The sequence below is a fragment of the Canis lupus genome, chromosome 6 (genome assembly GCF_011100685.1).
Source record: "Canis lupus familiaris isolate Mischka breed German Shepherd chromosome 6, alternate assembly UU_Cfam_GSD_1.0, whole genome shotgun sequence".
NCBI classification, from domain to species: Eukaryota; Metazoa; Chordata; class Mammalia; order Carnivora; family Canidae; genus Canis; species Canis lupus.
This window is the reverse complement of record NC_049227.1, coordinates 61195536-61267624: the sequence shown is the minus strand read 5'-3', so window position 1 is coordinate 61267624 and position 72089 is coordinate 61195536. Positions and strand designations below refer to the sequence as shown.

Genomic DNA, 72089 nt, shown 5'->3' with positions numbered 1-72089 from the left:
TTTAGCTCTGATGATGTATGGCTTGACTAAGTCTCCCCAAATGGTGTCTAAACAGTGACCATACTTGTATATACTCATACCTTAGCAAGCCCCATACATAGTGGAAATACACAGAACAGCCTACTTGTAGTAGGTACAATTCTAAGATAATCCCAGTGACCCGTACTTGGTATATTTCTCTCTCTTTGAGTAGGGACTGGACCTGTGAGGATGATGAGATAGTCACTCCTTTGATTGGGTTACACGGTTACATGGTATGGTAAAGATGAATGGATTTTAGAGTTGTGATTAAGATCTCCAGGCAGTTGACCTTAAATTAATCAAAAGAAGGACTATTGTGGATGGACCTGACCAATTATATGAGACATTACAACAGAGTCTAGAAATCAGAATCAGAAAAAGCAGTAGAGATGCTTTTCTATTAGGTATGAAAAAAGAAACTTCTATTTGTAGAGCAGGCCACATGGTAGGGAAGGGTGGAGCCTTTAGGAGTTGAAGGCTTCAGTCCTATAACCTCAAGGAACAGAATTCTTCCAATTAACTCAGAAGAGGACTCTGAGCTCCAAATGAGATCCGTAGCTCCTGCTGACACCTTGATTTTAGCCTGGTGATACACTGAGCAGAAGACCCAACTCATCAATGCCTGACCCCTGACCCATGGGAACTGTGAGATAACAAATTTGTGTTATTTTAAGCCTTTAAAACAGATAAATAAAATTACTTAAAATAAATAAATAAATAAATAAAATTACCTTGTGGTAATTTATTATACAGCAATAAAGAAAACTATTACAAATATCAAAGTCCAAATAAATATTTTGAAATATGTGGGTTATATCAATTTAAAAATTATAATACATTTTAACTTAATATTTCTCACACACACACATCGTGGGTTAGGGGTGAGTGGAGATTTGATTGCATGTATGTCTAACACTGAAATTTGTTAGCTTGGTTTTTTTTCCACTATGTGTTTCTTCTTCACCTAGAATAAATAAAAAAGGAAAGCACTGAAGTAGTTCTAAGGTTTTTGGAAAACTGTACCTCTTAGCAATCACTACCCATCTCCCATCCCTATAATTCCTATGATCACAAATCTGTTTTCTATCTCTATGGATTTGCCTATTGTGGACACTTCATATTTATTCAATTATACAATATGAGGCCTTTTGTGTCTGGCTTTTTTCTCTGAGCATAATGTTTTCAAGATTCATGTGTTATATAATAAGTAAAACCTGTCATATCAATGCAGTGGATATTATTCAGCCACAAGAAGGAATAAAATATACTTTTGCTTTATAGATTTTGGTTTTCTGTTGTTAGGTATATAATGTTTAAAATTATGTCCTTTTTTTTAAGATTTTATTTATTTTTTCATGAGAGACACAGAGAGAGAGGCAGAGACATAGGCAGAGGGAGAAGCAGGCTCCCTGTGTGGAGCCTGATGCAGGACTAGATCCCAGGACCCCAGGATCATGACCTGAGCTGAAGACAGACACTCAACTACTGAGCCACCCAGGTGCCCCAAAATTATGTTAGATTGATATTTTTGTTAAAGTGTGCTTTTTTGTCTGTAGTAACAACTTTTGTCCTGAAGTCTATTTTGTCTGATATTGCCACACAAAGTCTCTTCCAGTTGCTATTTGTATGGTAGATATTTTGTCACATTTTTACTTTTAACCTATTTCCACCTTTGAATCTAAAGTCTGTCACTTGTAAACAGCATATAGTTGGATCATGCTTTATAAAATCCATTCTGCTGATTTTTGTCTTTTTATGGGAGTATTTAAAGATTTTATTCATTTATTTATTTATGAGAGATACAGAGAGAGAGAGAGAGAGAGAGAGAGGCAGAGACACAGGCAGAGGGAGAAGCAGGCTCCATGCAGGGAGCCTAATGTGGGACTCGATCCCAGGGCTCTAGGATCTAGGATTTAGCTCAGCGCTAAACTGCTGAGCCACCGGGGCTGCCCAATGGGAGTATTTAATCAATTTGTATTTAATATAATTACCAATAAGGTAGGATTGATGTCTGCCATTTTTCTATTTGTTTTCTGTATGCCATATGACTCTTTTGTTCCTATTTTTTCATTAATGACTTCTGTGTTATATAAATATTTTCTAGCATGGCATCTTAATCGCCTTGTTTCTTTTACTATATTCTTAGAATATTTTTTTAATGGTTGCCATGAGGATTGCAATTAACATCATAATTTATCATAATTTAGTTTGCATGGATACCAACTTAATTTCAACAGTATATAAAAACTTTGTTCCTAGCTACTACATTCCTGCCCCTCTCCTTTCTTACATTATTGTCATATAAATGAATCTTTATACATTATTTGCCTAGTAGCAGCTATAATTATTTCCTTACACAGTTTTATTTTAAATCTTATAAAATTGCAAACAGAAAATAAATTTATACTGTGTTTTATATTTATCCAGTAGTTACCTTTACTAATGCTCTCCATTTCTTCATGTCGATTTGTTGTACTGTCTAGTGTCCTTTCTTTACATCATAAAGGATTCTCTAGTATTTTTTGTAGGACATGTCAGCTAGTGACAAATTCTCAGCTTTGTTCATCTGGGAGTGTTTTGATTTTTCCTTTATTTCTGAAGGATAGTTTTCCTAGATATAGAATTATTGCTTGTTAAGTCTATTTTTTTAATTCAGCATGTCAAATACATTAATTAGCTCATTTGCTTCTGGCCTCTAAGGTATTATATTTAAAAATCAGATATTAATCTTAATGGTGATTCCCTGAACATGATAAATCACTTCACTCTTACTGCTTTCAAGATTTTCTCATTGTCTTTCAGAAATTTCATTACAGTGTATCTAGGTATGGATCCTTTTGAGTTTTATCCTATTTGTAGGATTGAGCTTCTTGGATGTATGGATTAATGTTTTTGATCATTTTGAGGAAGTTTGGGCCATGATTTCCTCAAATATTTTTTTCTGCTTCTTTCTCTCTCCTACTGGACACCCATTTTGCATATGTTGATAACCTTTCTGGTGTGCCACAAGTATCTCAGACTGCTCATTTTCTTTCATTCTTTTTTCTTTCTGTTCTTCAGATGGTATCATCTCAATCATCAAGTTCACTTATGCCTTCCTCTGCCAACTCAAATATGATCTTGATCCCCTCTTAGGGAATTATTTCAATTATTGCACTTTTCAACTACAGAATTTCTATTTGTGCTTTCAAAATAGAAATGGCTCTTTATTGATATTTTCTATACAGTGAAGCCATCATTCTCATACTTTTCTTTAATTCCTCAGATGTTTTGTCCTTCAATTCTTTGAACATATTTAAAATATCTGATTTAAAGTCTTTATCTACTAAGTCTAACATCTGGGCTTCCTCAAGGACAATTTCTCTTGATTTTTTTTCTTTTACATGTTTCACAGCTTTGTTGAAAAATGCATGTTTAAAGTAATATAACATGGCAACTGCAGAAATCAGACCCAGAATTTGTTGTTGTTTGTTTACTTAGTGATCCTCTTGAGCTAATTTTTAAAATCTGTTTTATTTGTCATGTTTAGCCACTGACATCTCCATTCGGTTAGCTTAGTGGAAGCCTAATGACTAGAAAGAGATTTTCTTAAATACCTGGAACCAGTAAGTCTCCCAGCCTTTGCTGAAGGGTTTTGCATGTGTTGGGGTCCAACTTCAACACTCAGGTTGGAGGTTTACAACAACTCTACATTACCCTTGCATCTTGTTTCCAGAGAGCCTCAAGATTAGCCAGACATGTGAGTTTAGGACCTTCTCAGCTCTTACCTAGAAATGTGTAAACTCTATACATGTACATGGGTTTCTAGATCCCCAGCAATATGTCAGAATTTTTAAAACTGCAATGAGAATATCATTCCCAAGATTTTAAAATTTTTTGGTTAGCTTCTTATTTGTCCCAACTATTATCACTACCTCAGGTAACTGCAATGTTGTACGGTTGCTGTTGATTGTTTTTGATAAACATCTTCAGAGGAAAGTCTTTTCACCCCAAGTGAGGTCTGAGTCAGGTCAAATAAAGATAATCCTTCAAATGGAGGTTTTCAGGAAATTGGCAGACTGGTAAAATAATGACAGTTCACTGGGACCCCTCCAGTGCCTGCTAGACTGCTGGATTTTACTCTAATTGTGGAATTGTTGGTTTTCAAGTTTACATCAGCACTAAGCAGAGTAGGATGAGACTAGGACAAGTTGTAATACCATAAAGCTTGCTGTTCTTATGGAAAGTCAGCTGTTTTTCTTGAGTAAACACTCCTCAATTCAAGCCTTTGGTTAATTTCCAGAGTTTTGAAAATTTTTATTCTGACAGTTTTTTTTTTGCCAGTGTTATTTTTGTTTTATGACAGAGCAGAGTTTTGGAGGTCTTCATTCTACTATTCCCACTGATACCATCTTCTCCAACTCATGTTTATTCTTCAACAGTTTTCCTAAGATTCCATACTTCCTCTTTTTGGACTGTGCACCTATCTCATTTTTGGCTTATGGTAAGAACTAAATACACCTGGAACATAAAAAGTTCAAAATAAGGGCAAATTGAAATTGAATACATACTGCTACAGTTCTTTTGTTTATATGCATACAAATAATATGTAACTCACACACATATATAATCAGTCTAGTATTCTGGCAGAAGTGCTTAGAGCACCTGGGTGGTTCAGTGGTTGAGCTTCTGCCTTTGGCTCAGATGTGATCCCAGGGACCTGGGATTGAGTCCCACATCAGGCTCCCTGCATGGAGTCTGCTTCTCTATGTCTCTGCCTCTCTCTCTGTGTCTCTCATGAATAAACAAATAAAGTTTTTGAAGAAGAAGAAGAAGAAGAAGAAGAAGAAGAAGAAGAAGAAGAAGAAGAAGAAGAAGAAGGAGAAGAAGTAGTAGTAGTAGTAGTAGTAGTGGTGCTTGGCTTTCCTCAACATTTGTGCTCATCTTCCAGAGTGTAGAGTTATTGATTAGAAATGAGTTCCCAGCCCTGGACTATATTTTCAGCTCCCCAGTCCTTACATCTAGGAATGATTACACAATTGGTTTTCACCAATGGATTGTATGCAGTGTGTTGATGTTGAGTAGAGGGCATAAAGAAACAGTGTGCTTCTCTTCCCCCTTCTTTCAGTTTGATGTAAAAGAGTGTAGTGACCTTGGGGGCCATGTGTTAAAGATAGTGGAGCTATGATGTGGAATGAGTCTGGGGCCCTGGATCATTTTCTTGAAAAAGCACTCATTCTGGGGTTTCTCGAGTGAGAAATAAACTGTTATGTTTTATCAATTAATGTATTTTGTGGTTCTTTTGTTATAGCAGGTAGGATTTCCTTCCTACAAGAGGCAGTCCTACAAAAATACTGGTGTTAAAGGATAAAGCTGACAACTGGGTCAATATATTATCCTGTATGTGGTGACACCATTTTTGGAAAAATTATTTCACCTAATCATGTGTATTTGAGGATCACGGAATAAGGGTCTCTACTGTATACATGGGTATACCTAGACATGTTTATCTGGGTTTGTGAAATGAGCTGATGAAGCTTTCTTTGGACAGAGAAGAGGATTAATGGCTGTCAGGTTGGACAATAGCTGCCCCCCCCCCCCCAAGGAGAAGACCTTCCCAAGAATAAATTGCTAGGCTTTAACTTCCTAGATAATATGTTAGACGGAGGAAGAATGGGCTCCTTTTATTTAGGTCCAGGAAAGCTTCTCAAGGCCAAGGTCACACTCTTAAAAGAGACTATGTCGGGATGGAAATATCTGGCCTAGGGGATTGATGTCAATTTTCACATCTGGAGTGTCATTCTAGGAGTCAGGAATGACAGAAAGTTGAGGAAATGCCATGAAGTGGAAGCAGAGGACACTAGCAGTGATTTGGGACACACATGAGACACACTCTGGCGACCCCGTGAATCAGAAAATGGACCAGGGAATCTCGAGATGTTGCCAGCGAGGGTTAGGAAAGGGACAGTTCTTTTGTTGCTCTATTGTGACATACATTTCTGACTGAACCACCAGGCTTTTGAAACCCGAGGAAATGTGGCCTATACACATATGCCGTGATGAGCTGGGTTATACAGATTATAATGGAGGCAGAAAAAGATACTGTGATTCGCGTCTGTCCTTTGCTCATTCTCTTTTATTGTCTGAAGTTCACTTATTTTTCCCCCTAATTGTATGACCACTGGGAGTAGAAATGCACCATGGATGGAGTTCTGAGAAATCCAGGGGAATGTTGTAATAAGAAACTGTTTCCTATTGATCTTCTCCCCTCCCAGTAAGCTCTGTATTTGGCTTGCTTTGGGCGTGGGGGGAATGGGGCGAGGGCAAACATCCAGTAACTTACATTTTCAGGAGCTTTGTGGTTTAGACTCAGAAACTCAGTGAACTGATAATGATGGCAAGCAGAGGTTAAATCTCCATTTCATCATCAAACTGGGGAGTATAAAGGATTTGTATTCAGTCACACAATGTGGAATGAGGGCAGCTCTTAAAATGATTGCTTAAGGTGCTTTTTTCACACAGCCGCTGTTTGGCTAGATGTGACAAAGTCTGCTCAAAAAGAAACTTTTGACTAGATATATAATAAATGAGAAATGCCCTTGGGAAAAGGGAAACACCTGTTCCCCTCACCACCCCTCCCCTCAGTTCGATTCCTACCCATTCATTACTTAGGAATATTTGGATGGCAGACGTGTGGAGTCCAGCACCCCCATCCCCTAGCCACGGCCCCAACACAAGTCCCTTTGGTGTTTTCAAATGAAGAGCTTGGGGTTTTTTTCTCCTTTGGCAACTGGTTTGCTTTCATAGTGTCTCTACGGGCCATAGGAATACACTGTCCCTAAAAGTATGCAAACTCCAATTTGAAAAGCCGGATGTGGGAATGATACACAGGAACGAGAGAATGCCTTTGCTTTTGACCATACATGGATCCTGGCACTGCAGCCTGGGGAATTTGCCCAGGCTGTTGTTGCACAGCCTCTGCCCTGTGCCCTCAGCGGGCAGGCAGCTGTGCTTTCTTTAGCATGGATGCTTCCGGAGAGTGACCGCTCATAAACCTCAGATGCTTTCCCTTCACGACAGAAGGGCCCCGCCTCAGGATTTTAGCCAGAGCAGACACCACTCAAGGGGAGATGTTTGCTGAACATCCTCTCCCCTTAAATCCATTCTACTCCTCACCATGGCTTTGCAAGAGTCTTTTTTATTGCCACCTCCCACAAAAGCTTAAAAAATGTTTCTTTTCCACTTAATTTACTTTCCAATTTCTTACTCATACTTGGCTTCCATCTTTATTTCACTTCTGCACGCCTTGAAGGTAATAATATTATTTAATAGTCATATATACACCTTCCCACATGGGGGCTACATCCTTGCGACATTACAAGCCCGCAGCTCCCCATTTTTATTCCTCGAAATCCAGAGGAAAACCCCCCACAGAAGGTGCTAGATAATTAGCTTGGCTACCGTTTGCTGCAGAAAGCGCTTTTGGTTGGCTCTGGTCACAGGGCCTGGGCGGCTTTGGGGCTGGGGCCTCCTGCTTCAGTGGAGGGGCCGTCAGGAGGAGGCTGCAGCCAGACCCCAGCTCCCTCACCACAAGCCCTTAATTGTTTATTAATGAAGCTTTTGCCAAACAAATCTACACATTGTCTCAACCCTCCGCCCCCAGAGCGCATTCCAGCCCGCCCACGAAAGTGCACTGTGGGGCTGCTCTCTGCAAAGTCTCCTTCCTCCCCTGGCAGAGTTGGTTAGGATTCAAACTTTTTACTTTCTTTTCTTTCTTTCTTTTTTTTTTTTTTTTGACTTTTATTGGCTGCACCAGCTAAATCAGAGATGGTTTCTGCGCCCCTAAGAATGGCAAGCACAGGTGTTCCCGCTCAAAGCTGAGCTCGCATCTCCTCGCCCCTTCCCTCCCCGAGCAGCAGCGCGTCCCTCTCTGCTGCGCAGCTGGTCTCAGGCCTAGCAGACAGGAAAGCCCTGGTGACCACTCCTCCCAAACGCCCGGTGGATGGAGCAATCCAGCAGGAGTAAGCCAACAGTTGCTGCTTGGTATTTGACCATCGTTTAATGAGTGCCCAGAATTCGTCTGTAAATGCACATTGTTAATTTAGGGCCTGCTATTCATTAATTAGGGGTTTAGTGGCAAGTGCCATTGAGCTATCTGCAATGTTTGAGGTTACGTGCTGCCAACTGGCTTAGAAAATGCAGATCCCACTCTCAGATAGAGAGAGCAGGAGGCAGTGTCAGCTGACTGACATCCCCCCCCCCCCCCCCCCAGGGCCTCCCAGGCTCTGGATGCGGGAGGAAGCGTGGCTCCTGGCTCACAGCCGGGCCTGCCAGGTGGGAGGTAGCTCTGCCCAGGGAAGGGCCTCCTCTCCCAGCAGCTTTCCCCAGGAACCCCTTACCACCACCCTACCCCCCCCCCATCCCTCCCAGGGGGCTAGCATTCACCTGGAGGGCCCCCATCCCTTTTCCCAGGATGGCAAGGATACCATCTTGTTTTTAATTTGGTAATTAAGTTCCACAACACGAAGATTAATACAAAAAATTGAGCTGCATTTGCAGCTCATCATCTTGTCCTGCATCTTAACCAAACACAAAATAGAAAATGTCCTAGAGACTATGGTAAGAAAAAAAACAAAGCCAACAAAAGGCTTGGTCTATAACATTTAGTCATGAAGTTACCTACATTATGTGCAATTGAAAGAGACAATTTTAAGCTGAGGATTTCTTAAATTTACCATAATGATGCTCTGGACACTTGAAGTAAGAGCCCTTCGAAGCTGACGTGCTGCGGGATAAAGCACACTCTTTCTCCGGAAAAGAGAAAGCCAATATATTGTGGTGGCAGAAGGAACAATGGAGCCAATGAAACAGAGGTCAGAGCTGAAGGTTTCTGCTGGAAGCAAGCTATACACAGGTATTTTAATTTTTTTTTTTTTTTTTTTTTATTCAGACAGAAACTCTGCTCTGGGACCTGGAGCACTGCATGCAGACTGCTGGTAAGAAAAGCACTCAATTGTTCAATTTTTATTATTCAATATTGTATTAAAAATTTTTTAGGCTCTTCGGGTCAAGGCAACTTTTAAAAGGTTAAAAGCTATTCAAAAGGGTTACCATATCCATAAAAGCAAATGAGATTAAGCCTAAAGACTGATGGAGGAAAAACAGTAATTTAGATAAACTGCCACCGCCTCAAAAATGTTTTGACTTTTATCAGAGAAAGGGAATCCAGAGATTCTTGGATTGGTTGTCATATCAAAGAAAGATTCATTAAATTTGAAGCAATTATCTTTGTGCTTTTTACCGTTTGGTGTGTTTTAGGCCCAGTCCCACCTTTCTTCAGTTACATTCTTTAGAATGGCTTGGGAAATGTGATTGCTTGGCTCCAACTTCCATCTGTCAACTATTGACCTTGCTGGTTGGGCATCTGTAACATCAGACACTATTGTCATGGAAAGAATTATGATGTTTCAATCAAATGTATTGCAAAGTTAACAAATCCATAACATGGTCTGGACCACATGGAAGAGTTTAGAAAATGTGTTTTGGAGACCTCAGGGAAAAGCAAATAGGCTATCCCCATAAATGTTGACCTCCACCGCTTGCCATTAACTGTGTAAGTTATCGTATTACAACAGAAGAGCTCAATTTGAACCTCAAACTCGAAGGGAGCACTTGGAATCAAAATGCGGGGTTCAGCAAGGGAGACAAAACCCATTATTATGCTCCCGACGTGAAGTTCTACGTCCATACCGTTGATTGACCTGATGGCAACTTTGGGCCAGCTGCTCATACTGAGTCTCCTTAGTTTCTGTCAAAGTACGGGATGAGATGCTTTAGTCTGGTTTTTGTTGCTGATCTCAGAAAACTAAATCTGCCGGAGGGTGGGACTCACAGAGCTGCTAGATCAGTCAAAGAGGTGATTGCAGCAATCAGGGTTAGCTGATATTTACTTGAAAGTCTAAGCATATAGAACAGCAAATTTCTTGACATTAAAGTGAGAAGTGAGTTGATATAAAAATTTAATTTCATCTGCTATGGAAACTGGGTCTGGCCTGACAAAATTAAAATGGATAGAAATAATATTCTGGACACTTAAATTTTATTTTCCCTGTCCTGTGTCTGAACAAATACGCATTCCAAGTAAGTCAGAGGAGCTAAAATTTCCATTTCACGAGAAATATTCCCTGACAAAGAGTTTTTGTGCCACGTATCTTTCACTTTCATAAACTCTAAAAGGAGAATGGTTGTTGTGGACGTTAAAATAATCGGGTTTCTTGAATTACAAAATGGCAAAGCAAAGCTGATGCATCTCAGAAGAGCTAAAAAAAAGCAGGCATCAGGTTGGGCCCCTCCCGAAGAAAATCTATTATATCAAAACAAAAATTTGCAGATGAATAAATTAGGGGGTGATTATTCATATTGTAAAAGAGTCTTTAAAGGATTCCCCCAGGATTCTTTTAAAGGCTTAGCTCCACTAGTTCATGTAAGTGTTTGTGTGCAGATCATTAACTATCTGACAGGCAGGCCGGAAATGCAGGTAGGGAGCCAAGGGGGAAGGGAGAGAATGTTCAGGAGACAGAGGAATCGGTGACACCTGAGGCTTGCCAAGCCTCAAGATAAACGTTGATGAAACAGTAATGAAAATCAAAGTGAAACTGTGATGCTTATTTACAAGTTATGCTTTATATTCCAGAGCCTTGCAGGCAGACTGCTCCGGTTCAGATGCCGGGTCCACCACCTATTTAGCTGTGTGACTTTGGATAAATTACACAACCTCTCTGAATACCAACCATCTAGGGCTGTTTAAGTATAACTCGAGTTAATATATATAAAGCACTTAGTGTCCTGGCAGGCAGTAAATGCTGTATAAAAGTTTCTAAGATGGCTCTGAAACAGCTATTACAAAATATCAGAGATTCTCCAAAGCAGGGATTATTAGTATGATTAGGATACTGGAAAGTGATTTAACAAGAGCAAAATACTCCCTTCCTACCCCCAAAAGAAAACAAAACCAAAACCAAAGGAACACTGAGGAATGAATACTGCTGTCTTTTTGGGTTTCCCAAGGAAGTCAATCTGAAACGTAAACTTATTTGAAATTATCACCCTAACTTCAGCTTCCTAGGGGTTTGGCAAAATTTCCAAGATTAAGATGCACATAAGAGGCAATCAACTATCTAGTGTCTGTTGACTTTTCTATGTTAAAAGGCTTGGATTCATCTATTACTACACTTGTCATTTTAAGAACCATAGTAAATTAGTAAATAAGTTGAAATATAACTTTCTTATTTGTGGGAAAGATAACTTGCTTGCTGGACTTTGCTGGATTTGCACAAACATGAACTCTTTCTGTGTATCCTATCCAGTGCATCTGTGCATGTGGAGTTACGGGCTTAGAATAGACATTAATTGATTCTTTCCCAAAGAACAACCAGTAATAAAGTGTCTCAATTCCACAGTTCTAGTCTGATCAAATGGTTAACAGGTTGCCAAACCAGAAGCATGAGAAGGGGTGAGTACAGATAGTAGGGCAGCGGAATCTCAGGTAGAAGTCAGGCGCAGGCCCATTGTCATTGAGGTGGCCCATTTATGGGGTCCTGGCAGTCGATAATTGGCTTTACCATGTCAGTTTTGACATGACTCATGAGAAAGCCCAGACTATTTTAAAGGCCAGTCCTGACACTTTTATTAAATTATAAAATGGTCTCCTAATTATTTAACTAAAATTCTCCTTTGGTGCCCCCTCCCCAAACTCTTCTGCTCAGCACAGGCTTCCCTGGTGACCAGCCCTCTGATCATATCAGAAGACCTACTACTTTCTCACATTCTATGCTGTATCCCAGTTGGATACAGGCTGAATAAAAATATGCTTTCTGGTCCTCACACTTAGTTTATATGAGTGAATGCTGATGGAAATGGGTAAGTAAATAGTTTTTAAGTGCAGGAGATCAAATTACTTCCTTCACAACTTGAAGTTCTTGACAGCTCTAGCAATACTAGGCTTTTTTTAAAAAAACATGTTAAAGTGGGTTGATCTTTACCTAGCCTTACAGCAGATTGCCACATTGTCAGCTTTCAATATATTATTTTTTGAAAAAAAATTAAGTTTTTGATTCATTTTGAGGAAAAATTTCTCAAGCTCAGAAAACTTAAAACCGTGGAAATCTGTAAATGCTTTTTGAGTTCTACAGAATAAGGGACAGAACTTTGCTTAGGTGGGAACTAATTTAGTTGCTTTTATTTTGTTATTTTAGTTATTTTTTTTTTTTTTTATGGAATGCTTCATGAATTTGCATGTCATCCTTGCGCAGGAGCCATGCTAATCTTCTCTGTATCATTCCAATGTTAGTATATGTGCTACTGAAGCGAGCACTGGTTGCTTTTAGCTAAACAATTAATTCTTACTGGTTGTTTCCTGTGTGTCCAATAACCTTTATATGTTAGTACCAAGAATTCAAATTTTGTTAAACTTTGCTCATTAAACGACTTTGCCCAAAGGGACTTGGTTTCCCAGGTTTAAATTCCCCTGTTATATTTTCTCATTATATACTTATCCTTCACAGCATGTAACACAGTATTGAGCAATGTATTTGTGTAATTATTTGTTTAACGCCTGTCTTTATGGATAGACAAAAAGCTCTGTCATGATAGGGGCTGGGTCTGTGTGGCTCACTGTTATAGACTCAGTTTTCCCACAGGAACACGCACAGAGTAGGCGCTCCAAGAGTTTGTTGAATCAACAGATACTTACTAGTAAATTTTCTGTGCTTATTCTTCTTAGTAGTAACTAAGTATCTATCATATACATTCCCCTTGAAGTTTTTTTTTTATTTTTTACTTTTAAATTATACATATATATTTGTAATGGTTATATTTGTATATTATATATATATATATATTTTTTTTAATGGTTAAAATATTCAAACTTGTATGAATGGGAAGTGGAAGAAAAGCAAAATTTATCCTCACTGCCCTTCACTGATGTCCAAAGATTTCCAAAGTTAATGACTTTAATTGTTTCACTTTTGAGCTCTTCTGGTATTTACCATCATATTTCTAAAGAATACATCATATTCTTGATTTTCTTAAGACTTCAGGTAGTATCTGTAGATTTCCGGATGAAAGATGCCAAATTTCATACACTCATACTTTTACTTTCTCCTTTCTCCCCTATGCTCCTTTAAATTCAGGGTTTTGTTGTTGTTTTTTTGTTTTGTTTTCATTTTTCTATTAACTGTCTTTGTTACTTAACATTGTACTTAACATATGATTTTCTTTCTTTTTTCTTTTTTGTTTTAAATTGGAGTTCAATTTGCCAACATTTAGCATAACATCCAGTGCTTATCCTGCCAAGCGGCCCCCTCAGTGCCCATCACCCAGTCACCCCAACCCCCTGCCCACCTCCACTTCCACTACCCCTTGTTCGTTTCCCAAAATTAGGTGTCTCTCATGTTTTGTCACCCTCACTGATATTTTCACTCATCCTCTCTCCTTTCCCTTTATTCCCTTTCGCTAATTTTTATATTTCCTAAATGAATGAGACCATATAATGTTTGTCCTTTTCCAATTGACTTATTTCACTCAGCATAACACCCTCCAGGTCCATCCACGTCGAAGCAAATGGTGGGTATTTGTCATTTCTAATGGCTGAGTAATATTCCATTGTATACATAGACCACATCTTCTTTATCCAGTCATCTTTTGATGGACACCGAGGCTCCTAACCTATGATTTTCAATCACCACTTAGGACAGGCTCTATTTTCCCTGTATTAGGTGAGATGAAGAAATCAGTGTGCCTATATTTTCTTTTTTTCTTCCTCCCTGCTGACTTCTGTCAAATCAATGGTTATATTTTACATTTTTTTTTAGTTTAAAGCAATTTACCTGCAAGCATTATTATTTTAATAATTTACTTATAGATTGTACCATTACATTTCTTTCTGTATCCAGTGTCTTTCAAATGTTCTCTATAGTTTTACTTGAAAATAATATCTGATATATATATCAACAACTGCTCAAAATGATGTCATATTTTAGTTTGCCTCATATTTTACCATGACTTTCTTTTACATTTATTTTAATATGCACACTGCCATCCTCAATCCACCTCCAGTTTTATTTATGTATGTATTTTTTCTTCATAAAGCCCTCTGGTTTCTTTCTATTTTCTATTCATTACTTTTTGGGCCTACTGATCATTATGAGATTTCTTTCATTGTACCTGTGGATTGGATTAAACTGTTCTTAGACTCCTTTTATTCCTCTTTCTTCAATTATTTTTTTCATATTACTGGAGTCTGTCCTCATATTTTCCTTAAAAAAGATGGATGAGGGGCACCTGGGTAACTCAGTTAAGCATCTGTCTCTTAGTTTCTGCTCAGGTCATGATCTCAGGGTCATGAGATCCAGCCCTGCATTGGGCTCTAGGCTCAGTGTGGAGCTTACTTGAGATGCTCTCTCTTTCTCTCCCACCCACCCCTCCTCCTGCTCACAGTACTTACTCTCTCCCACAAATAATAAATAAATAAATAAAATCTTTAAAAAAGTAATAAAAAAGGTACATGTACAATGAACTATTTGACTTCTTTATGTCTAAAATGCCTTTATCATTCACTTAAATTTTATTTATAATTGCTTTCGATGCAGTATTCTAGGTTTAAAGTTGCTTTACAAGCTTTTAAGAGCTGGTGATGTTGGTAAGGCATTGATGTCGATCTGATGGTCATTCCTTTTTAGCACTTTTTATTTCTCTCTCTTTGAAATCTTTTGGAATTTTTCTCTTCAGCTTAGTTCTGAAATTTTGCAAGTATGTAACTAAAGCATTTTTGTCCAGTTGACATTTGGTGGGGCTTGCCAATTGTTGGGTTGATATTTTTCCCATCTCCAGGAAATGGTCTTCATCTATTTTCTTTTGTTATTTCTTTGATTATTTCAACTCCTTCACTGTTTATGTTGTCTTCCTCCAAACCATGTAAGACCTCTGGATTTATGCTTTATATCATTGCTTTTTCAAGTTTTAATGCATGCGATTTACCTACACATCTTTTGAAAGTGAAGAATCTGAGTCAGTAAGTCTTAAGTGAGGCCTGTGACTTTAATTTCTAATGAAATAGATGATGCTGATCCTGCTGGTGTGTGAATCACATTTTGAATAGTGAGGTTTTATATTTCTTGAAATAACTTTTTGTGCATTTTTTTCTTTTTTCCCCCCCTTTCCATTGTGGAATGTCTTATTAATTCCACTTCCACATTAAGTTTCAGTCTTTGCTTCTATCTGCTATGGTTTAGCTTGCAGTGTTTTATGTGATTATATATTTTTTAACTTTCAAGAATTCATAGCAGACTCTTTTATATTATAAATACAATATATTCTTGAAATTTTGAGGATACTTATTAGAAAATTTTAATGTTCTCTCTTATTCCTTCCATTACCACTGCTGCTTTGGTCGTCAATTTTTGTGTATTCACCTTTGTCTTTCTTTTTCTTCTACTTGATTTCCCTTAACTGTCTGGTAATCCCTCATTCATCATTAATTTGGGGATATAAAGGACTATATTATAAATATGCTTATATTTATAATAGCTAGCCTTCATATCCTTTGCAGTCGAATGGACCATTTTCCCCAAAAGGCCAGTGTTCTGAATGAGAGGGCTGCCTTTGGGCTCTGTGTCAAAGGGCGAACTCTATTGACAAGTAGCTTTTTCTTTTAGCACATTAACAGGCATGGGGTATCACAAATTGCCAATAAGCCAACTACTCCATATATAGAAGAAGAAGAGGGAGTCCTTCACACAGCTGTCCTGAAGATGGGCTTCCCATTACAAAACTTTATTGCTGCCTCTTAACAATTTCTTCTATCTGTACCTGTTTGGAGCCTCTCCAGAGATATTTTAAAGAAAATGAACCCCACCTCCATGACACCTCTTTTCTACGTGTGTATTTTAGGTTGCAATTTCTTCTGCTAGAGTTTATCTAACAACAGAATCCAAACTTCTTCCTATCTTCCCAGACTCTGTCATACTCTCTGGCCTGCTAATGTCATCCCCTTTACTCCTCCTCTTTTTTTTTTTTTTTTTGGATTGTTTCAACTGTCAAGGATTTATTTATTTTTTTATATATGAATTGTAATTTCAATGAGGATTTAGTATGGAAAGGAGGCAATACAGGGTCCTGTCCATCATCTTGAATTAAGAAACTATATGGCTATCTTAGAGCTGCTGTAAATGCTTATCTGAATCTGGCTAACACTCATCTGGCTGTTCACAAACAGACAGACCTAACTGTAAATAGGTAAATTCCCATACAAGTTCCCCAGACCTTGCTAATTATTCTTCATGGATCAAGTAGGATTTAATAGTGTTAAGGGCTTTGGATGATTTTAAATTGTTCTCTAAGCCTCTTGGCAGTCCCATGTGTGTACAGAATAGCGTGATCACAAAAGAAAGTAACTATAGAGAAGTACCTAACCTAAAAAGGCTAGGATAAAAATTAAAGTTAAAAAAGAACTTGAACTAGCCTACAATTTACTTTGGGGTGTTACATATTTTTATGTTAGTTGAGCTTGACCAATTCTACCTTGGATTTGCCAAGAAAATAATTGATGTAATCACAGAGCCAAGAATGATAACATGTGAAGATCTGTGGAGGATTGGCAGGACCCCAGATCACTGGGAAAAAGCCAATGGAATACCTATTTTTAAAAGGCAATAAAAAGTTGTTTGAGAATTAATGACCTTTAATAGAGTGAAAAAGCAGGCATACTGATTACCTTGACCCAAATAAGTTTTAGACAGTCTTACATAGTAATGGCAGTAATGAGTAGAGGAAATATATATTCATGTATTATATCAACATAACATTAAGTATCTAAAACTAGATAACTGTTTTTAATGTAAAAATATTAGAGTTTTATTTATTTTATTTATTGCTATCATTTTATTAGGATTAAGTCCATATCTTGTCAAACATCTAGGTAACTGAAGACATCTAGATTTTGGCCACATTTCTCTATTTTTGCATAAACATGCACTGTCGTGTATATGTTTCTAATAACATAGAAATATGATGTTAAATTGAAAATATTAACAGAGCCATTATTCAGAAGCCAAATCCTGTCTTGATAACATATAGGATATATGTTAAAATTTTGCATATATTACTGAAAACTGACGGTGCTGCCTTACTCTAGAATTTAAAATTAAATTCAAGATGATTTCAATAAACTAAGTCATTATTCTGAAATAACACAGAATAAATGCTGATATAAGTTTTTTTGATTAAGAAGGAAAAAAGAATCCTCACATTTTTGAAGTAGGGGATAACTATTAGACAATACTTAGGTAGAAGAAAAAGATGAGGAGTTCTTAGAGTACCCAAGTAGTAGTATCCACTGACTATAATTTGACAAAATTTTTCACACCTCTGGCCTTTGTCTATAATGCTTCCACTGCTGGGATCTATTTCTTTCCCCTCTTTATCTTTCAAATTTTCCATTGGCCCTTCCAGTCTGAACCCTGCAAAGCCTTTCTTGCTATATATTTTGAGTTAGTTTCTCTGTCTTCTGTGTCCCCTTGATATTTTGGAAATTGAGATACAATGAACATTTGTTGAGTGCCTACTACCTACTAGGCACTGCATCAGGAAATAATAACTATATCACAGGAGCATGACTGCAGAACAATGATCTTTCTGTAACCAATTAAAGAAGCTGAGGCCCTGAGAAGACACTTGAATCGCCCATGGCTACACGACTAGTAGATAGCAAGTAGATTTCTAAACTATATAATTACCATATAATCACTGGACAAGGCAGAAGAAGCATCTTATTTATCCTTCAATCTCAGTAGCAGCACACTGGCTGGCACATGGTCAGATGTAACAAGTAAATTAAGAAATAAATGGTGTAGTGGACTTGCATTAAAGGCAAGCTGGATTTAGGTTTAAGTAATTTACTTTTCTCATTTCTTAGAAGTAAGCATTCAATAGATACTCATTAACATTCCTACCTCCATGTTTTATGCTAATTTTGGTTTAGATAGAAGCATCATAATGTGTAGTGATGAACATATAGACAGTAAAAAAATAATAGGAAAGTAGGTGTGCTTAAGGTAGAAGTACAATGCTGATGGTTTTGTTCCCATGCTTCAGACATTGTTTAAAATGAATCAGTTCATTTTTTATTAGATATTTATTTATATTTAATGTGAATGAGTACTTCATCAATCATTATGGAAATAATAAAGTGTATAGACACAGTCCCTGCCTTCAGCATAAGACAGGCATATAAAAGAGGCATATACGCAATGACAATCCAAGGGAGTATGTGTTGGTGCTACAGAGTCAGTAAATAATGTGCCAAGTGACCAGGGGTAGGTCTCTGAAGAGTTGGTATGCAAGCCAGGCCTTTGACAGGGCCTCTTAGGTGATAGCGGTGCTCAGTGTTTGCTGAATGTTGAGTGGCATTTTCAAGGTTGAAGTTTAGGGAAAAAGAGTATTCACTCATTCATTTATTCACCCAATATATTTTTGAATGCATGCTAGATACCAGACATTCTCCTGGGCCCTAGGATATTGACTATTATCCCAGATATGGATCTTTCTTCAAATACAGCGTCATTGTGTTAGATTCTTAAATAATAATCAAATTTCAGGGTTGGGAAGGATCTTTAAAGGTCAAAGCTTTTGGTTCTAACTTCCAGAATAGTGGTAACTACCAGAGAATTAATATAAATGCTGGATTTTAAGCATGCATTTATCCCTCAGAAAATTTACCAAAACAGCTAAGAGAAAACCACAAATATGACCTAGTGCTCCCTCTCACATGCTTCCAGCTCCATGGCTCACCACTATAAGTGAGGAATTAAAGCTGCAACAAAAAATCAGCCATACTTTAAGAAATAAATTGACAGTCCTGATAAATCTTTTTTATTGATATTAGATACTAGCCACTAGTGCAGCAGGATCTGGGTAAATAAGTTTAAAAAGAATTTTCTGTCACATTGAGAGAATTCGAAAAATATTAAAACATACACATTACTTAGCCTAAGATGATCTGAAGACAATCACAAGAATATCATCTGTTAGCTCTGGTCATTCCCTTACTGAGTATGAGAATGACTGGCTCCATATGAGAGGGTTCCACTGCACTATAGACATTTTGAGAGAGGGTTAGTGGCTCTGAAACAAGAGGGATAGAAAGTCCCTGTTGGTTCTGAGGGTATCATTAAGAGAGTTCACAAAATTCGGCAAGAATCAAAATGTACATCCACTTGACTCGTCTCTGCCTATAGCCACGGTCCTGGATGTTGAGCTAGGAATGAACCCTCTAATTTCTTTTTACCATCAACATTTGTAAGACAAAGAGCAAAAGAGTCTTAGATGCCTCAAAACAAGACTTATCGAACAAAAATGATTTTGTAGAAATAAGTGTTCACTTCTTGACTGAAAACCTGCCACATTTCACATTAGCCTAATATGTCTTTAAAGCGATGAAGTACTTGACAACTGAAAAATGATTAACAAGGAGGAAAATGCATATTGAAATACTCATCTGTGGAGGGCCTCATAAGGGGAGGGGTGGGTATGTGAAGACCCAGGTTGCAATGCCTGTCTTGCCTTTCGGAATAATTGTATCGATTATTCTGGAGAGAACTGTTGAGGAAGAACACCGAAAGGAAGTATCCAGTTGACTTCATTTCTCTTTTGCTTTGTCATAGACCCACACAATGAATCTTCTAGCTCCTCTCTCCATCTTGTGGCTGTTTCCTCTTTCCTTTTGCCAGAAGAGCTGGCTCTGCGTGCCACCCTGGCCCCATGCTTCCCTTTCCCCCTGCACACCTAGGAGGTTATTCCTTTTCCCTCCTCCAACATCCAGAAAAGAGAAGCTCATTGCTTATGCTGCAATTTTGATAACCTAACTGGCAGAACAGTTATTCAAATTTTAAGCTTCTGAATGCAGCAAGATCAACCTGGCCTATCCACATAAATAATTTTGACACGATAAGTATGCGGGAGCGATGATAACCGATAAGTGAAGCAATTACCTTGCTTTTTTGGATTATATTAAATGAAGATTCTGATAGAGTAATGAAAAGAGACAAAGCAGACAAAAAGTCGGCTGCAGAGCTTTTGGGCACTGTGTTATCTCTATTATACCATATTGAAATAGAGAAGCTATCACCAATCATGCATTTCTATGTAACTTCTGGCTTCTAACAGTGAACAATGAATAAATTGTCACAAGACAGTAACTGATAAATTGGGATTGGCAGTGCTTTTTTAAAAAGCATAAATAAACTCACTAGTCACCTTTTTTTTTCTCAAAGCAGTTTTTAGGGGACTCCAAGAGAGGGGAATCCAGTGCATCCTATGTAACCTTCTGTTCCCTATCTCGACCCCAACCCCTTTGTTACCCCTGTTCTTTGTCTGGTACTCAGTTTTAAGGAATCAGGACTGGGTTCTGGCATTATCACCAAATTTCACCAATCTGTGGTCCTTCTGACCTGCCATGTGGCTTGACTGTCTGGAATTCACAGCGACATCAAGTTAGTTTACAAAGTTTACTTGGGGTGAAGCAAGTTTCACAAATAAGAGGAAGGATAAAATATGGACGGTTGGTTCTCTGAGCTCTGGGCTCCAGCAGAATGAAAGTTAACAGGCCTACAAAAGCTTTAATGATGGCCCCATCCTGAATTCGCAGATTGTTCTGAAACAGTATCCCCTTGTTGTAGGGAGTAGCAATAGGCACTGCTACCACTAGAAACCACTTACGTTAGACAGGGTTTTAGGTGTGAGCAAATGAAGTTTTCTAATGCGAATCGCTCTGGCAGTTTGTTGGTCTAATGATGACTTGTTTATTTATTTTTGTTTTCTTTTGAAGACCGTCCTTGGTATACGGGGGTATGGTTTAGGAATGTACAGAATTCAGTTGTTTTTACATTTACAGCATGAGCCACCTAAGCTAGTTATAGTGACGCATCATCCACCATGGTGTAGAGGCAGGGGCTTGAATGTGGAGGTAGAAGGACAGGGTTCAAGTCCCAAAGCCACCACTTACTCATGGCATGGCACTGAGTGAGTCGGTGTTACTTTGAGTGTCTCCTCTGTGAAATAGGACTCCCAGGATTTAAAGGAGTGCACGTTAGTGAAAGTGCTTTGCGAATGATTAGACACACTGCAAATGCTAGTGCTGACCTGCCTGGTGGATACCTTCAAGTTTCCGGGAAAGGACCAGGCCCACTGCTGCCATTGGTTTTATCAAGGCCAATGGCTTATAATGGCAGGGTCTGCTGCCTTCGTTCCATGAAACAAAGAGTGTGGGAATAAGCAGCATTAGTCTCCTGCTCCTACAGGCAGGATCATTTATTTCCTCTCTTGTTAAAAATGCAAAAGCCATTCACATGGCCACTTTTCAAAATGAAGGGGCCAATAAAGTTATTAAAAGCAAATCACATTTGATTAAATTATTATTATTATGGTGTTTAAAATAACATTTGTTCTGTTTATCAAGCTCCAGTCTTACTGCACTAGCAAAGAATTTGCCTTTAAAGATCAGAAAAACAAGGAACTGGAAAGGAAGCCCAGCGCCCGCACCAAAGACTGCATCCTTGGATCATTTTTCACGAGTCCTTTACAAGCCTGCACTGCTAGCGCTCAGCCCTCCAGACCAGTCATACAAGTTAACGACAGTGGGGTTGAGAGAATCAAAGAATGTGGGGGGAGACATGGCAGGAAGAGAAAAGGAAATGTTGACATTGCTAACCCCAAAGCAAGGTCTGCTTTTACATTTGCTTGGCAGTTCTTTCACTTTTATGACACATTTAGCTAGCTGACTTCACATAACCATTTGTTACTCATCCTGGTCTTCTTAAATGTATAATGTCTTCCCTACAATAAAAAAGATTGGTTGTTGGTGTCACTTGAAATAAAGGCAAAGTATATTTGTCAGTTTGTACATGGCCCATCAACCTTATCCCTCAATATTAGAAATCAGCAATTATGAAGTATATTGCAATGAGCTTTGCCACGATTGGTCATAACTGGAAAGACAGGGATTCATCAGATGTGGACCAGGTACCTGCCTCGTGGCACAGAGCCAGTTGTGATGACTGGTCAAGCATAGCAGCTCTACAGTTACTCCGCCTGCCAAATCTCTGCCAGCAGAGCAGCAGCAGCCCCCATGCCTCTTCCAGAACCCCCTGCCACCTAATAACTAAAACTTAATGGCTGGCATGCCTGGGCCTCCCTGTGCCCATTCTGATTGGTCAGTACCTATGTCCTACTCGTTGTTAAGTATTCGCATATCGTGGATATCTACTTAGAATTACAAAGTTAAGTAGACAAAATAGCTGTATTTCAGCCCATGGAAATGAACTTCTGTCTGCAGTCCTTAAATCGAGGTAAGCCTAACAGAATTCAAGCCGCCAAACTTAGGGACATATAATCCTTTTAATCTATGTATTGTCTTTATGCTTTTATGGGTTTCTCTGGGTATATTTGATTGATAAGGATATATGAGCTTTCCACTTTGGATGGGTATTAAACACATGGAGAAAACCCAAGGCATAGGGCTTTGGCACTTACTGACAAAGGTTTTTGCACCAGTCAGACACCTTTGCAAACCTCTTATGATATTATATCTTTGACAACTAACCTTAAATAACATGGGGTAGATCGAAAAAAATGGAGCTCCACTCAGTGCATGCCGTTTAGAAGAGCGCTGACGTATTTACAAGACCTGCCAAAGCTGTGCTAGGCCTGTTTATGTCCCAGGACCAAAATACGGTTTCCATAAAACCTAGAAAGTATTCTAAGATAGTCCAGGATTCCAACTGGTAACCCATTGCTTATGGACCATATCCTTTTTAAGCACTTGACTTTGGAAGAGGAATAAAAATGAGGGCTTCTGATGAGACAGTAACAAAGGCTCTGGCCACGACTGAGTGAGTGCATTTGGAGGTTTGAGCTCATGCACTAGGACAGCCCAGCATTTGCCACTGGATTGCATCCTTACTGAGTTCACCAGTATGGATTCCGTCACATGAAAAGCGGTGGCGTGGTGATGTTTCTGTGAGTAGGGCATAAGGAGTTAGGGGAGGTAGGCATATTCTCTCTCACACTATGGAGAGCGAACACACAGGTATATTCTCATTCCCATTCCCTTGAGGGTTCATGTTCCTTATCCCTAGTGTGTAGCACATAGTGGACATTTAGCAAATATTCATAGAAAAAATAAATATTCTCACAGATGAAATGTTAAGTTCTTTTTTCATACCTCATACTGGTTCTTCTCCTTGGAATGGTTTTCTTTTCAATCGCTTTATGCCAACTCCTTCTCATTCTTCATTTATTTATTCATCAAATATTTACTGAGTGCTTACTGTAAGCCAGGAACCATGTCAGGCACTGGGATCCAGCCCTGAACAAGACCTGGCTCAAAGGTCACTGCCTCTGAGAAGCATTCCCCAAGTCTCTTGAGCAGGAGTTGCCCTACCTCTAGGTCCCACATTATCTCTGCTGTTATTTATTACATTGCATTTTAATTAGCTGTGTCTAGTTCTTTCCCCAGTCTAAACAGATATTCTTGAAGATGATGATTGGATCTTGGTTATCACTATATTTTCACAGCCATTAAAACATTATTTGTGACTGAGGTAGATTGGTGACAAAAATGACTGAGTCTTCACATTTTCCTGCAGCCATGGCCTTTGTCACATGACCCCTTTAGCTCCGTTCATCGAGAGGCCAATCTTATTTCCCAATTCCTGGAATCTGGGTTAACCTTGTGCCTTGCTCTGGCCAACAGAACATGGCAAAAGTAATTCCAGTTCTGAGCTTGTATCTCAAGAAAGAATAAGCCTCATCTAGCCTGGTGGATGACAGGAGGCCCATAGCTTCATCACCTTTGGCCCCCCAGCTGCCTCACATGTGCATAAGGCTGTCCTACACCAGCAGCCCCACCAAATCACCAGTTGAACAAAAACATATGAACATGTCTTGTTAAGGTAAGGTCAGCCTTTCCCAGATCAGCCAACTGTCCAGCTGATCTACAAACTCATAAAAACTAATAAATACATATTGTCTGAAGCCATTCAGCTTTGGTGTGACTTGCTCTACAGCATTGGCTAACTGCTACGTCATTTTAAAACAAAATGTTTCTTACATATAAACAACCATAACAAAAGATTTTGTGTCCTCTTGACTAGAAAGTTTAGCATTTTTGGGAAAAGCAGTCAGCTCTTTATCTTTCTGCAGGTAGGTGCTGCCAACCTTGGCCCTGGTAGAGATTATGAACCCCTGAATGTCAGAGCTGGAAATAACCCAGTGGTCATCTTACTTATACCCCTCAATGTCTTGAAAAGGAAAGTGAGCCAAGAAAAGTGCTGTAACTTACTCAAGGTCACCCAGCCTCTTACCAAGTGCAGGTTCGACCGCAGTCTATTTTAGCATGGTATGGGAAGAAAACCGAGGGCCTCCACATCTACAACATGTTTCTTACCTCCCAACCAGGCTTTGATAACTGAAGTCTTCCATTTATCTTCTTTTTTTTTAAAAGGTACAGTTGCCACAAAGTGTTCATAAACATAGTCAAACTTAATGAGGAACATTATAAGCATCCAAGAACCAAGAAGGTTATCTAATTGCTTCAATTACTAAAGAAATGCAGTATGTGTATTTTCTTCTGCCCCATTTATAATGTGTTTGGACCCTCACTGCAGGCAAAACTGATGCCAAGAGTTCCCCAACAGCAGATGTGTGTTCACACATGCCCCCTCAGCTTGGAGCTTATTAATCTTACAAAACACCAATTTCTTAACTGGCCACATGATTATTCAACCCTGATTCAGAGGATATGATCACTCCTGAGGCTTGTTTGCTAGAGGAATTCCATTTGCTGCTGGATCACATGATTCTTGGAGGACCATAATCAAACAGTGCTTAGGCCCAGGAGCTCTTTGAGAAACATTATTTTCCATCGAGGAAACAAGCAACCTCATCCAAAAAGTATATTCTAGACTCTCACACTTTTGTGTTTGGCTTAGTAGAATATTATGTAAATCTTCTTTGCTGAGTAGGCAAAAAATCCATGGGTTAGTGATTGGGAGGGAAGAGCTGAGGACTGTGGTTGAAGCATCTGAGTGTTTTCCTGATGAAAATCAACAGGTCTAAATTTATAACAATCAACAGCTATGAAGACAAATCATTTGGTATCGATCTTCTCTTAATCAGAAATCAAACTGAACCTTATCTCCTGACAAAGTAAAATTAACTTTTTTTTGTTAATTACTGTAATTATCCTCTCCACATTTATTTTGACAGCAGGGTCAATGGTGGAAAACCATCTCCTTAAATTGCCTCTTGCCTATTATGAATTACAAATTCATATAATTTTGATACATGATTTTTTTTTTGCACATCCTTTGGGGCCTTTCACAACACATGATTTTTTCACTGAAAGTCCTTGGTGACTTAAAAATAAGGCAATGAAAAGAAAGGTCATATCCAAAGGATGAACTATTTGGAGAGACACCAGATCTTAGAACTACCTATCAATCACAAGGAGTCTCATCTTTCCTTTAATTTCCCCTCTAAGGATGCTCCAGAATTCTGGAATGTTATAAATAGAAATTAAGAGGTTATTGGGATTGCCATAGGGGTCATCAGTTCGGGATCACCTCACATTGACTTTTGGCTTAAGGCCTAATTTTGCCCCAGTGTTGCATTACGGTTGAGAGCAACCCTTAAGGAAGTAGAAGAAAAGTCTTAGGTCATCATAAGCAATCAACTCAGGGATAAAGGTCATTGCTTTGTTGTCTGTGGATATGTCCATAGGTCCCCAATGAGACCTCCAACTTCCAGGCTTTACCACAGTTCCTCTCCTGGGCTTTACAAATTATCCTTTATCTTCTTCTGGTTCCATCAGAAGCCGAAAGAGCTTGGACAGAAGATTGACCTCTGTCAGGATCAAAGGGAACATATTATTTGCTCATTTAAACACTTTATTGGAGGGGCATAACTTCTCTGAAGAGTTGGCTATTGGCAGCATTTTTCCCAAAGTACAAATTCTTCACTAAAAACGTTAATCCTCCAAAATGGCCTGTTCACCCAACTTGTGAAGCAGATGGGGTAAAGGTAAATGTCAAGCTTTCCTGCTATTTTATTATGATCCTCAGAATATAATGAAATTCTTTCATTCATGCATTCATTCATCAGTTATCAGGCATCAACTCTGTGACAGGTAAATATTAGGGGGACTCATTTTTTCTTCCAGTGCTCACAGACCAGTAGGGTAAGCACATACATAGGAGGTTGTAGAACTTTGGTAGGGACTTTTTTTCAGCTCTTATGTTGGGTCCTTCTTAGTAAAACTAATTTCTAGGTCTTTTTTTTTTTTTTTTTTTTGGCATTCATAGGAAAATCAAGGTACTGTACTTTGGAAATCCATAGATTGGAGAGAATGCCAATAAAAAAGTGAAGGGTTAAGCTACAGGCAGGCACAGAACATAAGTAATGTACCTCATCAATGTTTGAGAGTGGAGTGGAAGGACGAGGAAAGGCATACCGGAAAAGGTGGATCCTGGGATAAATCTTAATGTAAATATGAGTTCAATTTTAAGCAGTTCCACGAACACAGAAAATATCGGAGAGGGATCCACTCTGTATCTTCCCCATGGAGGCTCTGCCCTTCATGAGCCACTATCCACTAGAGAATTCTGGTTAACTGAAATGCTTTTCAGGGTTGCCCATTTTATACTCTGGCAAGCCACCGGAGAAGTTTCTGTATACAGATCAGCTTTTTTTCATGCTGGCAAGTCAATTAACTAGCCTGGCCTACCTGACTGGGGTGTAATGTGGTTTGTACTGTGTTTTGTAGTTAATGTTCATGTGTGTTATTATTATTGATATTACCTGTTATTGATGCTCTAGTGAGCAAAACCTTTTTATGCTTCCTCCCTAGTGGCTCAGGGAAAAGGAGAGTTTTATAAACAAATAAATAAATTCAAAATTTCCCGACACACAGAAAACATGGAGAGGCCCGCTCCTTGATAAACACATTGGCATCTTCATCTGGAAGGTTCTTGTTTTCTAACGAATGACTTTCTTATTGTCCCCCAGTAGTTCTACAATACTTTACAATAGAACACAAAAGATTGAAAAGATAGGTGATTTTCTCAGTTAAATGGAGACTTGAAAATTTCTTTGGACTTTTTAGTGATTTTTCTTGCACATTTTGCACATTTTATACATTTTCAATTTAATACACTCACGAAGGCAGTTCCGGCTTATCTATGAGTAACTAGGCACTACCTTGGCTCAGACATTCCTAAATCCATCTATTTTAAGAATTTTAAAGTACCTCTTATCATTTCAGAATTCAGATTCAAAGTCAGGGAAAGGAAGAGAGATATTTGTTCTTGGCCTCAGTCCCATTCTGAACAATATGAGGTTGATATGGTAGCTTGGAGAATGAATTTGGGATGTGTATAGATTTTATTTTAAAACTACTTACATTTCCTCTTTCATGAACAAGCAAATGGTGGTTTTTGCAACTGTCTTCCCCAACTAAGAACACATCTTTTGTGAAAGGAACACTCTCTTATCTCTCACTGTGTCTTTTTTTTTAAATAAAAATAAAAACTGTATCTTTTTTTTTTTTTTTTTTTTTTGTGGGAAGATTAAGATACTTTCCTTAGAAAACCTCTTGTATAGAGAGAGAGTCAATAAAAAGCCTGAGATCATTTGTCTCATGAATTCTTGGAAACTCAGGTACCTAGACCAGGAAGGTGAAACACGGAAACAAGCCCTATTTCCAGTTCATAACTCAAGTGGGTAAACTGAGGCCTCCAGGCTTCTTCTGCTCTGTGAAAAATTGCACAGGGATTCCCTATGCCACCAATTTTGCTTTGTGTTTTGGAGTCTTACTATTTCTAGAAATAATTAAAATGACTCCACAGTGAGATGAGAAAGATCGCATAGAACCTACTTCTTAGAAGATGCTGTTCTATTGTCAACGCTCTCATCCCCTTCTGCACAGAAAGGTGTAGCATGAGGTACAGTATGTGTGGTGTCTCTTCCCCTCCTTCCTAATACATCCGGGGATCTTAAAAGTTAAAAGTTAGCCTTAAAAGTTAGTTTTACCTGAGAACTATCGACACATTTTTCTCTTCTCAAGTCTCCTTTTGTGGGCCCCAGTGGTTGAGTCTCATTGGCTCTTACAGAATCTGTGGGCCACTCTTTCTGGCAACCTACACATGCTCACATCCTAATCATTCCTTTCATTTCCTGGCTCTTCTATCTCATTATGGCTCTTCCTCCATGGGCTCTTGTTTTTGATCAAGTTTTTCTTTAGTGAGACGTGAGAAATGGCCCTTTCCTTTTCTTTGCCGTTTGTACTTCTCTTCACCATCACCACAGGGCCATTTCAAACTATCATTTTTAAAGGTCACTTGTTTTGTTCTATATGCAGTTGAGCCTGACAATGGGTTAATGACACCCGAACAAGCCATATTAAAATTACGGACTGTATGATCGTAAACAACTATTGAGTAAAAGGAGAAGAAAGTAAACAAGCTCCTTTCCAAGAAACCGACATTGAAGATATTAGTTAAAATGTTAAAGTATATTAGCCAATTACATAAAATCCTTTTATATTGCCTTGCTTCATTTCAAACATGGCATGGGCTATTTTGTCTGTGAACTCAAGTGGAACAAAAAGCTACAGAATGCAATTTGTGTCAGGAGCTGGACTACAGAAGGACAACTAATTCTAATTAGTACGAATTCCCCATAGGCCAGAGGGAGGCCAAGTGCAGGAACCAACTGCCTAATGCTCTTTCTATCTTGCAACAGGTGGGCCAAGGCCTTCTAAAGGTTGTCATGGCAATAGCTAATGGTAGACCTTTAGCTGGACACCAGTAATTAATTGCAGGCATGTCTAGCCTTTGAATGTGATATCTTTTAATACATTTCTGAACGAAAAGAAGATTGGCTCTTCTAATTGGTTAAAATTAAAACAGCAGAAGGCTTTGCCAAGAAATACTGTGATATAGAGCAAGTCTGATTTCAGCTTCTCAAACTTAGATTCTCTGCCTATCGCTACATGAAGGAGTAAAGAGAAAGGTATTTACTTCTGATAACACTAATATTCAGTGGACTGAGGGCTCAAGAGCAAAATAGTCACATAACACCCTGCTCAACCATAGTTACAGCCTTTACAAAGTGCACCTTCCAAATTCCGACAGGTGATCAGAAATGTGTAGCTGATTTCCCTGAGTGTTTATAGCCGTCAGGGCAGCTATCCCTGAGTAGCGATCTTCTGTGATGGCCTTATGCTGGCAGGGTAGACTCTGAGCACTGCTTGGTTGACAGATGTGGCCAAGAGTGGGGAGGGCTGCGGCCTTTTTGGGAAGGAGGGGACTTCAGGAGACAGCTGCACGAGGAGTCCCCTCAATGCCTAGCTGCAGACCCTGAGTGCACACTCCAACCTTGGTAAGCAACCCTAAAAACTGAGCAAGGCTGGAATGGCGGCCTATTGGAAAAACAGAGCCTCATCCTGTTTTCACAAAGTGCCTGCCAATAAAGTGAAAGAGAATATTCTCTTCCTTTGGGTTTGAAATTATGCTGTTACATATCCTAGAATTTCAAAATAAAAAGACCAAGCAGGATAGAAATAATAGCTAAATGTGGATTGAGTCTTCCCGTATGTCAGGCATTTTGCTAAGTACTTTGTGTGCATGATTCTCCCGGCAACATTAGGAAACAGGTGTTACCGTGATTCCAGTTTTGAGGATTGGGAAACTGAGTCATAGAGAGGTTGACTTGTTTCTTGCCTCCCAGATAGGAAGGGACAGAGTCAGGATTTGAATCCAAGCCTGACCCCACAGCTTCCGCTTTTCACAAAACAGAAAGCCATTGAATAAGTAAATTGGGTTGTGTTTCTTTATTGTAGAACGCGATCAATCTCCCTTTTAAATGATTCACTCCAAAACACATTATGTAATCTTTGAACTCTGAGTTCCAAGCCCTGATCCCGAATTTCTGAATTTTGACCCCATTTATTGAAATGATTTTTTTTTCAAGGGACCTTGTATTAAATGCTTATATGTCTAATTACAGGTCCATTCATCCTTTTTCCCTTTTGGTTGAACAAAACGGGAAAGCAATATTCTTTTCCCTTGTTCTAATGGCAAAAAAATAAATAAGGGAGGATCTGTCCCCCTTCTCACTGTATCAGCCAAAAACACATTTGAAATTTTCCAGCCACTTCTCTTTCATGTCTGATGTTTTAAAAAAATAATGTTTTAGTGAAACAAACAGATTCAATCCATTTTAAGAAATGGATGTTTTAAAAATATGAGGTTCTAAGCAAAATTATGCTGAATTATATATTTATGAGGATTAACTTGTTTTCATGAATAGTACAGCTTTTCCTGGGTGAACAATTTCCTTTTGGCTTCATTGGATGAGAAAAATATACATAGGAGTGTTTTTTTTAGAGATCTTAGTTCTTTAGGTGAACACTTGAGTTCGAAATATTTATTCTTGCTACTCTCCAAGTGTGCATGAATAAGAAGTACATGAGGAAAAAGAAAACTAAGGCATCTTCAGGAGTTTAATTCCTTGAAAAAAAATAGTCTTAGCACAGTTCTTTGACCATCTTAATGCGATACGATATGTGGGCAACAGACCCCCATACTGTGTTATGACATGTCTCCTATGTTGATGTACGTATGTGCTGGTGCATATCACCTTTACCTACACATGTTCAAAGCAGAACAGTTTTTTAATTCATTGTAACAGATGGAAAATTTCTGGGCTGTGGACCACAAAGGGAGGAAGATATTTTACAGAGTGTTATTGCTTTAATACCGTTTCTTTATCAGGGCCTACTGCTCGGTAAATAAGGCAGACATCGGATTCCCCGTGGATTTACTTTTACCAAACAATTGGACTGAAAATGCTCCAGAGAGGTGTGCCCCCCCCACAGCCTCCACACACCCCATTCTGTTACTAGAATCGTTTTATTAATAAAATGCTTTTAACATGACCTCCCAAGATTTTTGACTCTTATTGCTTGGGTGGCACTAGAGGCTAAAACGAGGCTCCTTTTAATAACACATTTGCATAAGTTGATCTGAAAGATCCCCATGCGATTACATGACTCCAGGGTTGGCCTGTCATCTCAGAAAAGCCTGAGGTACTCGTCCCAAAGAGATCAAAACTCAAGAATTAACTAGTCTTCATAAAACGAGAACATCTCTAGGAGCAGTAAAACAAATGATTATCATTTCTTTTTGGCGTTGGACTATGCCAAGCTAGAGAAAAACAGAGCTTTCAAACGTTGACAATCTGGTATATTGAAGTATGACCATTATTTTTTATTTTCCACATTTTTGGTCCAAAGACAGTTCTGAGTAATTGATTCCCATAATGAGCTATGGTTCGTTAGTCAATTTAATTTATAATTGAATTGGATGGATGTAACTCTGTGTAAAATTGTCTCTGAAGAATCTGTTTTGTTCGTCTGTTCAACTTCTGACAGGGATGGAAGAAAATCTAAATTATTCCCTCCTGCAAGGGGGAAAAATTCAGAGTCTCAGCCTCCCTGGTGAAATTAAGAGAAAAAAATATTTTTAATAGTTGCCATGCAAAAATATTATGGCTTTACTAAAATTTATACAAGCATGTCAATTAACACATTCATGGCGAGGTTGGTGGATCCAGGCGTCTGAGTGCTGCCTGAGGCAAAGGCCTTTCCTGAGCGCCGAGAAGGGTTTCTCATTATTAGAACGAGCACCAAGTCTCTCTGCATTTATTTTTATCAGTTATTGACAAAGATGGTCGCATCGCTACATAAATATACCCAGAAAACAATAGCTCTAATTCTCCAGGTGTTTAGCAATCATCACAACTTGTATTTTCTATACATTTCTGCTAATGGTGTAATTTGGGGAACAATTATTAAAATAACCACGTGGCGTGTTGTGTTTTTTTTTTTTTTTTTCCTGAAGTTTTGAAAGACTGTCAGGAAAAAAATTTTAACTTTAATTGTTAACAACAGGCTTTCATTTTTGTTCAAAGATTTTTCCTCTTATTCCCCAAGCCCTTCACATTTAAAACTTTTACAACCATCTTAGCACACACTCAAAACAAAGCCATAATTATGTAAAAAGAAATGTTTTACAGTTAATGCCATCTAAGACACTCACCAAGTGCCAAAATGCATAGGATTTTGGTAAAAGGCAATCTGTTCTTTGAGGATAATGCATGCAAACCAGTCTTGTGCAAAACCTGAAGCAGGAATAGTATACCGCCTCAGATCACACCTATGGAGCTGACTTTGATGCTATGCCCAGAAGTGGGTTACAGGCTGGGATTTGAATGAAGTTTAATCATTTTTAGAAGCGAAGGCCCTTCAGGGTACTCTTGTTCCATAAGACTTATTATATCTCCGACAGACGAAGGCAGAGGCTGTATTCTTCCTTGTGAACAATAGTGATACAGTAATGATCTCTAATGACGGACTGTTGTGGGGACGAGAATGGCTGGGATGAAAACAGCTGTCATTTCACGTCGTCAAACCCCGTCCTTCTGTGGACAAAGAGATCATGAATGCACATCCCAGAATCTGACGGAGAAGGCATTCTATCGCTGTGTGTCCACTGCCATTTGTGTGGGCTTTAATCTAATCCCTTGCAAATGTTAAAAATATATATTTCAGTTAGCTACAATGATATGAATAAAGAAGGTTGAATTACGGTGGGTAGGGATATAAAGTTCAAATGTTACAGTTCCCAAGAGACACACACACCTGACGGGCCCGTCTTTCCCTGACCTTCGTGGGGTTTTGGCTAGTTTCTTATCCTTTTTATTTTTTTTTCTTTCTTTCTTTCTTTCTTTCTTTCTTTCTTTTTTTTTTTTTTTTTTTTTTTTTTGGTTTCTGACATGGACAAAAAAGATGTTCTACTTGGAAAAATACTGCCCTAAGGAGCCCGGCTTGACATCAGCCCCCTGATTTTAAACAAAGCAGGATTTAACTTTGTCAGATGAACAAAAATCACCAGAGATCACTTAAATTCATAATAGTTACATTCCTCCCAAAGAACTTTTCGGTAGGACTCATCTTTTATGTAAGTCAGCTATGTAAAATGGATTGAAAGTTGAATCTAACAAAATATTCAAACCCACATCAATCATTCATACATAATACACAGTTCGATGGGGGCCGACTCCAGGGCCCAGATAAGCAGTGTCACAGTAAGTTATGTTCTGTGGCAGCAAAATCAGTTGTGATCAATCACCTGGTAACCAGCATAAGTTACATTTTTACTTTAGTCCTTAAACTCTTTTGAGGGTACTTTGAAAAGTATTGTTTTTATCTAAAGTAGAGGATCAATACCGGTGATCAATAAGCACTCATTTCCAACTAACGAGGACAATGGTGAGTGAATTCCTTTAAACATTTTCATAGTAGCGAATGTGTTGAGTTGAATAGGAGATCATTAATATGTCAAATTTTAAGCGGGATCTTAGAAATCTCCGCTGAGACCACTCTCAAAGAATGCCCTCGTTCTTCAAGACAACTGTTCCATTTCTAGGATTTCCAGTAAAATCATCAAAACCTTGTATATTGATGAGTCCTGCAGTTTCAATCCAGACCCAGTAAAGTCCAAATCATTAGGTATTGAAAGTTTGGGCCATTGTGGATTTTCATAAAGCATTTTGTGTGATGAGGTGAAAGCCCTTGCAATGGCACTCATGAATATCAAGAGTAGAAAATATGGGGTTGAGGCTGCGGGGCCTATGCTTACTCGCAGTTGTGAGACCCTGGAAAGAGTCCTGCTTACCACTCTTAAGAGTAGGAGAAAGAAGGGAGATTTGGACACCAGTGACACTAGTCAATTTTTCCACAGTTTACACATTCTCTCTTTTAACCAGTTCTTCAAGGGCAGGGACTACGGCTTATATTTCATTGTATTCAGGAGTTGCTAGTGTATTTTTGCACCAACAAAGATATTAAGGGAATATCCAGTGGTGATATTTCTCCAGCACCTTACAGTTTTAACGTAAAAGCCACAGCTGGCTGTTGATTCAGTGGCTTGACTTCTACAATAGTAGAGGGTTGACCTGGATGAGAGATACATTGAAACCGGGTAGTTATCACAGGCTAGGACAGGCCATAAAGTGGCCTTTAAAGGAGTAGCTGACTTGAGGCTTTGAAAGAGTGGAGGGAGACAGAGTGAAAGGTGAAATGAGCAAGAAGGAAGGGATTTGTTCCTCCCTGGACCCATGTTTTTCAAGAATTTTTTATTGGACAGCCCTCAATAAAAAGAAAAAACAAATAACCCTTTGGATATACATCTATTACTTGTTTGTCTATAACTTATATATGTGTGCTGGTATCATCAGTTAATATCTCAAGCACAACACCCAGAGCAAAATTTATCACTTATAATAATGAATGTAGCTGGTCTGAAATTTCTTTTTATTATTTTTGGTTGACTTGTCATATAAAATTATATTGCCCTTATTTTAGTTAGTAATGTGGCCGTTGATGGGCATGTGCTTGGAAGAGTATGTGTGTCCACTCCTGCTTGTATCACCGGTATCAGCTTTGATCAGCAGATTTTGCAATCTGTATTAGTTTCCATCTGTGGTTTTGCAGCAATTTTAAAACATAAGGTGACTACTTTGTGAGGTTAGTGTAACTAAAGTTAGATAACAGATTCCATAAATCCACTTTATCGGGACGGTGATTGCATGTGATTGCATGTTGTGTGTGTTGTCACTCCCTGCCTCTGAATCCCATGGTCAGCATGCTACTCGGGGCTGTCTGATATACACACAAATCCGGGTGGGCATTTTGATTCATATGGCAATGCATATGGAAGTATGTGCAAAGCTGATTTTTTATGTATATATGTATTTATTTTTTAGAGAGAAGTAGAGAGAGACAGAGAGTGCACACACTCATGTGAGTGTGGAAGAGAGGGTCAGGGGGAGGAGAGAGAGAATTTAAAGCAGGCTCCATATTCAGCAAGGAGCCCAACACAAGGCTAGATCTCACAACCCCAAGATTATGACCTGAGCTGAAATCAAGAGTCAGATGCTTCACCTACGGAGCCACCCATGTGCCCCTGCAAAGCTTATTTTTAGTATAAATATAAATGAGCATCTCAGCACTTTTTCCTGCATAGCAAAAGATCATCCTGCACAGCCCATTTTAGAGAATGCTGCGCTCGACTACAGGAAAATGTCCCACTGTTCTCTGGCTAGGAACAGACTTCATCTGACATGAACACCAGAGACACCGAATTCCAGACTCCCATATTGGGGAAGGTGGCATTATATTACAAGACAAAGAGAGTCATGTTTGCTTCCTCTCCCTTTATGCGATAGAGATAGGAATTTATTCATCCATTGATTGATTCTATAAATATTTACTGGGAACAATCTGTAAGTCTGGTATTCTGTCTTCTGTTCATATAGAATTTATGGTCCAATGGAGACTATGGAGGCAGGACATCATAGTACATCAGAATGGGTGCACCAGTGGCAGTGAGCATAGGTCTTTTGTGCACCAGGAGGGACAGCTCACGGAGATGTGGAAGGTCAGGAGAAGCTCCCTATAGCAGGTGACCTGGACACTGAGGCCATCAAACGAAGTGGGACTGGTACTGAAGTAAAAGAGGCTAAGGTGTGTAAGGACCAAAAGAACTCCTTGAAGGCTGGCATGTAGAACATTAAGGGAGTGGGACGTGAGACGGGAAGGTTAAAAGAGAGATTAGCTTTAGCAAGGCCTTATCTATGCTGCTATTAAAGTTTAGACTTTATCCCGAGGGCAAAGGAAAGCCATTTCAACAGGGAACAAATATGATCAGAGGAAGGCAAGTATAGAAAATATTTACTAGGATGCCCGGCACTTGCTAAGTACTCAATAAGTGGCAGCTCTGATGAACATTATCAATATCAATATCATTATCAATCTTAGTTTCTCAATATTATCATCAGCTTTGATCTATGGAGTCATCCTGGTTGCGATCTGGAGAGCAGATTGAAAGGAACAAGACATTTTATCTGAGCCCTTTGTCCTTAATTTTTCCTCTTTACTTCTGGAGGTGGGCTGAGCCCACACAGTTGTATGCTTTCCCTCTCAAAGAATCTTTTATAAAATTTTAATTTTATCTATGTGTTTATTGCTTACCAAGATGGACTTGATGGGAAGAGGTAAGAGGGGACTCTGGGGAAGAAATAGAAAAGGGTAAGACCTGGAGATATGTTATTGAAGAGCATTGATCATAGAGAATCGCACAGCTCATGTGGAAAGCAATTCACACCACACCAGTTAGGCGCGCGTACTCATTGACTGACATCGTTTCTCTGGTAACATGAGGAACACTCTCACTCTCAAATGCCTGGTTGACTTACCCTTTACCCATATGAAAATGTCTACTTTTCCCCCCTTTCCTTTGCAGAGTGTGTATGCACACGTTTGCATTTGTGTGAGACGTGGGTGTGCTTGGTAAGTTGCTGTAGCCGTGTGGTCGATTCCTTTGGCCTGCCTTCTTGGAGCAATTAAAAAGGCAAGTGGCTTCCCTTTGAAACACTGGATGGAGCACATTCGTCTACCATTTGTGAGAGCTGCATGAGTCACATCTCATTGAGGGAAATTCTTCATTGAGCACTGAAGATTGAACGTTTCTTTAGATTGTGAAAATATATTTTTTAAGATTTTATTTATTTATTTATGAGGGACACAGAGACAGAGAGAGAGGCAGAGACACAGGCAGAGGGAGAAGCAGACTCCATGCAGGAAGCCCAACCTGAGACTCGATCCCAGGTCTCCAGGATCACGCCCTGGGCTGAAGGTGGCGCTAAACCGCTGAGCCACCAGGGCTGCCCAGATTGTGAAAATATTAACAAAGACATTGTCAGTGGAATTGCTGGCATCTTGAAGATAATTTCTCTTTGTGTCATCAACATCTGCTCGGAAAAATGTGGAGAGACTGTTGGTCTTTGATGTCCTTCGGCTGCCATCTTGTCAAAGGGAGGCAGCCGCCAACCTTTCTTCTGTGTGTTAATCTCAGTTCAAAAGGTGTCCAAATGAATACAGATGTGAAGTTTTACATTCTTAGTGGGCAAGATGGACTATGGAAAATTATCTTAGAAATGGTCATGGGAATCCAAAAAAGTTTCATTTTTAAAGCAACAGGCACTGGCTGTTAAGGGGATAAAGGGCTAGATGATGTGAAAACCTAGCAGTGTTTGAGGCATTTCATCATTCAAGGAAACAGGCGGCTTATTCCCATTTTTGGAAACACTAATACCTGCTGTGCTGAAATTAAACATTGCATGAAACAGGTATTTAGAATGCCCATCAGTAAAAAGATTAAAAACAGTAAATCTCAAGCCCATGAGGCCCAGACCCAATCTGGCAAGCAGCCTATACTGCAAAAGACTTCCTACTTTTGAAGACAGCAAACTTCAGCCTGGCCAGGCAAAGACCAAGCATAAATACAGTGAGAGAATCTTATTTTTCTTTCTTGCATGAAGGGTACTGATGCCTCAATCCTCTCCTTAGTTAACACGAGATTTAGTCCCAAAGGAAAGGACTTAATTCCCTGAGACAAAAGTGTGTGAAAAACCTACTAGAAGAAATAATGTGCAAGCAAGAAGCTTACCTCTTCAGGCGATGTAGGGGAGCAGGCCACATGGAGGTGTCTGAAGGAACTGGCCTGTCTGTGGGACAGACCACCTCTGCCTGTCAAAGCGTGCGGTGGTGAGATTCCATCACCTTCCCTGACTTGTCCACAAAGAGAGATGATTTTCCTGCTAATAAACACCAAAGCAAATATTAGTTTGTGATTCCACTTCACACATCTGAAAATGTACGAGAAAGGCAAACATAAATTAAAGTTGGCATTACAGAGCTAAGGGTATACAATCTGGAATGGATGATCTTTTTTTTTTTTTCTTTTCTTTTTTTTTTTTTTTGGTGCACATTGTCAAGTAATAGTTTATCTTTGACTTTTATGTGTGCTTTCCCTTTTGGGTGCATTTTCATCCAATACCATTCCAGATTTATATATGTAATATCACCTAGAGAATGATGTACAATATTCAATACCGGTACTGTTGGTACAATCCATTTACAATAATAAAAAGTTAAAAAGACAAAATGTAATGATAATAGTAAACCAAAAAAAAAAAAATCAATGCTTTTCTAGTTTCCTACTCTTAACTCTTCATTCACTAACATGTCCTCTGGTGCATCTGTGTTAAGTAATGGACTGCTTTACACCCTTTCTCTTTCCACCCCCAGTTCCATTTTGTCCCATTGTCATTGTATTCATCTACGGCCTTAACTCCTCTGACATTTCTTCTTGTTTTCATATTTATGATACATTTTCAAAATTCATTTGACATCCTCTGTTACTCCATTTCATTTTGAATTCTCAAAGTTTTTCATTTTTAAATAATCTACCTTTTTTTTTTTTTGCCATTAGCTTTATTTTTTGTTGATGTTTGCAGAGTGCTTTTGATGTACTGCTTTTGTCTCTACCCCTTTCTCCCAGCTTCCCTGCCGCAACCTCCTCACTCTTCATCTTCAGTGATACCTTTTCCTACACTCCTTTCATCTGCTTCTTCTTCCTTCCCTCCCTCCCTGAGTCTTTTCCTTTTGGTGTTGTATTCCTTCCTTCTATCGGTTGTCTCTACTCAGACCAGGTACACCTGACATTCCCTCTCATTTCGTTGGCCAAAGCAAGTCACATGTCTAAACCTGACACAAGGTGGGTCCCCAGGAAAATGTTGTAAGTCTCATAACAAAGATCACAAGTAGAATATTCTTGCAGGGAAACAGGAGTGAATAGCTGGGAAAAATAAGATGATTATTATACATAGCAAATGCTACTGAATTGAATTATAATCAGAAATTCTTAATGGGGGACACCTGGTGGCTCAGTGGTTGAGCATCTGCTTTCAGCTCACGGTGTGATCCCAGGATTCAGGATCAAGTCCCACACTGGGCTCCTTGCAAGGAGCCTGCTTTTCCCTCTGCCTGTGTCTCTGCCTCTCTCTCTCATGAATAAATAAATAAATCTTGAAAAAAAAAAAGAAACCCTTAATGACCAATGTATTCTATTGAGAATGTGCAGACTCATGAGAGTTTTAAGAATTGTTCTTATTTTTTGTTTATCTTCCTCTTCAAATTCCTCCACTCACAAGAGGATTTGAAAAACATGTCCAATTGAGTACTTAGTACTGATTCAACAGGCAGAAAATTGATCGTGAAGTCGTTAAACAACAAAGATAATATGACACAGGAAGAAACTAGTTATTTTTTTTAAGCACCGGAGAAAGATTTTTGGTGGAGTACTCACATGAGAAATTGTTCTATTTGCACTCACATCCAGAAGAGGTCATTTTTTTTTTTCCTTTTAAATCCTGTTCACTACGACTACCATGGAGGGAAGAAACAGAAGGACTTTATAGATTGTTCATCCTGAGAAATACAAGCCAGTCTTCGCACGGACAGGTGCAGTAGCTAATCAAATTATACTGTTATAGCTAAATGTGGTTGCAAAAGACTTAGGACCTAAAAGTCTGAACCTTCTCTCACCTACCAGACAGGGACACTTTACAGCCTCAGTGCCTCTCTTTCCTAGCTGCTGGCACAATTTGCACGTGTGTTCTGGGATTATTCTTTCTCCAGGGGAAGGCAGGTGCCCTGACCAGGATAGTAGGTGCTCAGTAAGTTTCTGTCAAAATGCAGCAATGACTGCAGAGCAGTTGCTGACAGAGAGGCTGAATATTCTCTATCATTAGTATTTCAGTCTTGATGAAAGAAAATGATGGCTCTAGTTTAAATCCCTGTTGAACAGTAGGCAAACATGTGTGATAGTGCAAGAGACCAGAAGTGAGATGTTAGGCAACTAAGCATAGGTTTAACTCACTTCCAAATGCAAGGGAACTTTAGTTCATCCCAGGTCCTTAGTGTGGTTAGATTTGTATCTTAATTGTAGCCTGTTGTCTACAGCCATATCTATAATTAAATTATTTCGCTTACTCTGTATATTTTATTGTATAACATACAATTGGCCATTCTAAATTTTCCCCTTTTTAATTTAAAATTTTTTTTCTGAATTTTAAAAGTCTTTTCTCATATGGCTAAGAAGTTCTAAAACGGATGGAGCCAAACCAACCTTCATCATGTGTCCAGATGGTCAGGGAGGGAAGATCACAATGTAAATAGCATCCCTCTCAGATTCCCCCCGAGGGCCTTTGGGTCAACCCCATCTACACAAACATCTTGCACACAATAAGCACTCAATAAAAATTTTCCGAATTGAATAGGAAAGTTAGAGGCAGGTCACGGTGGTCAGAAAGGCTAAATCACACACCGCCCAGAAATCCCAAGACTGATCACCAGCTGAATATGTCTGAACAACTCATTAAAAACCAGGGGAAATGCGGGAGAGTATTTCTTCCCTACCCCATTACTCTGTGGGAAATATAAATGAAATAGATCATTTACATAACGGCATAATGTGCCTAGATATAACAGATTATTTGCATAACTGCATAATGCCACCAATCAGGAAAAAAGCCTTAAATATTTCTGGGATATGAACATACAGAATTATAGAAGGTATGCATATCAACCAATAATCAGAGCCTTATCTTTTTGGTAACTTGTATCCCAATACAGACAAACAAATCTACCGAAGTGAATGAACCACCCGGTACCATGAAATGAAGGGGGCAGTGCTTGTGAGACCCAAAACTGCACCGTCCGGGTTCAGTTTCCCCAGACCAACGTTCTCTTCCTGCATCATGAATGATTGATAGGGACCTGCACTGATTGGAATATATGAGCAAGGCCTTTTGAAAATAATTTTAGAGTGAGTGATGAGGAAGGAAGGACGAGATTGTTCTCTTAGGTATCAATGCCTTACCTTTCTTGTTAACAATGATAGCACTTCGAGGCACTAGCAGGATAAGGAAAGAAAAAAAAAAGCAGCACGGTTTAGTGAGCTTTAATAATCTTTTTTTTTTTTTTCCATAACCAGAGTAGCTATGCCAGGTTATATATTTACCTTAGTGCAAAAGTTCTTTAGTGTGTACAATTCCGCTGAGTTCATTATATTTTTAATGTATCTCAGACTCATTTCAGATCCTGATTTCCCAGTACAAACTAGAGTAACAAATATATAATTATTCTCATAAATAACTCAGCACCTTATATTTCAAACAAGTTTCCCCACAAGGCACAAGTGCCCTATATTAAATTCTTTTAAGTGTAAGTTGATTAAGGTAAAAATTAGTTGTTATTACCTTATGGACATTTTAGTTTTAGCAGCAATTCAAAGCCAGGTCTATCACAAGTAGATTTGTTGCCGCCCACAGGTATAATCATCAGGAAAATTAATAATCATGTTCAGTGTGACTATAAATCATTGTGGTTTAAGCAATTAATTTCTGTAGAAAAATGAAAGATCTATAAGTATTATTACTGTGCAAACTACATGTTGTGAAAACCTAGATCCAACACAGTCAAATTGCAAATGCAGGGTTTCTAATTTCAGAGTGTGATAATATGGGGTCATCGGAGGCAGGGAAGCTGATGGCTCTGAATAAATAATGTGGTAATTTTTAGCGGTTTATGGCTGTAGTTTCCAGCGCACAGAGCATCCGGAATCTCTAAACCAGATGCGATGGAGAGAGTTACTAATTTCTAGTAAAGGTAGAAGAAAAGACTAGCCAAAAATGCACAGGGGATAGTTAAGTGAGTTCACACCAAGAGCGGAGCTCATACCCCGAGAGCCTGGGCCCTAGCGAGGCATCAGGCCCACGGGGCTGCTTCCCGGAGACTGCTCTCTTCTGGGTCCACCTGTGCAGGCCACACAGTCACACCTGGGTGGCAAAGACGTCCAGGTGGTGTGTGTGGCTGTCTGCATCAACCGGGGAAGCAAGGAGCTCAGGATGGGCTGAGGAACGGGTTCAAGGTCAAAGGGCCCCAAGCTTGGTGGACTTGACTATCCAAGTTTGACCCCTGAAGTTTATGGTCTCTTTCTCTAATGTTATTCTCTGATTTTTCTTCACTCTTTCTCTCTTCTCACCTTCCTTCCTCTTTCCCTTTTATGTTTCTATTACCTGATTTTCTTTTTCAGATCCACCACCCCCCCCCCAACTATCTCTATGCTTTTTCCCTGATGTTTTGGGTCCCCTATGGATGCCTATGAGTGTTTCTTAGCCAGTAGATGGCCCTTTGGCTTAAAAGGCTGCTGGCCCTTTGTGCAGTTGTGGCATTGGTAGGCATGGCTCTTTGAAGCACAGTTTGTCTCTCTTCCTCCTCAGGGGTATGGTCTCTTTTCAAGTCTGCCTCCCTAGGTATGGTCTTGGTCCCATCCCATCCCAATTTATTACAGTTTCTTTTCTAAGAGGCACTAATCTTTATTTTATTTGTATCCTTCATTTCTTAAGAAATGTTGTCATGATTTAAAGAAACAATATAGGTAAAATGAGGAAAAAAAGGTAGACACAGAGGAAGGAAGGAAAGAAGGAAGGAAGGAAGGAAGGAAGGAAGGAAGGAAGGAAGGAAGGACAGAAGGAAATAAGGAAGGAAGGAAGATAGCAGAATGACTGTTCACATTAAGAAAGACTTGACCTTTTCCAGAACATTCACTGTAGGTGTTTTTAAGTAGCAAACTAATTTAAAACATTGACTACTATTTGATTTGTGCAACTTTTTGGGAAATCGCTCGTTTGCATAAAGTGAGCCACCTCTGTTATTAGTTCAGCAATACCTCACCTTACATGACACAATTTGTAGTTGACAATGTATTTTTACTGGCCTACTTCATTTGACTCAAAAAAACACATGGGTGGGCAGGGAAAGGTCTTATTTCTGTTTTCACCTGAGGAAAGAATTTAGACTCTGAGGGACTAAGTGATTTGCTAAAGTCGCAAACCCAGAGGAGAAAAAGAATAGAAACTCAAACCCAGGTCTCTGACTCCAAAGCCATGACTCTTTAAATCACACATGGGATTTAAGAAACAAAACAAAAGAGCATAGGGGAAGGGAGAGAAAAACAACACAAGACAAAATCCGAGAGGGAGAGAAACCATAAGGAACTCTTAATCCTAGGAAACAAACTGAGGGTTGCTGAAGGGGTGAGGGGTGGGGGGATGGGGAACTGGGTGATGGACATTAAGGAGGGCGCGTGATGTAACGAACACTGGATATTATATAAGACTGATGAGTCATTGAACTCTACCGCTGAAACTAATAATACACCGTATGTTAATTGAATTTAAGTTAGAAAAAAACCTCACAAAAGCCAAATAAATAAAAATAAGTTACACAAACTAACCGAGCTTCTGTTCCTATGCTATTGCAATTGCTCTGGTTGATGCAACCAGAGCTCAATCCAGTGGACTCCATGTAATCCTTACCTTACCTGATTTCCAGACAACCTTGACACCCTTGAAGTTTCTTGTATTTCCAGGGACTCTTCTCTCCTCTTTCTCTTCCTCCTCCTCCTATCATTCTTCCTTACTCTCTTTTAGTGGTTCATCCTTCTTCTTCACACACTTAAATGTCAATTTGGTTTTGGCGCATTTCTCGTTTAAGCTCTCTCCTTGTACAATCTTCTTTCTTCCCAAAGAGTCAGCTACTGCTCATTGCTGAAGATGAATGTGTGTTCATACCCTCAGCCCAGACTCCTGCTCTCAGCACCACATCTGTAGTTTCAACTGATAAATGAATATATTCATTGGAATATCAAATAGGCAACTCAACCTCAGTTATATCCCAAAATGAACTTCTCTTCTCTACCAAATCAACTTTTTCATTTGCTTCCTACCTAGGAATGCCACCATCCCACAATCCTGATGAAGAACCAACTTCTAACAAAAGTGGGTCATCAGGCTCTGGTGGATCTTCTTCCTAAATATGTCTTGGCTCTGTTCCTCTCTCTTTATTTTCCACTCCCAATCAAGAAATCGTATCAGGAATGTGGATGAGCTTAAAATTAGTGGGAAAAACAACATGAGCTTGACTCAGGTCTTTATTCAAACCAGGATCCCAGAGCCAGCCCCCTAATCCAGCCCCTGTAGTTCATAGCTGTTTAATCCTTTTACCCTTTTCTTCTCCAGCACATAAACTTCGAAGTATTATATTATATGTATTAATTTATTTATTATTGAAACTTTCCCTCACTTTAAGCTTCAAAACATGAGGGGCTTTGTCATCTTTGCTGCTGTTTGTCAGGGCCAAGAAGAGTTCCTGCTTCATAGCAAGTGTGAGAGAAGAGTATGCATATCAGTCAGCATCCCTGCAGAAAAAGAAGGCATACTTAAACCAGGTACATTAAGACTTGATAAAGGCGCTATTTGGGGGGATCCCTGGGTGACTCAGTGGTTTAGTGCCTGCCTTTGGCCCAGGGCGTGATCCTGGAGTCGCGGGATCGAGTCCCACATCGGGCTCCCTGCATGGAGCCTGCTTCTCCCTCTGCCTGTGTCTCTGCCTCTCTTTCTCTCTCTCTCTCTCTCTCTCTCTCTCTCTCTCTCTCTGTGTGTGTCTTTCATGAATAAATAAATAAAATCTTTTTTTTAAAAGGCACTATTTATGAAGGCATGGATAAAGTTGAGGAAAAGGAACAAAAGATCATGTGGGATCTCGGGCTGGTAAGAGCTGGGAGGACTCAGACCTGCTGGCCGAGTAGGTAAAGGAGGAGACAGTTACTGGAACACTTGCTGGGATGTGGAAAAAAAGCTATGTGAGAGTACCACCTGACAGGAGCTGTGACCTTCAGTAGAGGGGCACAGCCAGCCTCCCCAGGGCACCACCTTAGCAGGGAAGGAAAAAAAAATCCAGATTTATCATCTTGCCCTCCAATTTCCTGCTCTTGCCCCTATTGTCCTAACCCAGAAAGCAAGGGAGCACATGAATATGGTTCATGGTCCACAGGAGGGGAGAAGGGTGGAGAGAGACACAAGGAAGATGCAGTATAGTGTTTTAAAGTGAATGAAGGAGACACAGGTGAGTGAGTGATAATCTTTATTTTAATACACATAAAAGTAGTATGTCATTCAAAACTGCAGCACTTTTACTGCCATGAACACAAAATCGCTTTTGGATGCACCTCATGCCCTGTGCAGATAGACCTTGGCTGAGAACCCCTACTATCCACTGAGGCCAGTGGCATAGTTTAGAGTTCTTACCTGATCACATCAGTGTCATTTTAATTTTTTTTTATTTTATTTTTTAAAAAAAGATTTTATTTATCCATTCAGAGAGACAGAGAGAGAGAGAGAGAGAGAGAGAGAGGCAGAGACATAGACAGAGGGAGAAGCAGGCTCCCGGCAGTGAGCCCAATGAGGAACTCAATCCCAGGACTCTGGGATCATGACTTGAGCCAAAGGCAGACAGACACTCAACCACTAGGTCACCCAGGCACCCTGTCAGTGTCTTTTTTTAAAGTGGTAACTGTTCCTCTTAGCCTACAAAACAACTTCCAGGCTCTTTGCCTAGCATACCAAGTCCATTGTGATTCGATCCTGTTCCTTTTCTGGGCTTATCCTCTCTTACCCAGAGCACCGTGCCTCTGTTCACCCAGTACACTTGGAGAAAGGACCACACCTAGTCCTTTAGGCTTCTGTCTTTGCTTATGTTCCTTCTTCTGCCTATAGTTTTTTTTTTCACCCTAATCTCCTTTCCATCTTACATACACCTTCCCCAGGCTAAATCATGCTTTTCTTCATGAATGCCTTGGGTGTAACACCTCTGATGCTTTCTATGGAGCTCTATCCCACTCTGCATGATTTTCTTTGTTCATGTACACCTTACTTCATTCCAAAGAGATTTAGGGTAGGGACCTTACACAGTTAGACCTCCTTCACTTGTACTCTCGTAACATTTTGAAATGTCTTTATTTACACTTGTATTGTATTATTTAAATTTCTGCTACAGGATAGTCCTTGAGAGCAAAGACTCTGGATTTATTTACAATGAAACTCCAATATTGAGAAAACGCCCAGCACACAGTACTTAGTACTTACATAATTGTATGGTGAATAAATGAGTAACAAATAGGAGCCTAAAGTACTGAATCATCCAGTATGACTCCAACTCACTGGATCCTAAAGTTTTAGAACCCAAGGAATAAAGCAGAATTGATTTTTTGTGATTGTAAAAGTGGAGATGGAAGTGATTCTTTGGATTCTTGGGTACAGGTATATGGATAAACAAATCATTCTCTGATGTTCATTCATTAGCTGGAAATATGAATACTCCAAGGAGGCTACAACACTTAGAAAAGTAAACAAACAAATGGAAGCTGTAGATTTTAAAGTAGCACCAAGGCATACCTTCTCTCACATACTAAACACTCTGTCAATTATAAATCACTATACAAATATTAATGACTTATCATCATTATAATTAGTCATCATCACTCGATAAGAGATACACTTAATTCTAAAAAGTGTTAAATATTTGCAATGATAGAATAAAATGTTTCCACTCTTCCTGCCTGGTCTTGGTGTTTTTCCTCTGTAACTTTAACATTTCATAGCTTGGTTCTCCTTTTGGAGACTAGATAAACCCCTGAGATGGGGAGGGAGTGGTAGAGAAGGAATATTTAGTGAGCTTAGAGAACATTTGGAGGGCAGAATTAGGTATTTCGCAAAATTTGGAGCAGCTCAGATCTCCTCTAGTGTACTTCTCCTTCACTATTTTTCTTTTTTACATTTCTTTTGAGATAAAATATACGTGCATTGGAATTCACAGATCTTAAGTGTACAATTCTATAAATTCTGACAAATATATATACACATGCTACAAAACATCCTTATCAAGAAATAGAGCACTTTCAACACTCCAGAAATTTCCCTTGTGTTTTCTTCCAATCAATCCTCATCTCTATAAGCAACCACTGTTCTGACTTTTAATATCATAGATTAGTTTGGTCTATTCCTGCACTTCATATAAATGGAACTACATAGTAGGTATTCATTTGTGTCTTGCTGTGCATCAACATAAGGGTTATGTGATTCATCCACATTACTGTGTTTCAGTAGTTTCTTCCTTTTAATTACTTGCATACTATTATAATGTATAAATATACTACGATTGCTCTATCTATTCTCCTAGGTGATGACATGTGGGTTGTTTACAGTTTTCAGTTATTATGAATAAAGCAGCTGTAAACATTCATGTACAGACTTCTTGCAAACTTAATGCTCTTATTCCTCCTTGTAGATCTCAAAGAATGGGATTGGCAGGTGGGTATATGTTTAACTTTATAAGAACTCTAATTTTCCCAAAATTATTGTACCATTTTATACTGTCACCAGCAATATATGAGAATTCCAGTTATACCACGTTCTTACCAATTTAGTGTTATCAGTCTTTTTAATTGTAGCCACGGTAGTGGATGTGAAGAGAAACCTCACCAAGACTTAATTTGCACTTCTTTGACAATTAGTGAGTGATGTTGAACACTTTTTCAGGTCTTACTGAAATTTTGTGATGTGTCTGTTCGAGTCCTTTCTCTTTTTTTAAATTGAATGATGTGTCTTATTACTGAGTTGTAAGAATTCTTTATATATGCTGCATACATATCCTTTGCTACACACACACACACACACACACACACACACACGCACAGCTAGAATGGGGCAAATAGAAAATACTGAAAGGATAATTTTTGTAATGCTCATAATGAGGAGACATTTTTATTTTTGATGAAGTTTTACTTATAATTTTTTTCTTTGGTGATTAGTGCTTTTTGCGTCCTCTTGGAAAATTATTTTCTGGATATGAATGTCATTTTCTTCCAGAAAATTTATAGTATTAGTCTTCATGGTTAGATCTATGATCTATATCATATTACTGTTTGTTTGTGGTGTGAAGTAGTGGTCTATGTTCATTTTGTTTTATGTGGCTATCCACGTGTTCCAGCACCAGTTTTTAAAAACGCTTTCTTTTCCCACAGAACTGCCCTAGCATCATTGTCAAAACCCAATTGACTAGGTATGTGTAGGCCTATTTCTGGGCCCTCTATTCTGTTGCATTGACCTCCTTTCATCAATAGCACACTGTCTTGATTGCTGGTTTTAGATAAAATCGTTAAATCTGGAGACAAGGGTTGTCCTTTGACTTTGCCTCTCTTTTTCGGGATTTGTCTTTTCTAGGTTCTATCATCAGGGAAATTTTAGAATCAACTTGTCAATTTCTGGAAAAAAGCCAATGAAAACTTATTTGACCATGATTTCATTGAATCTCTAGGTGAGTTTGGGAAGAATTGACATCTTAATAATATTAATATTCAATATATTAACATTGTTAGCATTAATAGTAACACTGAATTTTGAAATCCAAGACTATTGTCTTAGCTCGAGCTGCTGTAACAAAATACCATAGACTGGGTGGCTTAAACAATAGAAATATATTTTCTCACAGCTCTGGAAGCAGGGAAGTCCCAGATCAAGGTTTTGGTTGAAGTCTACCTTCCTTGCTTGCCTACAGCTATTGTGGCCATGTCGTCAAATGGCAGAGAGAGAGAGAATTCTGGTATCTCCTACTTCTCTTTTGAGGCACCAACCCAATCAGATTAGGGCCCCACCCTTATGACCTCATTTAACTTTAATTACCTCCTACAGGCCCAATTTCCAAATAGAGTCACATTGCACATTAGGGCTTCAGCATGTGACTTTGGGGAGGAGACAGTTCAGTTCATAGCAACTATGTTATATCTCTTCATTTATTTAGGCCCTTTTTAGTTTCACTCAGCAATATTTTATAATTTCCAATATAGTGGTCTTGCACATCTTTTGTTAAATATATTCCTAAGTATTTTGAGTTTTAATGTTATTTTAAATGTTATTTTAAATTTGATTTTCTGGTTTTTTGCTTCGAGTACATATATAAATACAGTTGATTTTCATATATTCCTTCTTTTAAGGGACATTTTTGAAGGAAGACTTGGCTGGGAAAATTTGACTTAGAAGAACTTAGTGATGTCTCGCAAATAAGACAGAAGCATTCGGTTTTGGAGCTATCTCTTTAGAATTAGGCCACACAGTTCTTAGCTTATAAATCCCAGACACAAGGGACAAACACCGCCTTCTTGTAGTGAGGTAGTCATTCTTCACTTTCTCCAGAGTAGCCAGTGCCACCTCTGAGAGATCCTTTCAGGATGGCTGCTCCTCTCTGGGATCCTGTTTCTGACACAAGAACAAGAAGGCTGTCTTCCATTTGTCCACATGAGCAGCTGTCCAGTCTGGTGGTCTGACTCCTTAACCAAAGACACCATTGTGGTGCCATGTATTCGTGTGACAGATTCCATTTTTAAGCAGCCAAAGGCATACTGAATGTAATAATTGAAAACTTTTCTGGTACCTTTCTCCAAATTTAAAGTTTCTGGGTAACCAGGGTAGGTGGCTATGTTTCTATTTGTTTGTTTTGTTTTTAAATAGGGTTACATGGAGATTGGATAGACAATGAACTACAACAAGAAGAAAATCTAAGAGACCAACAACTCTTTATGGAAAATTTAACTCTGTGGCTACGGTATTTCTGATGCTCTCACCTTGGCAAAATGTTAGAAGTCTCTTGTAGAAGAAAACAGAGTTGAGAGGTTGTGTGTGCCTCAAAGACACTGACTTGGATGTTCAAAAAACTCTTTTATTTCTTTCTTTATTTGTATTGAGGTTGGAGAGGGACATAACCCTTTAGGTGAGAAAGTAAAGGGGCACCTGGGTGGCTCAGCAGTTGAGCATCTGCCTTTGGCTCAGGTTGTGATCTTGGGATCCTGGGATTGAGTCCCATATCAGGCTCCCCAGAGGGAGCCTGCCTCTCCCTCTGCCTATGTCTCTGCCTCTCTCTTGGTGTCTCTCATTAACAAGTAAATAAAATATTTAAAAGAAAAAGAAAGTAAAAGTGTTTATTTCAAACAAGCTTGAATTTTTGCCCTTTCTTCTCCGAAATGTAATCAGGTACCTCCACTGCAAAGGACCTGACCAAAATTAGGAGCCATTGGGGCTCTCTTAAATAAAATCCTACATCTTGTAGGGACATGTTGAACAGAAATACTGAAAGGTTAGCCCCTCAGATTCTCATCCATTTGATACAGGGCCAACTTTTCTATTTAGGTGAACTCACCTCATGTCTTCAAATCAAGTGTCCCTCTAAAATACTAAAAGAAGACGCTGATTTTCCACAGTATATTTGTACAATGTGATTCTTACTGTCATAAAATAACTGCAAGGACACACCACAGCGAATTTATTATAATCTTCCGTGAAGTAATACTCGGTGATTCACTTTTTATTCTCAGAGCTTGTATTGTTGCTAGATACCTCGGTAGGCACAGAATTGCAGTAGGCCATCCATTCAGTCTGCTGATGTTTATTTAGCCTCTTTTAGTTTATCCTCTGGAGAAGCTTTTGATTCCAAAGAGACAGGGGGCATAAATCCATCAGCGGGGATTTAGGACAAATTAGGTTTAATAGCCACAGAGTTGCAATTTTGCCACTGTACTTTTTAAATATCCATTCCAATTTGTTAATACAGCATAGATTAGTTTGAGGATGATTTCAGACTCCCCCGTTGAGAGTTTTACATATGTAAAATCTCTTTAAGGTCAGAAGTTAAGTGTGCATAGTTACAAAGGGCCTTTAACCTCATAGGATAATAATACAATTTTACGGTCTAGGTTAAGAATTCCTCTCCCAGTTATTAAGGCTAAAGAATGAACCTCGGTCCCAAAGAAAACATGCCTGAAGAGTGAGAAACGTGGCCACTGCTCATATCCCAACAGCAGAGCTGCCACGGGGAAGGCAGAAGATAAAAGTAAGAAAAAGAAAACAAAAAGGCTTCCAACAGACAATTCACACATGTCACAAAAATCCACCCTCCTGTGTCTGAAGTCACACATATGTCTCTGTATTTCTATATTTAGGCTTATCTTTGCAATATCTTTGATTGTAGAAGCTATAGAGCTTTTTATTCAAATGGGCATTTGCAAACGATATGTTTCCATTTGCAACACACATCATTTCAAATCATCCAGATGCCATGAGCTCTTGCTTAGTCCACTAATTTATGTGACTTTGGAATTGTCGGATTAAAGCCTAATTTGACGACCAAATTTCCTTGTAAATGTAATTAGAAATACAAGGCATGAGGCAACCATACGGCAGCTTGAGCTGAGTTAAAAGTATCTGCACATCCTAAAACTTTTACTCCTTTTTATTTGAATCATCCGTGTCTTATTTTAGATATGTGTTTCATTGCCATCAACAATAGAATTATTTTCATGTTGTGCCACACTGTCTTAAAAGATAATGTCAAATCGATGTGGCTTTTATCACGGTTTTATGAGGAATGCCACGTGACCTCTGCAAGATGGAAGAAAGCCACACAGGCACTTGCAAAAATGGGTAAATAATCTGTGCTCGAGTTTGTATGTGAGGGAAGATACCATTAACTGATTTAGTGCGTATGTCTCTACATCCAAGAGGCCAATCTTAGGAGTTCTTTTCTCTCCTATGTGAAGACTAAAATAAGCGTTCATGATGGGTGAGGTGACCCTCGTCCAAATGTGGGTTCGGGGACCCAGACTCCTCTCAACTTGTGACTGTACAATCCTCAACTCGGGACTGTTGAGGACACCAGCCTCGCATGCATCAAGCTGGTCAATGTTGCAAGAATATGACGGATAGCAGGTGGGAGGTTTATACAGGCCTGGCTGGGAGCTGGCATGTGTCACTTCTCACATTTCATTGGCTGGAAGTCAATCACATGGGCTCATATAACTGCAAGGCTGGATGGGAAATGTCATCTGGCTTTGTGCCCTGGCGAACAGGGACATCTTTATCAGTAAAGATAGCTGTGCTTATTTTTTTGTTATATCAAAGTAAATGACTGAAACTCTTAAATGAAATACCTTTAATAATCTGAGGATGAGTATCTCTCTAATTTGTGGGCACACCACAAATTTAGAGCTAAGATGATAAAATTATATTTTCTGTCTGTCTCAGAAGGAATATTCCTTAAAGAAGTGGAAGGAGGAAGTGTGGTAGGAAAAGCAATAGGCCCAGATTCATGAAATCTGAATTGTTTCTTCCCATCTGCTACTACTCGAGTGACCTTAGGCAAGTCACTTTCAGGGCTTTTTTTTTTTTTTTCTCATTGGTACAATTCAACATGAAGTTAAATGATTGGTTGGGTTCCATTCAATTGCTTTCAGTTTGTGACTCATTGACCTTGTTTGGTTTTCTTATATTTGGGAGATCTATAATAAGTGGAATGCTAAATGAATATTTCTCATGTTACTTATGCTGTATCGTAGAACTACTATTTTGTCTTTAATTTACAGGGCTTATGCGAACATTTGATAAAAGTTTTGCCTTTTCCCCTTCTGTCCACCAAAGCTTTTAAGATTTACCCTTTTCCAAGTTTCTCACTGCCTATTTTTTTCATGGAACAAAGGTTAACAAAGATACCATTTTTACAGATAGCTACTCATTAAATCATTACAGTCTTAGGTTTGCAGAATAAACTGGGTCATGAAGCTTACTGGCTGTCATCTGTGAGGACAGTGAGTGAGGAATTGAACTTAGGTCTGTTCAATCCCCAGCTGTCAAATTGCCTCTAGACGATAGATGGGATATTGTTTAACATTAAAATGTTTCTTGAAGGCCTTTGCTTTCCCTATATCCAAAATCATCATAGAAAAGAGATTTTCACAGTAAGATTTTTCTCTTCTCCTTAATTTCTTATTTCCTTTACTTCTACGGGTATAGAAGTGTATGGGTGCATGTGTGCGTGCACACATTTATTTTTTTAATTTTAATTTTTTATTACTATCATTTTTAAGATGTTATTTATTTATTTGACAGAGAGATAGAACCAGAGAGCAAAAGTGTGGGGAATGGCAGAGTGAGAGGGAGAAGCAGGCTCCCCTCCGAGCAGGGAGCCCAATGTAGGGTTGTTAGTGTTAGGCTTAGGCTTAGGCTTAGGGTCCCAGGACCCTGGGATCACTGCCTTAGCCAAAGGCAGGTGCTCAACCAACTGAGCACTCAGGCACACACGCCTGCGCCTGTATTTATTTATTTATTTATTTATTTATTTATTTATTTATTTATTTTCTGTGCCTGTATTTAAAATAAGGTGCATGCTCTTCCATTTCCTTCACCTGAGCACATTCTGCAGCCCTGATATTCTCAACAGGAAAATGGATTATGATTTTTTTCAACTTAATTCTTCCAGACTTTTCTTATCCTGCCCAATGTTTTACAAAAAGCCTCTCTTCTCATTTTAATGAATTTACTGAGGACAAGATCTAGAAATTCTCCCACTGAGTAGCAGAGGATGATATGCCAGGGTGCTTCATTTCCTTGGATCAGAGTATATAACTGTGGCCCTTGGATCTTACAGCATTTTCTTAGTTCACTAGTGGGGAGAAAACAAAAAGAAAGCAAAACAACACAATACAACACAAATGTTTAAGGACCTGTTTCTCTTTGCAGGATAAGTATCATAACAAGAGGCCAGGGCCTCACCCTTCTGAATCCTCCTAGAGTAGGTATTTCTTTAATTCCCACTGGGCTCAAGGGAATAAGGATCTGGGCAAATAACTGGTTTCACATTATCTGTTTTCATCACAGAACTTCAAGACACTTTACCAACACAGATTCATTCCCATCACACTTACGAGAAGTAATATCGTCCTCATTTTGCTGATGGGAAAAGTGGGGCACTGGGGGTATAAGTGACAAAATCAGAGAATGTGGCAGAGCAGGCAATCGTACCCAAGGCTCTGGAGAGCCAGGCCTTTGCTCTGACAACTACATAAAACTTCTTCCGAGGATGTGGCTCACATTTTTAAAAGATATGTCTTACTTTATTTTTAAAGCACAGAGAACCTGCTGAAGAGACAGAGAGATGAAAAAATTTAATAACTCTTACTTAGAAGGTTGAATGATGCATATTGTTAGAACTTGGAAAATATCATCCACCTGGAACAATCCAAGGCAGTGAAAAGCTGTGAAACTATTAACAAACAGAAAAATAGGAAATGAAAAATATTCATAGGGGTTTTTAAAAATAGAAATGTCTTGGGCTAAACACTAAATTTGAAAATGAAACTATCCCAGCTTCTTTTAGTTACACACCTTCATTACTGATTCTGGCCAATGAAAACATATTTGGATGCTTTCAACTAGACACATTCTCTGTGCATCTATCTCTCCATCAGTATTTTCCCAGTGTGATCTTTGTCATTTGATACTTTCATTTGGACAAGATAGGCTGGTGTATTAAGCAAAAACCAAAATATGCTAAATGTGATGAACTGTTTCAGTTTTGCAAACATCAGCTTAGGTAAGCTTTTCAACAATAAGACATTAATAATCTTCTGCAGATGATATGAAGCAACTTTTAATGATTGATTAATGGCTCTCTGATGCAAACAGTGATAACAATGAATGTACATGTTCATTGTTGTGTAGGCAGATAGAGAGATCGTGATTCAAATAAAAATTAACCTATAATTAATAAACAAGCACATGCTAAAGTCAAATATTTATGCCTCTAGCCCTTAAAGCTAGTGAACATATATAAAGCTTGTCAGTATTTTTAATTTTCCTGAGACAACTGGCTCTCATAAAGTGAGAAAAGGACAGAAGGGTAGCTCTGTCAGGAAAGGATGTGCTTTTAAAAACTTGCCCAATAAGATCATGCAAATAAGCAGATTTTCATAAGCCCCAGTTGAAAAAAAAAAATCCTGGGCTTACAGGGAATCAGGCAATCCACCCAGAAGAGATGTTCCACTTTGCTTCTCTTACTTTTTTTCTCATTCAAAAGTTTGTATTGATAGAGCGGCTCTGAGTTAGTCTCCTGCGGGGCTAGCATTTGTACTCCTTTATGGTGAGAGCAGTTGGAAGAACTGATGATTGAGCCTGGTGACCAGGAGGAAGCAAGGCGTGGGGAGGCCCATGCAAACATGGGGGGGGGGGGTATGGGGGTCTGAGGGGAGCCCAGTAAGACTTGAAGGATGTTTATGGAATTTTTCAAATCCATTTGGAAGAAGAGGATACAGAACACAGCTGTTGGAAGGATGTATAGAATTGTAAACCTTTTAGTAATTGTGTCACTGCCAAATTATACTTTCTCTTTGATTTACTTGGTTAAGTCCTACACAATCCAGAGGAACTCAATATGTAACAATGATAAAAATGATGGGAATTGCAAATTGGCGACGATTTATATTATGGCTTTTGTAAATCTGTGGTTCCCAAAGTATGGTCCTTGGACTGACAATATTTGCACCTGGGAACATATTAGAAATGTGATTCCTGGGACCCCACCACAGACCTACTGAATCTGGGTGTGGAGCCCGACAGGATATATTTTAACAAGCTTTCCAGATGATTCTGATCCACACTGAAGTTTGAGAACCAGTGTTACAAGAACCAAGCAGGACTCCTGGGGTAACCATTGAACTTATTGGGCAGGCCAAACCTAATGGGATCTTCTTCAGAAGGTTGAGTCTTGGGGCTAACAGGAAGGTTCCGTACCTTCATCAGGAAGGACTCAGGAAGGGTCTTAGAACCATGCACACTAATCCTGAAAGGTCTTTAAATCAAATAACAATTTGTGTTTTGAGGGCTTGCTTCTCCCACCTTGAAATTTTCCTCAGTGTACACTCTGGCTTAAGTGGTGGTGCTCCTGGAGCAGCCCTAGCCAACTTCACAGAATATTCTCTAGAAAAACAACAGTGTCTCTTGCAACTTTTTTCTTGTTAAGGCAATGAGGCAAATCCCTCAACCCAAATTACTCTCAATAACTTTCTAGCTGTTACTGAAACTGGAATTACATACATGGATTGGATTCCTTTTTTCCATAGTGGGCTCACCGGACATGTTGGAGTTAGGCAGAGAGAGATTTAACAAATCAGGATTTATATGCTGTTAACCCTTAAAATATTAGAATATCAAACCCAATGTGAAATCTGTGTATTGTAACAATAAAGATTTTGTGATGAAAATTTAAAATTATCCTAAAAGTTATAAGCAAAGATTGTGTCTATCTCCTCATCAGTATATCCTCAGTGTTATCTTTGTCACTTGTGCAGAAAGATGCAGAAAAGAAGGATAAATATGGCAGCACAAGGGTGATGCAGAGCATGTTGGACAGCCTGTAAGAAGCAGGATCTAGAGTCCCTGCCATGCCAGGCATCAGCCTGTGGAGTGAAGGACCAATGGTGCCTTTGGAAGGAGACAGTGAGGCAGGGGAGGAGAGGCACTAGGAATCAGGAAGACGTGTGACAAATGGGCATGACCATTGTGGTGCATACATGTCATGTGATGGCCAAAATTCAAAAGGTAGAAAATAGGTACATTAAAGAAAAATACTGTGGAACAAAGAAACTCTATTAATATTGAAATGTCAACCCCATAGGCCTCTGTGGTATCTCTTAGGGTGGGGGGGGGGGGCGGTCCTAAGTGTAGGTTGGATGGTCTTTACACTTATTTGGCAAGTTATGTTTTCTCTTATCATAGTACTAGTTACACTGTATTATAAATATTTATTTACCTTTGATCTCCACTGGACTATAAACTCCTAGAATACAGGGCTCACTATTTCTCTCTCTTTCCCTCCCTTCCTGTGTTTATTGCCCTAGCATCTATTGTGTCTGATACAGAGTAGGTAATCAATAAATGTTTTGAATGAGTAAATGAATGAATGAATGAATGAATGAACAATCATAAACTGACTGAGTCAGTTGCTAAGAGCTTATTGGCAATCGACAGACAAGAGATGCTTTGGTCCCATCAGTCTGGCTCTAGGTTCTAGATGCAACTGTGAAGAACAGGTGTCTCTGTGAAAGAGAAAGGCCAGTTACAGAAACTGAGAAGAGAATTGATTCACATAGGAGCTCAGTTCCAGAAATGGCCTCTTGTTTGGTGTGTCGGGACAGGTCAGAAAGAAGTGGGGCTCAGCTACACAGACAGGCGACCTGGGGAGGAGGAGCAAGGGTCAGAAAACAAAAACAAAAACAAAAATTTTCTTTTCTTCAGGTACCTGGTAGAGTTTGTAGAAAACCTAGGTTTGAGTAAGGAATGGTTTAGCAGAGTCACGAAAGAATTTGGGGAAATATGTCCTCAGTCCATGGACTGACTAGGTTCAGAGGGACAGTCACAAGGAATCTAGAACGGAGAGCCTTTAAAGAAAAAAAACAAAAACACTTTAGTTGAAACTGAATCGGTGTGTGTCTACTCACCTGTTGGTTATTCACCTGAATAACACTGGTTTTTTAAGAAGTGATCCTGTTTGTAACGTGTTATATTACAAGTGACTGGCCTAAGTATTAACGTTGGCTTTGAGTAGGAGTGATTGGAATATCGTAGGAAATGATTGAGTGCTTGTCAAGGGAATAGATGAATCATGGCAAAGGCTATATGTCATAAGTCATTAGGAAGAGCCCAATAATCTCAGGGTGGGAGCCCATTTTACCACCAGTCAGTGGCCCTAAATGTCCCAGGTGACTAAGCCAGAGAAAACAAAACACTAAAGCAGGGGGTGGTGGGGTGGTGGGGGGTGTTTGATTGGTACAAGGAAGCACTCCGTTAGCCAGCCCTTTGATAAGATGTAGAAACTGGCTACTAGGAGAGATGATGCCTACCGTCTACAAATATTTTAAAGAAAAGAGCTCATCAATTCCAAAGAGTGTTTTTGCCTTCTTAGCCTGGAGACAAGGCTTGGGTGTATTCCTTCTAGAATCTAGACAGCTTCTCAAGGCCTCTCAGAGCACTCTGGGATTCATGCCATGGTTTATTGTCCTTCACCTCCTTCCCCACAGCTGCACCTTTACTTCTTGCTCTCTCTCTCCCTTCCTTCTCAGTATCGGCCATATCCCTGACCTTCCTGTTTCTTTCACTTCCATTCTCTTTCCTGTGCCTCCAGACTCTTCTTCTTTGGCAGCTGTTTTGGGGGATGTGGCAAACGGGCTCATGGTAATCCAGTACCACCCCCGCCGCAGCTCACTGATGGAGCTTGTGAATTGTGTTTCAAACAACCTTCTCAGCCTGGGACTGGAGGACAATCCTGGAATTGGCTTTGGATCTGGAGAGTAGCCTAGAGGAACTGGCAACAGAGGATGTGGCCTGCTCTAACTAGCTAGGAAAGGCCACACCCAACACGGTGACTACCTTAGGAGGGGACACTTAGCAACGCAGACAATCACTAGAGACAAAGGAGCTGCTTCCATTGTTTGTGTGCATTTGTACAATTGCCACAGCTGCGCAATGGAAACCGAGAAGTGCCTGGGCAGCAGGGGATGCTGATTTCCACTTTCGTTCATTTTCCAGAGGCCTCTTCTGTTGTCACTCTCTTCTTTTAAAACGCCAATGCCAAGAGTGTAAATTGGTGCAGCCACTATGGAAGACGGTGGAAGAACCTAAGAAGGTTCCTCCAAAAATTAAAGATAGAATTCTCACAAGATTTAGCAAACCCACTCTGGTTAAGTATTTGAAAGAAATCACTATCCTGAAGAGATTTCTGCAGTCCTGTGGTTACTGCAGCATTATTTACAATAACCAACACATGGAAGCTAAGTGTCCATCGATGGATGTATACTATGCAGTAGAGTATTATATTATTATATTATTCAGTCACAAGAACGAAACAAATTCTGCCATTTTCCATAAGACAGATGAATCTTGAGGGCACTTTGCTAAGTGAAATAAACCAGACAGAGAAAGACAAATACTGCATAATTTCACTTATATGTGGAATTGGAAAAAAAAAAAAAAAAAACTGAACTCATAGAAACAAAGAGTAGATTGCTAGTGGCCAGGGGTGGGAGCGTGGGGGGAAATGGAGAGATGTTAGTCAAAGAGTACAAATGTCCAGTAATAAGATAATTAGGTTTCGGGATTCTGTTCTACAGCGTGATGACTATAGTTGACAATACTGTATTATACACTTAAAAGTTGCTAAGAAAGTAACTCTTCAGGGGCACCTGAGTGGCTCAGTTGGTCAAGCTTCTTACTCTTGATTTTGGCTTGGGTCATGATCTCAGGGTCCTAGGATGGAGCCCCATGTTGGGCTGTGCACGCAGCAGGGAGTCTGCTTGGGCTTCTCTCTCTCCCTCTCCCTCTGCCCCTCCCCTGCTCCCTCTCTCTCAAATAAATAAATAAAAACTCTTTAAAAAAAAAGAAAGTTGCTCTTAAATTTGCCAACACACACAAAATTAACTAAGTGAGGTGATAGAAGTGTCAACTAATCTTTTTGTGGTAATTATTTTGCCCATATCGACCTGTACCAAATCATCATGTTGTATGCCTTAGACTTACACAATGTTATGGGTCAATTATATCACAATAAATCTGTGCGTGTGGAGGGGTAAGAATCCAGTGCCTTCCTGTTGCCTTGGGTGCATCAGACCTACTTTTGTCCCTGTCATTTGGGCTTTTCCTCTTGGGACAGCGCCTTGCACCCTGGATGCCTCCAATGTCACTCCTCCCGGCTGATGTCTGGTCTCAGTACATGCCCTCTCTCTGCAGTGCCTGCTTCTCAGGGGAACTTCTTGGAGAGCCCTTGGTGTTAGAACCTCTTATTTTTGTGTTTCCCCCACCACCTGGAACATGGACACAGAAGGTGCCCCATAAGGGTGTTTGTTAAATGTGAGTTTGTTGAAATGACATTGCTGGTCTACCTCCAGCTTTCATCTCCTCCCTCATTCTTTCTGAGATGCGCTAGAAAGAGAACTGGCCTCTGAGTCAGCACACGGTTGTGGCCCCGGCCCCACACCCATTTCCTGTGAACCCTTGGGTAAGTTACTTCACCTTTCTGAATCTGGTCTCCGACTGCAGCGCAAGAATCGCAGCCGTTTTCTGTTTTATGTCTCATAATATTGTTAGGATTAAACGAGAGACTGTGGCTGAAAGGGTTTTATGAGTTAGAAAATGCTCTATATTTAGAGTACTTCTTATGGCAAAATCTGAGTTAATGACCGACAATCGCTTAAAATATTACTTTTCTCAGATAACTTGCATGCTTGCATTATGAGAGAGGACATCGTTTTAAAAATCTATTTCTGTTCAGTGAGGAATTATTCAATGTCTATTATGTGTCTAGCAATTGCGTACACACTGTGGAGGTTTTAAAAGAGGTGTAAGAAATGAATACTTTCTGAGAAATTATGACATAATTAGAGGGTACAAGCGACTCCGAAGAGCTGCCTTCTTGGGGTTTAATACGCGATCCTAAGACTTTGGAACTAGACTTCTCAGATCAGTAAAAATACAAAAGGAAACAAATTGGGAGACCACCATAGAGCTACCAAGTTTTAACTTGCCTCACCTATTCAAGAGTTTTACAATTATGTTCGGACTTTGTATACAACAGGATGAAAAAGTGTAACATCAGGAAAAATCTGTCAAAAGCTAAAACTTGCTTCATTTGAGATTTATGAAAAACATATAAGATGTGGCCCGATCTTTCCCGCTTCACTTGGAGCCATTCTGCATGTTGTTATGGAGCAGGAACCGGGGCTCACCACTGTGCCCCCTTCTCTTGAGATGGATTGTTTTTCATTAAGTCTGCGTGAGACTGCACAAGGCCTTGGCCCCTCTGCTCCCTTACTCTTCGGCAACCAGAAGGTTGAACCTGAACCTCTTTGATGCTCGTGTCTCTGGTAGCCATCACCACCTGTGGCCATGTACATTTAAATGTAATAAAATTAAAAAGGTAATTTCTTAGTTGCACTAGCCACATTTCAAATGCTTGCTGGCCACTCGTGGCAAGTGGTGAAAGTACTAGACAGTGCAGATTTAGACCGTGTCCGGCACTGCAGAGAGTTCCATCGGATGGTGCTAGACTACATGACCCCCACTCCCGCAAATTTTCTTAATTTTAGAATTCCAGGATTTTTGCGGTTATATGTAGATTACATGCTTAACTTCTGAGTCACATTGAGGCCTAATCCCTAGTGAAGTTTTTCAATCGTCTCTTAAGTTCCAATCGTGATGATAATTCTTATTGAATTCTGATGGATGGCAAAGATACCAATTACCGCCTAAGAAGTATTATGATTTTACTGTAGATGTTACGCAGTTTGGTTAAACCAAAGTCTCATACTCAACCTTCTATATTTTCTGAAAGATTTCCCTCCATTTGAATACCCCCTATTTCTAATCCATACCAGGTATTGCTCGCTTTTTCTTTCTTTCTTTCTTTCTTTCTTTCTTTCTTTCTTTCTTTCTTTCTTTCTTTCTTTCTTTCTTTCTTCTTTCTTTCTTTCTTTCTTTCTTTCTTTCTTTCTTTCTTTCTTTCTTTCTTTCTTTCTTTCTTTCTTTCTTTCTTTCTTTCTTTCTTTCTTTCTTTCTTTCTTCTTTCTCTTTCTTTCTTCTCCTTTCTTTCTCTTTCTTCTTTCTTTCCTCTGAGATTAATCTCTCTTAACATTTTCACAATCTTATGGGAAAAACTAATCTAAATGATAAGTAGGTTCTTTTTACTTCTTCAATCTACCATAAAATTGCCAATGTGTTGTTAAAACCACTATTTTTATAGAACTTGTGTAAACATTGTTTTGGACTCCATCTGTTGAATCGGTCCCAGCCGCTAACAAGTATTGTTGTGAGATGTGCCGTCATTGGTGATGTGGACGGGGTACAAACTGAGATGGCTTGGCAACATGCAGTGCCACATAAATTAAACCATTGTTGTCGCCATTAAAGGAAAGCACCGATTCCACTTCCACTCTCCACAAAGTGGATGTTGGGAGGAAAGTACCCAGCATTCGCTTTCTGAACCTGAAAGAACAAGATCATAAAAAATACGAAGGCGATGTCCAAATACCCAAGATATTAAAACAAAATTAAAGGAAGAAGTATGAGATGGGGAGAAAGAGAACTCAGGGGTCCCTAAAAGTGACCCGATAAACTCTACGACTGAAATAAATGACAATTTCTGAACATCAACATGGATCCGCTCGGTAGTCTCTCTTAACCTTTATCTTTCTCGGAGCAAGCAGGAGTTGGCAAGTAGGAGCCAACACCATTTTCTTGCACACCCTGCGTAAGCATAATAAAACAAGTAAAATCTGAATATACCTGGTTACTATAAACATGCGGCGGTACTGGCCAACAGAACTGGCATGACTGTTCAGCAGAGGCCTGTGACATAATCCATCCCAGCTTGGCAAACTCACAGACGCTGACCTCCACGCCTGCTCAGACTCTGCTTCTTGTCAGTGAGGCGCTCTTGCCCTGTGTTTTCCCATAGTGCCCACGTGCTGCGTTGAGAGCAGAGAAAGCCCTGCAGTGGGCTTGTGTCAACATTTTTATTGCAAATTCCCATTTTCTGATCATTAAAAAGCTTTCGGCACAGAAGTAGCTTTGCGAGAGTTCAAGCTTTGAAAGGATTCATTTAATGGCTTAAAAATAACACTTGGGCCACACCCATAATTTAAAATGGTCTAGCTGGCTTTGTGGCCTGGGTTTTTTCAAAATGCGTAAACTTAAAATATGAAGGGACTCAGGACTTGGAGCGGTTCCAAGGATTGGGTTTTAGTGTTTGGTGAGCTGGAAGGGGGTTCCTTAATGGTGAGCTTTACTTGCAGAGATGAAATTGTAGGATCAATTTAGTTGGAATGTTGTCTAGCTTCAGCTAGAAGGGGTCTCTCAATCAACTTCTCACAGGGTTAGGAGGGAAGAAGGGTGGGGCCTGGGACAGGCTATGTACTTTAGGGGGCCCAGGGAAAAGTGCAAATGCTGGGGCCCTTGTTCAAAATTATTAGGAGTTTCAAGATGGTGACAGCAGAGCATTAAGGCAAGTGCGGGGCCCTTCCAATCTGGGGCCCTGTGTTATCGCCTGGGGTGCTTGTCCATGAAGCTGGCCCTAGCCAGGCCCTCTCTTGATTTTCTTTCCTTTTTTCTTCCTTCTCTTCTTTTTTTTTTTCTTCCTTCTCTTCTTTTTCCCCCCTTTCTTTCCCTCCCCCCTTCATCTCTCGTTCTCTCCTTTCTTCCCTGTCTTCCTCCTTCCCCTTGCTTCTTTCTTTCCTTCTTGCTCCCAAGGTATACTAGAGATTTTGCTCTTCCTAAAACACTATTAATGGGCAAAATCAGCTCAAGTATAATTTATATATGAGCACCGTTATTTTAACAGTTTCTGTCTTAATTCTTTCAAAGATAAAGATAGGTTTCTTTCCTAACTTTCTTTCCAAAAGTTATTGTAGAATAACCATGAAAACTCTTGTGAGGAGATGGTTCTCTAAAGCTGGTAACATGTTCTCATATCTATTTTCAAATGTGATCTTCAAAAATAATCCCCTGAGGTCATTAAACTAAATGAACCCATTTTTCAGATTGAGGAACCGAAGCTTCATTGTAATATTCAGTGAGTTGCACAAAGCTTTTCAGGCCTTTCTTGGTAGAATCGGGATCGGAATGTCAATCTTTGGACAACTTAATCCTATTTTGAGTGAAAAGGTGCGAGACATCAGCAAGCCTAACTCCAAAAGGAAGGAGCCCCTGGACCAAGAAATGATGGAAAAATTATGAAATGAGCTTGTTTTCCCTAATTCTGGGATTGGACCAAACTAACTCCCTGCAAAGACTTTAAACGATCATGTTTTTATGAAACTTGTTCTGCCTCTGGAGACCAGTCCTACAGCCTGGCTGAATTCATGGGATATGATGTTATGCTATAATTGGGCTTGTTTACAACTTGGTGAACAGAAAAGATGGAGGGGGCCAGCCATGGACTATTGCTGAGTACCAAGAAAAACTTTAGTAAAGACTAGATAATAGAGGTTTGAGGTTTGAGGCTCCTGTTTGTCTACTGAAACTTCATGGGCCCTGTACTTCTCAGTTCATCCCGTGGGCCATTAATAATGTGGTACTTAAAAAGTAAATAAATAAATAAAATTTTAAAAATAAAGAAGAAGCTCTTTTTGGTCAATTAAGTTTAGGGAAACAATGACTTTGACAAAGTTAAACAGCTTCCTAACTGCAGGACATGTCAAATCTTTAATAAGCCACTGTGATTTGCGATTTTTCAAGAGTGAACACAGCTTTCTGAACTTACTTGACCACAGAACATCTTAACCCTTCCTTTCCTTTCTTTTTCTTTCTCTTCTTTATTCCTCCCTTCCTTCTTTCCTCCCTTCCTCCTTCCTTCCTTCCTTCCTTCCTTTCTTCCTTCCTTCCTTCCTTCCTTCCTTCCTTCCTTCCTTCCTTCCTTCCTTCCTTCCTTCCTTCCTTCCTCCTTTTATGTTCAAAGAATCTCAAAGGGCTAGGGCTCTACAGAGCATACTTTGTGAAGTGGGACCTTGGATTAAGAACCAGGATCATTGATGATAGTCTTGGAGTGGGCTGAATTGTGTCCCTCAGAGGATATGTTTACCTGGAACTTCAGAATGTGACCTTATTTGAAATGAAGGTCCAAAATAGTTGTAACTAAGGTAAGGATCATGAAAAGAATTATTCTGGACTTAGAGTGGGCCCTAAGTCCAATGGCTATTGTCTTTATAAGAGAAAGAAAAAGGAGATTTGAAACTCAGGGGCACACAGAAGGCCACATGAAGACAAAAGGAGAGACTAGAGTCATGTTGCCACGAGTCATAAATGCCAGAAGCCAACAAAAGCTGGAAGAGGCAAGGAAGGATCCTCCAGTAGAGCCTCTGGACTTGTAGCCTTCAGAATTGGTTCTTGCTGCAACCCTAGGAAATGCATAGAAGACCCACCAGTAAAACAGACCTGAGCATGTGATCCATCTAAGTAGAAGGAAGTATGAGTGGCCCGACAGACTTGGAAATGCAAGCTTGTCAGGCAAGCAGCTGGCCCAGAGCTCAGCTGTCCTTGCTGGGACTGCTCAGAAGGAATGGGCAGTTGCTTACCAGAGAGTTCACTTACGATCTCAGTAGGTTGAAGTGCACGAACCCTACAGAAAAGGCCAAAGAGGTCAAAAGTCCAACGGTCATGGAAAGGGAAATATATACCCATATATTTCCAATATGTCCCATATATACTATGGGACAAAGAGTCATTGGTGGGCTCCTGACAATGTCACCCCTGTCCTCAGGGGATTCCCCCATGGGTCTCTAAGTTGCCTGTGGAGTGAAAACCCTAAATGCTCTCAATGGTCTCACCCCTGCCTCCTGGTTCTCACATAAGACTGGGAAAATTTCCAGGCTCGCTTTGTGCTCTGACCCTCTAAGCATGCTCGTAGTTTGTTCTCTCTCTGCTCTTAGTTGAAGAGGGCATTTCTCTTCTTTGTCTCTCTGCAGCCTTTCCCCCACATTGTTGCCTTAGTCATTTATTCTGACCTATAATTGGGCAGCAGCATCAGGGCTTTCTTTGGCTCAGAGCAAGGATGAGTTGTGTTAAATAAACGAAACTAGTCTCTAATTACTTGCGTGCTTATTGTGTATTAGCAGAAGTGGCTAAAATGTCAAAGAAGCTTTTGCTCAATGGCTTTCCCTCTGGAGGTTTAGAGGTTATGGCAGCCCGGGAGGGCACTTGAGTTACACTGGGTTTTGTGACTGTTATTAACGCAAAATAATGCCAGTGGAAGACTACAACTCACACGCTCGTGACCCTCTCATTCTAGAAACTCAAAGCAGTGAATCTAACCGGACCCACCCTTCTCAGAAGATGATAGGCATTATGACTAGGACTTCCAGAGACCCACTCATCCAGGTGCTTCCAGCAATTGCCTGGTGCTTGCTTGCTTTCTAAGGGCCTGTCTAGACTCCCTTTCCTCTGTCTCACCAGTAGCGGGCATCCCGGCAGGAACAAAAGTGGAGAGAGCAGTGAGGTTGAGAGTTCAGGGCTCCTGCTCGCCTGGTCTTTCTTCTGCCGCTACTGACGAGACAGCAAATTGGAAGGGAGACTGGTGCCAAAACAACTTCCTGGTGCCACTGCAAAGAGCGACCTGGCTGGTAGTGGAGAAGTGATTCAGAGGTGGTGAAAAGGGGACTCATAGAAATTTCCCGCTTGTGACTGATCCATAAATTTTGGAAACCTTGGTGATCACCCCTATTAAAAAGGCAAAAATATGGGCCACAAAGAGGTTATTCCGAGTTCATCCTGAGACACCGGGGCAGCACTGGAAAATAAACTTCTGACTCCTGATTCCTGTTCTACAATGCCATTCCTAGATGAAGCGTTACCCCTAGCCTGTCACCTCACCAATAAATTTGTAGATGAATCCACTTCCCAAATTCCTTTGCCTGCTCCTCTTACTTTAACTAGGCGTCCCTCCCAAACTAGAGTGCAGGGCAAATATGTCAGGCAGTGAAAGCTTTTGGGGACTTTGTGCAAGAAAGCAAGGAAGCCAAACGCAATAGGTAGTAGAAAAAGACCAGAGAAACATCTGGAAAAAATACCAGAGTACATAATTATGATAACAACTCCCAGAAAGGTCTCAGCTGAAGATTTCTAGGGATTCTCTTTCCCTTATCTGTTGTACACCCGCCCCCCCCAAAAAAGCAAAGCAGACCTCTTTGCCCTGGCATCTCCCCCTAACCATGGGTAACTCCCCATCCTCTGCATCATTAAAAAGGATGATTACTTTATAAATCTTTCTAGAGTTACTTTCTTATTTTTAATATTTATTTGCTCCTACCAGGCAGGGACCATAGACTTTCTTCTAATGATTTAAGATGGAATAATTAGCTAGCAGACCTATCTGAAAACAGATACCCTTAAGATGCAGTTCCTTTCTTTGACAAATGGTCGGGAGAACCTGCTCTGGGCTGTTTTTCAGCAAGACAACTCCTCTTTTGGAGGTTCAAAACACATCCTTTGCCCTCCTCAGTCAGCGCTTGTTAAAACCCTGCCACAGTGAAACTGCCCATATTTAGATCAAACATCCAAGTGAAAATCTGAAGGAATGGAGGCTAATTCGAGAATGTAAGATCCATTAAACTATGCAAGTATGCATGAACTGGAAAAAGTGGATCCCATACATAGCGCTATAGCCCTTAGCTGTTAGCAGGTGTGAGCCAGTCAGTTGTACAATTCATTTGTCTACATAATTGCACTGAAGATAGGCTTTTACTTTGCCTATAACATCTCTAATGAGTAGGTTTTCAGTTCGATCTAACTAATTAATTCTTGTTAACTTCCTTTGCATTGCTGTTCTTTTAATTTAACCAGAGACAGCCCAGAGTTGCTACTAGTGTTTAGTCTCAACTAGATTACCCCTATTCATTAAGGGCTGTAATTGTTGGTCATAGCCTTCCAAGCGGTCATTACAACCTCTGGCTTGCATATTGAATAACAGCAATTTCCTGACTCCAACAGACTCTTGTGTGAGGGAGGAGAAAATGCTAATAAAGAAAGAATAAATGATTCTCGACTCCATTCAGGGCTGTGTAGATTTCTTTTGCAGCAGAAATTGTACCGAGGTGGTAAAACGGGCTCCTTGTAGGCCCCCTACCTCCACCCTGAGCGAAAACAATAAGAACCAAGTGAAGCATTCCCTGCTACTGTGATTACAGCATCCGTAAAAGTGATTATATGGCTGCTGTAATCAACTTCCATGAAAGCTGCCTGTTAGAGCTTCAATAATTACTCATTTCTGTTAACAGCTTGCTTTCAGTTTAGCACTTTGAGGCCAAGGGAGGGGGGAAACCAGGGGCATTTTAATAAAGGATCCCACTCACGTGATATTTTTGGGGGGTAAGTGCTTGTGTGTGGGCAAAAAAAAAAAATGCACATGTAAGTTTTTTTTGTCCCTTTCTCAATAGCAGCCCCCTTTCATTTTAAGCTTAGATTCTATTTAACCAGCAAAAGCACAAGTTCATACAGGGTTCAATCATGTACTGAATGTTTACTGAAGGAGACACAATAGTTTAAATAAAGTGGCGGTTTTAAATATTTTACCCATTTCTTTAAACAAATTGCCAATCCTTAAAGTCCGTGCTAAACACATTTCAAAAGCAAAATACCACAAGGATCTTTCAATAAAACCTCTACATTGAGTGTTTTACGTACTCCTCTACGCTCTGCCCTGCTCTCCCTTGCCTGAGATGCATTTTATTATTTATTTCCTAGGAGAGGGCACGTTAGGGAGCATCAGATTGGTTCTAAATGCCTTCAGATATTTGTTCTAAATGCCCAGTGGAGGAAATAAAGTAAAAGAAAGGATTATTCTAAGCCTCAGTGACATCATTCACTTAGGTGGGCATGTCTGGAAGGTTCTGGGCAAAGTGGACAGGGAAATGCGTCAGGCCCACTAAGTAGATCGTGACCTGTGTGCCTCTCTCAGGTCACACGTTCAGTGTTTCTAAAAGTCAAGTTACATAAACGTAATATTGCCCAAACCAGAAAAATAGAGACCTTGCTTTTATCAAAGACAAAATGCAAGGTTACTAACTACGCAAGTTCTTTAAGTTCGGTTGGGTCACCACCCAATAAATCTACAGTCCTCCCCCAGGACCATCTTCTGCAACATGGAAAACCTTACAAGAAAGTTGGGTTGTCAGTGCTGTATTTCCCTGACTGCAAAGTTCAGACAATTTGGGAAGTCCTCCAAACTCAGATACGGTTTCATACCAAATCTAAACTTTTTTTTGTTTTGTTTTGTTTGGTTTCTCCACATCAAACAAAAGTTAAAATGTATCAGATTCAAATCCTGGTGCTTTCAAAAAATCGCTCAGAAAAAAAGAAATCCACTGCAGTTTAGTTTTTATATTTCTCAAATGACTAAATATAAATGAGAGAAATCTATTAAGTTTTTGAAAACCGTGTGATGAAAATATCATTAAGGTGCCTTCGTGAAACAAAGAAAGTTGTGTTTTATCGGTAGTAATAATCCCATTGACTTTGATTTTGCTTATTTTCTCTAAAGAGCTCAAAGTTCACCTATTTTAAGATTTCACTGCATTGTCATATTACAGCACGTCACAAGAGGATAGCTCATCTAGGAAATGAACATTCTTCAGCAATACAATGACAATGCTCAACACAGGAACAGATTCTATGCTTCTGAGACTTACTGATTTAACAGAGGATGGGAACGTGTTTTCACCCATCCTTCTTCATCGTTGTTCTGGTTCAAATGGACTTCCATCTAAACTATGTCTCCCTGGATGACACGTCTGCCTCTCTTCCCTCACATCACCCTCAGGTTTTGTTTTAGAGTGAAGCATCCCCCATCGGACCATCTATTAATGCTCATAACCCAGTTGCTGTCTCTACGGGAGCCAGACTATGTGCAGAAGACAGGGGTGGGCTTGGGTGGAGAGTGTGGTCGGGCTTGGGGCTGGGACCCTGGGTGGAAGGAGTAGAGCACTCAAAGAGATTTTCCCATTGGATGTCTAAGGCTGTTTCAATAGGCCTCCCAGCTCTCTGGCACTGGAAAGAATGTGGGACTCCAAAATCAAGTTTATTGTGCTGATCCTTTTTCTTTATTTCTTTCCATATTGCCAAATCATGATGGTCTCATTCTTGGTTGGATTATTCTACTGTATGAGCCATTAGATATTTTTCTGTACTTCCATGAAGAGGGAAAGATGAAGCTGTACATTAGGCATAGAAGTAAAAATAGGGCCTCCCCATTTATACAAGTAATTTTTTTTTGAGAAACCACAACGTAACTATTAATAGAACTTTAAGATGATTTTATCTACATTTATCTATGTAAAGTCACAACTCAAACATGAGAGAATTTAGATTTTTGATTAGCAGCTCTGTAAAATTCATCATATGTGAAATATGAGACAATCAGTGCCCTTGAAAGTATTTGGGGGTGGGTGGGGGAGGAATTATTTTTGGCTTCTGTTTAAGACAGCCACATTCTACCAAAATCTCAAGGAGCTGCCATCAGCTTATACATATCAGGTTTATGCGTACAGGCTCTGCAACTTAGCATGCTGTATTCTGCAAAATGTCGTCTTCTTTGAGGGAGAAAAGAGATAAGATTAGCCTTTGAAGTCAAAAGCAAGCTTGCTTCTCTTCAAGCAGAGATTTCCCTGGGTGGTTCTTCCACTAGGATTTGTGTGTCATAGTTGAGTCCTGTAGTTTCTAGTTTAGTGTTTCTTCTGGTTTCTAAACCCTCGTTCATCTGTCTCTCTTCGTTTATGAGATAGAGTACCACCCAGGTGTCTCCAATAAACAGCCATATTTGACACGATTCAGGTCCCTCAGGCCAGGGCATCCAGGAAGACAAGTAAATTGGTGATGTTCTGACATAGTGTATTCTTAAGATATGAAGATTGTCTTTAAACCTTTTAGTAGGAGGAGATGATTAAGAAAGATGGACTTGGTAGGTATTGAGAGACAGTGGTATGTTAGTGCTGTAGCCTCTGGCTGCCTTATCATTAGATAAGCCTCTGCCTCCCAATCACACACTCCGCCAAATACCAGGATTCCCCAGTTGTTGGGAGCTGGGCATGGGGAATAAAGCCTACAAAGATTTCAAGAATCTATTCACAATTAGTCTTTTACTTGCAAACTGACAGCAATGGAGTTAAATAGTTGGTATAATTCTTTCTTAGAGGCAAAATAATATCTTTTTGATATCTTTTTAATCCTTATTGTTGCCCTGGGAATTGGTGAACTACAGGATGCTCCCAATTCAGAACACCTATCGCAGTGTCTTGTGCTTCTAAAACACGTTCAATGAATATTTGTTTCATTAGGAGGTGTTGATTTTTTTTTACATTAATCAGAATACTTACTTTTGAAAGAACCATCTTATGTGCAATTTCTTTTTCTACTGGAACCCCTAAGCTTTTCAAGAGAAGGAGGTAGAATTTAAAATAAGTTCCCTTTGGTTTTAGGTAGACAGACATGTCCAGGGCCTCACCAATGTATAGAAGGAATGACAAGTGTCTCTCAGAAAGCTAGACCTTATTTTAATATTACTTCTCTAATTTTTAACATGGCAACCTTGAGTTGAATATCCAGAACTGCCCTTGTATTAATGACCCTGACATTTTGTCCCAAATCCCTAAAAAACTATTATATCTCTCCTACTTTATGACAAAAATTATTTGGCTAACATTATCATATTATGGGACTCTCCCAACATTTCAAGATGTGGCTTTTATAACTGCAGCTTAAGACTTAGATTTAATGCTAAACAATAAATGAATACATTGATAATATTGATGTTGGTGAAAGTGTGGCAAATGGGACGTTCTTACAGCAGCTCATTGGTGAGAGTGTACGTTGATACAACTTCTTTGGAGGGTCATTAGGGCAGAATGTATCAAAATTTAAAGTATACATACTTTTGTACCAGTGATATTCCCTCTAACATTATTTGGCAAAAATATTTGTACAAGCATATAAGAAAATGTGTACAAGAATGCTTACTGGAAAAAAATGATTACTGTAGCATTACTTGTGTTATGAAAAATATTAAAAAACAAATTGGAGAAAATCCAAATGTTCATTGATAGGAGGAAAGTTAAATAAACTATGGCACAGCCATGGAACACAATGAAGCCCCAGGAATGAATGAGAATGATGTGGAAAGCTGCCTGCAATATAGCACCAAGTGAAAATAAGCAAATTGGTGAACAGCATGCACAGTCTCTTTCCATGGGTAAAGTATACCTTTGTGCATTGACAAGGGTCTAGAGGAACACAATTGTACCTTTACAGATGATACCTGGGGAGTGGGTGCGAAGGGTCTGGGAAGTGAATTGTACTTCTGACTTTATATGGTTTTGTATCGAGTAATTCTGACTTAATTTTGTTTAATGAGTAAGTGCTACTTACTATGAAAAATATAATTTATTTTTTAAGATTGAATGAATAAATTCATGCGGAACTTGCAGTTTTAAAATCTCTAATATCATTATCCATATTTTAAATAATGAAAATATTAGTTAATTACTAAAGTAAGTGACATTCGGATTATTGGATTCTGAATTAAACTGAGAAGTGTAAGACATTTGAATATCAGAATAGAGCCCATCTAAAATGCCCATCTAGGAAATGGGCTTTTATAATGATTTATCAATCCTCTCTCTGTCAGTACGCTTTGGTTTGTAAGTAAAAAGAGCCCATCAAGGTGGCTTAAACAATAAAGGAGGCTGAGTAGCTTCAATTTT

General features: G+C 39.4%; 1 long non-coding RNA gene and 1 other non-coding gene across 2 annotated transcripts; one reads left to right on the top strand and one right to left on the bottom strand.

Annotated features, from left to right (window-relative positions):
* Positions 1-12266: 12266 nt before the first annotated feature.
* LOC119872453 lies at positions 12267-12373 on the bottom strand. Its single transcript, XR_005361525.1, has one exon. It is a non-coding gene; the product is annotated as a U6 spliceosomal RNA (small nuclear RNA).
* A 35552-nt stretch (positions 12374-47925) lies between these two features.
* LOC106558973 lies at positions 47926-49872 on the top strand. Its single transcript, XR_005360434.1, has 3 exons — positions 47926-48040; positions 48202-48295; positions 49486-49872. It is a non-coding gene; the product is annotated as an uncharacterized LOC106558973 (long non-coding RNA).
* Positions 49873-72089: the final 22217 nt, after the last annotated feature.